The sequence below is a fragment of the Melopsittacus undulatus genome, chromosome 7, assembly GCF_012275295.1.
Source record: "Melopsittacus undulatus isolate bMelUnd1 chromosome 7, bMelUnd1.mat.Z, whole genome shotgun sequence".
NCBI classification, from domain to species: domain Eukaryota; kingdom Metazoa; phylum Chordata; class Aves; order Psittaciformes; family Psittaculidae; genus Melopsittacus; species Melopsittacus undulatus.
This window is the reverse complement of record NC_047533.1, coordinates 15,889,750-15,948,594: the sequence shown is the minus strand read 5'-3', so window position 1 is coordinate 15,948,594 and position 58,845 is coordinate 15,889,750. Positions and strand designations below refer to the sequence as shown.

At 37.6% G+C, this 58,845-nt stretch overlaps 1 protein-coding gene across 1 annotated transcript; it reads left to right on the top strand.

Annotated features, from left to right (window-relative positions):
* The first annotated feature begins 4,262 nt into the window (after positions 1 to 4,262).
* TAPT1 (transmembrane anterior posterior transformation 1) lies at positions 4,263 to 52,673 on the top strand. Its single transcript, XM_034064937.1, has 14 exons — positions 4,263 to 4,559; positions 10,201 to 10,331; positions 14,447 to 14,565; positions 26,887 to 27,049; positions 30,961 to 31,096; positions 31,928 to 32,025; positions 32,166 to 32,235; positions 38,511 to 38,591; positions 39,447 to 39,556; positions 41,141 to 41,200; positions 42,548 to 42,616; positions 44,325 to 44,401; positions 47,807 to 47,967; positions 50,565 to 52,673. Exons 1-14 carry the CDS (start codon positions 4,319 to 4,321, stop codon positions 50,789 to 50,791), a joined length of 1,743 nt encoding a protein of 580 aa, XP_033920828.1. The 5' UTR covers positions 4,263 to 4,318; the 3' UTR covers positions 50,792 to 52,673.
* Positions 52,674 to 58,845: the final 6,172 nt, after the last annotated feature.

Genomic DNA, 58,845 nt, shown 5'->3' with positions numbered 1-58,845 from the left:
ATGTAGGGTGCTAATATCTACACAACAATTTCTTATATTGGTTATTTTTCATACATTAAGATTATCCCATGCAAAAATTCATGTGCTGGCATGGCAGGGGGGTTGGAACTAGATGATCTTGAGGTCCTTTCCAATCCTAACTATTCTATGATTATATGTTGAACATAAAATGGAGGAAAAAGTCTTTATATGGTTTTTCTCCTGTGGGCGTAAACAGATATTTTTAACTTCAGCTACCAAACAGAACTGACTGAGACAGAATTAGATTATACTTCCAACCAATACTTTGGTACCTTGCAAATATATGACAGCTGCGATTCTGGAAGATTTAGAACTAAGTTTGTTAATATCAGTTGTTGCTAAGAGATGCATTGCCTTTAGTAGAAGAATGAATATGCACCCACATACTAAGTGGATCTATGAACTAAAAGCCACAAACCCAACACAAAATAATATGTTTATATTACAAAAGTGCCTGAAAATATTTTATTGCGGGGAAAAAATAAGCATTATTGCACTCTGGGTTCATCACATGCTTTGTTGATCTTCCTCCTCAAAGAAGGTGTACTCAGTGATGGCATTGTTAAAAATGACCAAGGATTGAAAATCATATTGAAGACCATAACTCAACATAATTCTTTCAGGATACTCAAGAAATTAAACCATTAAGCAATAAATTTTTAGTGTCTAGTCTTTTTTAAATTATACTGGAAAGTCTAAAGAAGTTTGAGTCTTGCTGACAAAAAAGCTTACAGTGGTAGAGAGGTACCAGATGTTTTCACAGAGTTATGAGTATTGCAGTTGCTCATAACTGTTTCATACAGCTATGAGTGTTGCATTGTTATTAACATCATTATAGAACCTGCCTCTTCTTTATTGCTAGTTAATGTATTCTCCAGTTTAACTTGCCTCTGCTTGGTATATAGTGCACTGAATTACAACAATTCTCCCCAGACTTCTTTCATATTTACTAACGTTTGTCCATAACTTACTTCTCATATGAGTTATAGCTAGTGAATGCTCCATTCTTGGCAGTGTCCAAGGCCAAGCTGGGGAGGGCCTTAAGCAATCTGGACTAGTGGAAGGTGTCCCTACCCATGGCAGGGGGGTTGAACTATATGATCTTGAGGTCCTTTCCAATACATTCTATGATTTTACGAATCTATAATTTTATTGACAGATATTTTTTCCATGTTTATATTGCTCTCTAAAAAGAAGACCTTAGTTAGCCTCTTCTTAGCACACGTCACTGAGATCACTATGTTAAGAGGGGATATCTGAGTTGGTGGGGTTAAATTACATATATGGCAAGATCTGAAAAGACAACAAAGTTCAGCCAGCAAAAAGGATTACAAAAAACATGTTAACCATGATCTGAATCTTCTTCTTAATAACCTTTTGTTTGGTCTTGTGGAGAAACAAAAAAAAAATACATTACCAAAGAAAAAGGAGTTTTAGACCACGTAAAAGTGTTCTTTAGAAAAAGACCATCCTCACTAGGAGACAGAGTAGTTGCAGCAATAAGTACTCAGAGATACTCAGAGACTAAAGCACAACTGGACACACTGTAAAAGTTTTAATACATGACAGTACCAGAATAAACTTTCCTGATACCAAATTAGCAAAAATCCCTCTGTGATGATTATGTATAAGACACATTTTAGGTATAAAAACATTACTCTAGCATATAGAAGATTTAAGACAAAAAAATAAGTAGCTTGCATAAAGCCCCAAAGATCAGCACTGCTGACATTTTTAATAAAATTCAAATTACTCTTACTTCCTTGTCTGTCTTCACTGCATGACTACCCTAATGATTTTTGTTGTTGTATGAATGAAACTGCTTTTTCTCCTTGGAGACAGTCATCATTTTCAATCAACCCTCCTATTTCCCCCTCCCCCCACCTGCTAATGATCTCTTGGAGAAAAAAAAGCAGAAATCCAGCTGTGGTAACATAGGGCTGTGTCTTGCTCTAAGGAAACCGCTTCAGGAAGAAGACTGGTGAATGGTTATGAAACTGCAAAGTGGATTCCAACATGCTGCAGAGTCATTCCGTAGCATGTCTCACAGCAGATAAGCTATGGAAAGCAAAATACAGCTTCTCAACAGCAGATGGTCCCAGATAACTCCCAACAGCAGATATCATAATGAGCCACTATTTCCTCTATCAACACCACTAACATTTTTTTCACTAAACAACTTTTCCCCTCTGACTTGGCTAGATCAAGGACTCAAATATCTAAAAACTGGATTTTGCTGCAGTTGGGTTGACTTTCTGGAAGTGGCCACCAGGCCAAAATACCATATTATAGTTGAAATACACATGACTGCATGTAGAAAGGAATGCACTAAAATTCTGACTGATGGTGGGTTACAAATTCAATGTAAAGTACAGAAAAAAACATACAGAAAGACTATGGGTAAAAACTTGAGGGTAGCTGCTAAGTGTGCTTTTGAAGCATCAAAAATATTGAGAGAATTCTTAGCTGAATCATATTGCAGTCGAACTATTATCGTGCCTTCAGTGGAACTACTTCAAGTGGAGAACTGGAAGATCTTGTAAAATAAGCAAGGTTATCTTGGGTCAACCTGTGAATAGAAAATGTCTGTGCTATCACAACTGCTGCCAGCAGTTCATTATATGGCATCTCAGTGAGCCTGAAGGAGAAACAATATAGATGGTTGTTAGATGATGTTTGATGCTACGAACAACTTCTTTTGGGTAAGACTGATAACAAGGTTGTGACGGTCTGTTGTCCTTCAATATCCTCTTACTGATGGATATAGCTTTTATACTCAGTTGGAAGGAAAGAAGCAGAGTATCTCTGAGGATGTCACGTAACTTTGCATGGACTGCTAGAGGACTCCAGCTGGGGGAATTTTTCAGCTCTTTTTGGAGCTTAGTTCTGCATCCTGTTTTTCCAATGGCTTTTTACATCTGCAGAAAGAACATGGGAGAAGAAAGCCCAAGCTAACAATGTGTAGTAGCTGTCACTGTCAGCTCCTGATATGGTACTCCATATACAGTATGAGTGCCTGTAAAAAACACTCCACTGCCTGGATGTCAAGACCTGGATGAATCCTACCAGATTTTAGGCATTTAGAACCACTAATGACAACAGAAATGGGCACCTCCAGTCTATCCAAAGCCTGAAATGCTCTTTGAGACAACTGTATGAGAAACTTATAGAGGAAAACTACTATGGCTTTCCAAAGAAAGAATAAAGCACTCTTTGTGTTCCCAGGGCAAGTGGCTAAATATTAAGCTGACTGAATCTGGCCTTTGAATGTACGATAAGAACATGAGAACTAAATGTGTGCACTTCAGATTCAGGCCAGGTATTTTGTCCTCATGCCCACACAAATTCCCCCTACAAACAAGTGCTTTACTGTTATCTTGAGCTTCCTGCTTCTTATATTCATATTTACTCTTGCAAAAATTATAAGCACTTTGAGACAGGAACAAGTATTTTTCACTAGTATGGCCTCTGATAAGCCATACCACTGCCAATAACATGCTGCCAGTAACTAACAGCATTTCCAGCCTCAGCATTCATGAGCCAGAAGACTTCAGACACTGGTTCTTGGGCTGGTGAGGCCTGTTGATCTCTGTGGGCTCCTTGAGCGCTGTCACCTGCCCTCCTGTGCCCAGGGGAGCATGGTGAGCTCCGTTATGAGCCAGATGGCTACAGCAGCACCTGCCTACATGGAGGTGAGCCCAGCCCTGCCACTTCTTCCAGAGGCCTCTTGCCCAAGCGCTACACACACCTGGGAGCACAGGGCTGTAACCTCAAGTGGCCAGTCTCGTTCATTGAAATCCCCTTGGCTTTAGAGTTAATAATTCACCTCGTTTTCCATTTTCGAACAAGGTCTTTATTTGTGCAGCGCAGATTAAACACGTTATTTACAACTGTTTTGAACCACTGTTTCCCAGCCCATTGTAGTGGGTGAAACCATGGGCATGACACACATTTCTTAGAACAACAGAGGGCCCGCTTGATCTCTCCCCTAAACACAAACATCTTTCTTTGTGCCAAGCGGCATCCATAGTACCTGAATACGCTTTGACGCCGGGCAGAAGCAGTCGCTGAAGCGCCATTGCAGCGCAGCGGCCCTGGCACCTCAGGGGTTAACTGCGCCGGCGCCACACCAAAATGGCGCCGCCCGCCTTCGCCCCCGCCCCGCGCGCTGGGCAGTCGCGCGGCGGCAGTGGCGCGCCGCTGTCGCACGGTTATGAGTCACCGGCAGGGGCGCGGGGCGGTGCGCGGCTCGGGGGCGGCGGGCGCGGGGCGGGCGGCGCTGCTGCTGGCGGCGAACATGGCCGGCGTTCCCGACGCCGCTGCCTCCGCCGCCGCACCGGGCACCGGCGGGGATGGGCGGCGCGGTGGCGGCCCGGAGCAGCAGGAGAGCTGCCGCGGTGAGCCGAAAACTCTGTGGGGGAACAGCGAGCCGTGGCCAGCCGCCGCCGGCCCGGGGCAGCCGTCTCCGCAGCAGCGAGCGGAGACGCTGGGCTTCTACGAGAGCGACCGGGGCAGGAAGAAAAAGCGGAGCCTCTCGGGTGAGGGGCGGTGGCGGAGAGAGGCCTCTTCCCGCAGGCCTGGGCGGGTGGAGGGCAGCGAGGGCCCCCAGGCAGGGTTGTCCCCCTCGGGAGACCGGGGTGGCCGGGGTGGTGGTGCCCGGGGCGGGCGGTGCCTCCGGGGCGCGTCGCCAGCGCTGGCTCCTCACAGCGCCGGCCGGGCCGAGCCGCCTGAGGGGCCAGAGCCGGGGTGGGTGCCCGAGGCAGGGCTGAGAGCGCCTTATGCGAACTTCGGCGAGCGACTTAGAAAACTGCTCTGGGACCCGGCGGGCCCGGGAGCGGCGGCGCTCGGCCGTTTCGGGAGCGCGGGCGAGCGGGCGGGGAGCCCTGCTCCGACTGTGCTGCCTCCGCTCTCCCTGCCTGAAGTTTCGGCAGCGAACTCGCCTGTGTTGGGGCGCCTTAGCGTGGTTCGGGGTGCCTCCGCTTTCCACACGAGTGTGTTCAGGAAGGGGAGCGCGGGTAGCGGGTCTCTGCCGGTGTCACGCAGCGTGTTGGGAGGTGTTAAACAGCATGTTTAAAACAGACAGTTAAAACTGTCTCACTGTCATACACTGGAGCGGAGGCTCAGGCTGTTCGGTCGGTACCTGTTAAGGAGTGACAGCAGCGAGCGCGTCGTACACAGGTTCCTGACAGGAGCAGAGACAGGGCTTTGACACGGGGCTGTATTTCCTGAGCGCTACAGCCGGGAGAGCTGCGGGCTCGATGAACTTTCTTAAGTACGAGAAATGCTCGCTGTGTTAAGAGTTCTTGGTACATACACGAACTTCGAGCCTTTGCCCCTACTACTGTATATAACAGTACTGTTGAAAGTTGCATACAGATTATTAGAAGCCTTTCAAAGTAAATGTAATCTACTAACTGAGGACTTTATAGAGAAAATGTTATGGTCTTTGCTATCCATCTGGGGCTGTATTTACATTTACACTTGAACTGGGCTTTTTTTAGGTATCTACAGACTAATTTTTAAAAGCAGCCGTGCTCTTTTTTTTTTGTAATAATGATTACTCTGTGTGGCAGGCTTGATTCGGTGTTGGTGAGATCATAAATAACTTTATTAGCACCATTTTCTTAGTTGTGCTGCTTGCTGAAAGCCTGGGAAGTGCTGAAAGCGGTGTTCAGATGTTCAAGCTGTCTGCCGCAGTGTTGGCTTGAAGGTGATCCTACAGGTCTTACCAAATACAGAAGGGTAGGAATTAGGATTTAACTTGAATAATCTGCCACCAATTGAAGGCTTTCCTTCTAAGTTTGACAGGTGCTGTGTCTCTTTCTGACTTGTATTATGTCATAGGAAATGCAGCATCATTGACTGCAGTTCTGGGGTGTTGATGAAACTGATGTAATTTCCATAGTTGTAAAGAACTGACTTGATTGTTATGAATTGCTTTTTATTAGGGGAAAAAAATGGTCAAGATGCATGCTAATGTTCCTGAAAGATGAGCAAATAGCTTAGTAAAAAGTATGGAAATTGTTATTTGTGTGTGTGCGCAGGAATTCCTAACTGTGTTCCAGAAATTGATCGTAAATTTTGAAATAGTTAAAAATCTTTGGTACTCTCTGGCTCTTCAGGACAGGAAAACGTTAGAAGAACAGGTTTCTTGATAGAGCAACTATAACTTCTAACTCATGTAATGATAGCAGCTTGTTACATAATAGAAGTAGGGATTTTTCGCTATCCAGAGTAGTTGTTTAGAGAAGAAGGAAGTAAAAAACACCCCACCACATTGTGCTGTTTTAGTCTTGATTGATTTAGTTGAGTCTTTATGATAGAAGTGTGGTTTTAGGATTAAGGGGAGTGAAGTGAGTTCCTGGAATAGTTGCATTTAGGATTGAAGTTATGATTGGACAGCAGTAGAAGCTTATCTAGGTATGGTACGTTTCACATTTGCACAAATTTTCCTTTCCATTTCTGGTTAATGGTTATCCTTTGTGTAGCTATGCATTGAAGTATAACTTAGGTAAATCATTCTCACTTCGAAGGAGCTAGTGACCTTTTATGTTTTGAATATGCTTGTGATTTTCTGTCTTGAGGTGGGGAAATAAATGAGAATAAGCATTAATAGTATGCTGTCTGAACAGTTTAAACCAGGGTTTAAACACAGTCTAAAACTGTGAAAGACAGGAAAGTTGGAGAAGGAATTTGGAGTAGGAATTAGAGCATTTACTTTTAAAAGAAAATGATGCTTTGATAGCAGAATTAAACTTTTTCAGATGATTTATTACTCTATCCTGCCTTGGTGTTTCATGCTGTTCTTGCTGCGTTTCTCCTGCAGGGTTAGCCACTGATTTGTTTCAGTGCTGATGCAGAGATAAGGCTGATGTAGAGTGGCAGTAAGTGCTCAGAAAGGAGGTGGCTGAGCAACTATGAGCTTCAGTGCACCCCCTCTCACTGCAGAGCTTGTTTTGCCGTCAGTCTGGAGCTTGTGTACTGATCAACCCTAGTCATGAGGAGTTGTCAGTTCTTAATTTCTAGGGCATGAAAGTCTAATCAGGTGAAGGAAACCTAAAATCATTTGCTTTTCAATAGACCCATGAACTAATTTGTATGGGATAAGGAGGGGGAAATACCATTTACTTAGAATATCTCAAAAACAAAAAAAAATCAAAACCAAAAAAGTTACAAGTGATAGTATTAAAAAGGTAGACTCTAGAAAACAAGTTTGCAAGACATCAGAACAGTCATAGAATAGTAGAATAGTTAGGGTTGGAAAGGACCTTAAGATCATCTAGTTCCAACCCCCCTGCCATTGGCAGGGGCACCTCACACTAAACCATATCACCCAAGGCTCTGTCCAACCTGGCCTTGAACACAGCAGGGATGGAGCATTCACAGCTTCCCTGGGCAACTCATTCCAGTGCCTCACCACCCTAACAGCAAAGAACTTCCTCCTTATATCCAATCTGAACTTCCCCTGTTTAAGTTTTAACCCATTACCTCTTGTCCTGTCACTACAGTCCCTAATGAAGAGTCCCTCCCTAACATTCTTATAGGCGCCTTTCAGATACTGGAAGGCTGCTATGAGGTCTCCACGCAACCTTCTCTTCTCCAGGCTGAACAGCCCCAACTTTCTCAGCCTGTCTTCATATGGGAGGTGCTCCAGTCCCCTGATCATCCTCGTGGCCCTCCTCTGGACTTGTTCTAACAGTTCCATGTCCTTTTTATGTGGAGGACACCAGAACTGCACACAATACTCCAAGTGAGGTCTCACGAGAGCAGAGTAGAGGGGCAGGATCACCTCCTTTGACCTGCTGGTCACGCTCCTTTTGCTGTCGCCCAGGATATGTTTGGCTTTCTGGGATGCGAGTGCACACTGCCAGCTCATGTTAAGTTTCTCATCTACCAACACCCCCCAAGTCCTTCTCCACAGGGCTGCTCCGAATCCCACTGTCCATGTCACCAACAGAGATGTTGAGCAAGACCAGTCCCAACACTGATTCCTGAGGGACACCACTCACTACTGGTCTCCAACTGGACACTGAGCCATTGACCACAACTCTGTGTCCTTCCATTCAGCCAGTTCTTTATCCACGGAGTGGTCCATCTGTCAAATTGGTGTCTCTCCAATTTAGAGACAAGGTTGTTGTGTGGGACAGTGTTGAATACTTTGCACAAGTCCAGGTAGATTACATCAACTGCTCTACCTCGTCCATCAGTTCCGTAGCCCCATCATAGAAGGCCACCAAATTGGTCAGGGAGGATTTCCCCTTAGTGAAGCCATGCTGGCTGTCACCAAGCACCTTGTTGTTTTTCATGTGCCCTAGCATGCCTTCCAGGAGAATCTGCTCCAAGATTTTGCCAGGCACAGAGGTGAGACTGACTGCTCTGTAGTTCCCTGGGTAAATGATTTAGTAGAGTGAACTTCTGCCTTGTTTCACTGGAATGAACTTTGACTGAAACTTTACCTGTAAATATTGGGTTTTTACTGCGCATTAAACTACATGTTGTTCTCATTCGTTTTAAGATAAAACCTTTAAGGGTTACAGTGGTTTTGGCCTGCTTACTGGAAGTGGATCAGCAATACATATATATATATAACAATTAAAATCTCTGTCAGAACAAGCTCATACAGGGAAAAAATATTCAGTTTTAAGCAAATACTGATATAAATGATTTATTAATACATAATGAGCCTGCAGTTAGTGAATTATATAGCTGTGATCAGTATCAGCAACATGATAAATCCTAATACTAGACATGCACAAGATGTTAATACAGCATCACAGGCTTCAAAATGCGTATTTGTTGTCCCTCCCAAATCCTAATCACATGCAATACATGTGCCCCCACCCAAAGCAGTGTAGCTTATATGCACACCCTGCTGCTTCTTCTTCCTTTATATTTTTGTTTGAGCTGGTTCCTTCTTTGCTTTAAAACTATTAGTAATTTTACGGCTGTTCTTCCAGCTAACGTTCTTCATCATCTTCAGTGTGATGAATATTGAGGAGCCACTATCAGACAGTTTTGGGTGAAGTCTTTATACGTATCACGTATACTTGCATTCCTCTCTTAACAGCTGTTATCTAGTCTGTTTTACTAAGGGTGTGTTGTGCAGCCTTTTCCTTCTCCACAAAAATGGGAAGCATTGTACCATGCAGGGTCCACCCCCCTGCCCAGTAGTCACTAGGTCTTTTGCTAAGATCTGAATTTACTATTTGTGTCATGGTAAATGATCTGTAGCTTTTCATCTGTCTGTCTAGAAAGGTAATTTCCATCTTTTGCATGTTGTGTGAACACTGAGAGTTTATATTTTTAAATGCCAACAGTAACCAGAAATGTTGGATTTTATTGTAGTGTTCTGTCACTTCTGAAGTGCTACCAGAAGATGGTAATGTCAGACCTTGTCACTGAGTGTCAAAGCTTAAACCCAACATCCTTGTCCTGACAGCCTGAATTTTCATAATTGCAATTTTCATATTTTATTTCATTTTACAAGACTACTCTGCACAAAGTCTTTTTTAGAAGCCGTATGAATTGACTAAACATAGGTCAGTCAGCCTTTGACTTATTTACCTATAGACATTAAAACGTAGGAGACCTTTATGTGCTTGATGGCTTTTTGATCTTGAAAGGCTTTGGTCTGATCATGAAATGATCAGCATGCTTGTACTGTTTGTGCACTAAATCACTTGGGATTGTGTATCCGTGAATGTTTTGATCTTACAGAAAGTTCTTTAAAATAAAGAGCAAGTTGCTAGCATTGCTGGGAGAAGAAACAGATTTTAAAAAGTCTAAAATAGAGCTTAGTAAATTAGGGTCAGGATTAGGATTAGGTCTGCTCAACATACTGCATCCAATGTAACTGCTTTGAGTAATGTTTTGGAGATTGTTGATGAGAAGTGAGATGAAAACAATTGGCTGGGAAGAGAAGTGGGAAAGTGGGAAAATAATTGGCTTGTTTTGGTTGTTCCCCTTGGGCAACAGGGATATGGTAGAGCATAGGACTTGCTTCTCTTATAGCTCCTTCTGTACCAAGTTATTTTATGTTCTGGTTATGATCAGCAGAAACTTGGGATTAGATACAATACAAATGAAATATGTAGCAAGTGAAAAAAAAAAAACAGCAGTCTTCTCACGCTTCGGAGGTCATGCCTTAAGTGTCTTCTGCTTATGTGTTCCTGAATATAGATCTTTCATTTCTGAGGTTCATCAGTGCTGAGCTAACAAGAGGCTACTTCCTTGAACACAATGAAGCAAAATACACAGAACGGAGAGAGAGAGTATACACGTGCATGCGAATACCAAAAGAACTGGAAAAGGTGAAGTATGCTGTAAGATTTTAGTTTAGAGGTGAAATCTGTTGCATTACATTATTTGAAGAAATACTTACTTTTCAAAGACTTGCTACTAAAAAAGTTAAACATCTATAATGATTAGTTTTCAGTGTTAGTAACTTAAGCATTTGTTTCAGGGTTTTTTGCCTGTTTGCTGCTTGCTGCTGTTATTAGTAAAGACAGACATGGCTAACTTTCAAGTCCAGATGATGACAAATTAATTCAAATACAAAGATGTCACTGATTCTTAAAGGAATATTCGAGCAAAATAAAACTTTTTACAACAAAATGCTATCTAAAAAAAGAAATGTGCTAAAGATTTATTTGAGGATGGGAAGTTTTCAGTCCTTTAAAATATGGTGATGGGTCAGTTTCTATCTAAGGTTTTTGACTTAATTTTCATAGCTTTCTATTTTGCTTCTTGCAGATAATTACATATTCCCTCACTGTCACAGTGCTACAGCCCTTCCTGAAGCATTCCTGCCACTTCCTTTATGTCAGCTTAGACATAATGCTGGCTGTGCAGTGAGCTATTGCCACTGCTGAAATGTAGAAGAGAATTTTATTCTGTCTTAACCTTTTTGATTTGGGAAGCAGAGGAATATGCTCAAGGACAATGAGTAAAGCAGCACTGTAGTAAGGTTTGGCTAGGCTGCAGTGTAACCATAACATTAAAAGTAATATAGCTAAAATTCTCAAAACTTTTAGGGATGAAGTTACGTAGTAGGGCTAAATCAATTTAGCTCTAGCTTACATTGAAGGAAGAGTCTGTGTCATTCTTTCTCTCACTCAGTCTCCTCCCTTATGCATCCTGTCTATTTTGCATGAGATATGGTGCTTGTTGGACTGTTTTAAGGGTTAAATCAGCTCATAATTTGGCAGTGAATGCTTCACTTTTCTTGCTCTGTTCTTCACTAGGATAGTGAGCTGAATTGCTTGGCTAGTATTCTTGAGAATCCAGAGTCTACGCAAGGACAGAAGGGGAGCTGTGTAGCTTGGGGTAGGGATAGAAAGATGAAAGAGCAGCCCTCAGCTATCTCCTTCAGTATCATTAAATTCATCCTTAGTCTAAATTCCCAGTCAGTTACTGCAGGAAGTCACAGAATGAATGAGATAGAGATGGACCTCTGGAAATGATGTAGTCCAAGCCCTTGCTTAAAACTCCATCACCTAAAACAGCTTGCTCAGGGTTAGATCTAGTTAGGCTTTTCCATGGATGTTGTCTTCACAATCTCACTGTGAACTTTACGGTAGAATATTCCAGTTATGGTAGAGTCTCAGTTGAACTTTATACCAGTTTTACACCATCTCCATTGTAATTATGCATACTATTACATGCCCTCTCCAAGTCACAGGAGTTATTCTGAATGATCATCAGCATAGATTTCCAATAAAAATTTCAGTGTGTAAAAACAAGGCAAGGCCAACAACCTTTTAAAAATAAGCTTGATGCTGTAAGTGGTGAAACTGATGGGTTTTGCATGGTAAATCATATTTCAGTCTGTACTTTCAATGTGACAGAATATGAAACTGAGTAGTAAGCATGTAGATTTAAAATGTGGTGTTTGTCTCTTTAGAGATTATGAAATAAATTCATTATTTCTTTGTATGGGCTTACTTCAGGCTTGTATACATACTAGCTGTATCAAATTGAATCATACTTGTTGAAAAAGTACAATGATTAATATATAGAAAGCAAATTTACACTATTTAGCAAACTAAATAGTGTACGAATTATCGTATCTTGCAGGAATCACTTGCCTCTGTGATTCAGAAGTCTGCTTAAATGAAATAAAGCATGAGGCACTAGGAAAGGAAGAGTTCTCTTTAATTGTTCGTATTGTATACTACCCAATAGTATAATTACAGAATAGGAATGAAAATCATAATCAGGTAGAGTGAGAATAAACTGGAGTAAGTTTATCAGAGCCTAATCTTGGGAGATACTTTTTAGCATGCACTTATTACATGTACATAATTTTAGAGTGGGGTGTAACGTTTAAAGGGTAATATTTTGTTATTGTTCTGAATACTTTTTTATTTAGACAAACTAGATAATTTGTAATATAAATGCTACTTCTGCTGAAGCTTTTTGTGCAGTTTCAGTGAAAGTTCTTCAATGTAATTCGTAGTAAATAAAAGGTGGTCCCTATTCTGCCATCTTAGGGGAAAACTTGACAGTTCATCTCAAAATTAAACTTTGAGCTTCTGTAAAAATAGTAATTATGTAATTATTTTGTAAAAATAGTAATTATGATGGAAAAGCTCATTAAGCTTTTCTGTTAGCTCCTCAGTATCTGGAAAATAGCAGCAAAAGTAATGTTTACCAAAATGAGGGGAAGGTTCAGTGCTGATTGTATTTCATCAGGTGCATGTAAGTTCAGTCTAGTGAAAAATTAGGAAAATGAGGACATTAAACAATTGCAGATATTAATGCAAGTTTATAGAATGTAAAAACCTATAATTGGCCCAGGCAGAGATAAAAATTCTGTTAAAAAAAAAAAAAAAAAAAAAGCAGAGTTGTTTTCTAGATTACGAAGATGCTCTCAAAGAATGCAGAAGCAAAGTGTCAGGCTGTCTTTCTATTTTGCTTGGGTTAAGGAGTTAAAAAAAGGAAGGTACATGTTCAGCTCCAGTCATCCTCAGTGGTTGGATATTCAGCACTTGGTTTAAAAGTTAGCAAATAAATGGGTAACTTAATGGCATATTAAAATGCAGTTGATAAATTCATCCATTATTTGTAACCATTGCTCCTGATAATTTTTATTGATAACCCTCTGCTGAAATCTTAGAGAAAAGTGCTAGAGGTGAATGAGTTAGTATGAGGGAGAAGACCTTAATGTCATGGTGATACTGAAGTACAGACTACAGAATTGGTAGAAATAATGTTAGAAGGGAAGGCAGCAGTTCAAAAATGATAGCTGTGCTCTTAGACCTGAGTCAGTCATCAGTCGCTTCCAGATAGATGTACTGAAGTGTATTTGGTAGGATTGCTTTCAAAGTTGCAAGAATGCATGAGTGAGAGAAAGGTACATATCAGGGATACTAGCTTATTGGACATTGAACTGGCTGTTGCTCAAGCTGACAAAGAAGGTATTTGAAAGGCAAACAGGTTGTGGGAGTTAAAAGTAATTTACTTGTCCTTTGGTTTACTCCCCCCTTCCCCACCCCTTGAGCTGGTGTCTGTCTTTCCCATCAGCAGTACATAAAAACTTTAAATGCATATGTGTTGTGGACATATAGGCCTGCTTAGAGGTTGCTAGTCTTAATTGTGTAGCCGATGATTTTCTTTGCAGGGAAAAACACTAGCTACTGGTCTGACAGAAGTGTAGAAGCCTATGTCTGGAGTCTCATTCATATAAATCTTAGATAAATGCAAAAAGAAGATGAGGAAGAAAACTCATGTAGGAAGAGTGGTATACAAGAGCTTTCTAATTAAGAGATTTCTAGTGGCAGAGTTTAGGTCTAGTTTACTTATCACAGAATTGCTTGGCTTGTGGCTGTAATAAAATGGTTTTAACTGTTCCTGTAAATTAAGGATAAAGCATTTAAACTGAGGGCAACTGGAAGTTTACCTCTCTGTATTTTATACTCTTTGTATGAAAAAGGTGAATGTTCTCTGAAGGAGAATTCCCACATGTGGTAATTAGCTGTGCAATAGGGAATTAACAAGGTAAGAAAAAGAAAAGCATATTAAAAAGGAGGTAGAAAATGGTTGTGCACATGTACACACAGCTCTACTTGACACATACCACAACCCCCAAGGTTAAAAACATTAACTTTTTTAACCTTAGAGGAAGGTCATCACTGGAAAATTAACTAGTTATATCCACATGTAATTCATCTATCCAGTAAAGACTAAGTTCAATGAGCCATGGAAATCTGGAAAAGCCTTTGCTGCTTGGATGTTGTGGTGCAGAATTTTTGCTAAATAGTCTTCCAAGTGCATAGCATGTTATTTTTGTCACAGTTCAGCAGGCTGAACAGGCAAGAGTATTATGCTTATTTGGTTAATTAGTCTTACGTAAATGTAATTTTCATAAAATCATACATTTCTTTATAAACTACTAACATACTTTTGTTTTATTTTTGTAATTTAGTTGATGTTTTTTGGAATCTTTTTGTGCCTGGATGCTTTTCTGTATGTATTCACCCTGCTTCCTTTGAGAGTTTTTCTGGCAATGTTCCGGTTCATCACTTTGCCTTGCTATGGTTTACGGTAAGTTGATTCAAGAGAAAGGTGTTGATACCCTTAAATGATGTTTATTTATGTATGTATTTAATTTTATAGCCTTCAGTGCTGTTTAAACTGCTAATAACTTCTTCCACTGTAAAACAGAAGTTTTGATCTAAACTAGTCAAAGCTAAGGTGTTTGTATGTGGGATCTGTAAGCTTTGCCAGCAGTCACTAACTGTCATCATTATTTTCTTCAGACACAACAGCAGCACTTAGGCATATTCAGGTTAGTAAAGGATGGAGATCTAAGCTTATCCTGTAGTTGTGTTATTTTGACCACCATGCATCTGAACAGCTTCAAGATTTCTTAGATTGGAATTAATGACTTGGCTCATGTCTTTTGAAAGGCTCTTTGATATTGAAACAGAAGTTGTTTTGTTTGTTTTTTGGGGGTTTTCTGTTTATTTTGTTTGGGTGGGTTTTTTGTTTGTGGGTTTTTGTTGTCGTTGTTGTTTTGTTTTGTTTCTTTTACAACAGTTTTCCTTATCTGCATGGTAAACTTTGCCCAAGGAACCCCTGAATAAAATGTGTTATTTTCTTTCTTTCAAAGAATCTTAAACCAGTAATCAGATGGGACTGACTACTTGGAATAATATTAAGACATTTTAGATCTTAATGCCTTGCTTTTTTGTTCAGATCAATATAAAGAAGTTGTTGCTAATGCATAGGATTTTTGGTTTGCCTTTCTGGTGTAGGCATCAAAACTTGGATAGAACTGGTTTCTGTTCTAAAAGTTGGAACTTCATGGCAAAACTGGTTATGTAAGTCTGAAGTGTGGACTAAAAGAAAGGGATTATTTGTATCAGTGTTGTAACTTTTCCTTGAATAAATAAGGACTTAAGAGTTTTCATTCTGGATTGCTCCAAACCTGAAGTTGATTTATGGTAGCTGATTATTTTTTGGTATTTGCTCATATTTGCATTATTAATAGTTGTTTATATGTGAAGTGCTTTTAGATGCATAGTCTAGAATGTATGTTCTGATTAGAGCAAATGCGGGTCTAGTTGCAAAAGAAATAATATTTTAAAACCTAGTTTTAATTGGAAATGTTTGTACTTTGGAGGTACTTAACATAGGCACTAGGTGGCAGTGTAATATTTTATTGTGCTGTTAACTTAGAGCTGAATCTCAGTCTTTCATTGTGTTGAGAATTTTCCTAGTTGTATAAAAACTATGGCAGCTATTTAGTTTTAGCCTCATGACAGGTCAAATGATGTGCCTATCTGTTAATATTATAAAGGTACTATTGCTAAAATAATAAAATTCAGGCAAATATAATGGATTTTAAGAAATCACTTGGATCTTACTATTTTTTTCTTGTTTAAGAAATGTTCTTCTTTGTTTATAAACTCAGCTTTGCTTTTTGACAACTTTTCTGCGCTTCTAAATTGCAATTAAAAACTTGAAGGACCAGTTGCTGCTTTGGGATATTGTTCAATATACTGAAGAAAGTGATACAGATACTGTCACGTGTGTATCTGTATGTACACACACCTGCAATATTTAAACTTAGTCTGCTTGCTTGATAATATTTTTAGTGTGTGATGCAGGATAGAATCCAGTTTGATCTGTTCAACTTGGCTATATTAACTTTAAAGTTATCAGGTAAGATGCAGTGCAAGTGAATTATCTTGAGTGAATAAAGCTTTGTTTATGTAACAACTCTTGAAGCAATTGTGTTTGTCACAGCTTCCTCAAAGGTTTAGGGACTTTATTTCCTTAGAATCTCTTTACTTGTTCAATACTTGAGGCTTTGTCTAATTCCTTAATGTTTTAAAATTGATGACTTTTACTCAGAGGTTCACAATTCGTATTTATGGTACATACTGGAACTTTTTCAGATGTAATGATCCTTACTTCTGAACATTCAGTGCCTGCATTTTGATTTTGGGGTGAGATTTTTTGTTGTTTTTCTAGTTATGCTGATTTGATTTCTTAAGGCAAAAAAGATTTGGGATTTTCTTCTCACTCAGGAAATTGATTTTTATCTAACAAAATAGATTTCAAGAGCTAAAACATCTGTAATTGCAAAAGGTACTTACAAAGCAGGTGGCTGTTTATCTTTTAGCTTGCTCTTTCTCACAGATGTCAAGTAAATGTTGAGAAACATAACTAGTTGTTCCTTGAACCTGCCACATCATATTCCATCCTGTAGTAAATAAAAGTGCTCCTCCCTTCATCTTGACTTTTTTTTCTCAACATCTCAGTGAAGTGATTGAGCAGTGAGTGTTCCATCTCCCTTCCAGTTTACTCTTCAGTTTATTTATTTCCTCATAATAGCTGCTCTTTTCAGTGTAGAAAAATATTATATTACCCATTGTTTTTTAAAAAACAACAGAACCATGTTCCATATTTGACGGGCTACTTCCTGTTGATGGTACTGTGTGCAGTACTTAAATGTTGCGGGAGTGCTTCATAGCCTCTTCCTCATGTTTTAATATTCCATGTTAGAGAGTTCTGAAAGGGAACTAAGAGTAATGTATCTCAAAGAAATTTGTTTCCTTATGCTGCCTAGACAGTGTAAGTGCTTTAGGTTGACTGCGAAGTTGTCATTCCTCATCGCTTGATCTTTCTGTTTGAGTAAATGTGGTTTAGTTTATTTGGCAGAGCTATATTGGTGTTAACATAGCTATTTTAGAGACTCGAAAACTTCAGTCAGAAGACTCCAAGATTCTGTCATTAGGTAAACTAAACTACTGGTTAAATCACTGTGGTCAAATGGGTAGAAGCTGAATCATCACATTGTGGTGGTTTTGGCAGGTGCAACTTCATTACTGCTGTGCTCTGTAAATAGCAGGGTGCTCTTAATAATTAACAAGCACTTCACAAAATTAAATGACATCTGAAATTACAGGGGAAAAAAAAAATCAACCCAGCTCTGATGTATTCCAAGTCATGGAGAGAAGTTTTCCTGAATTATTGTTTTTGAATCTTATAAATTACTCTCATCTTATTAAGCTACTGTTTGACATCATAAAAGCACACACTTTGCTCTAACAACAAATCTAAGGTAGAGAGATAAGTGGACTTGGTGGAGTTCTCTTCAGAATTACAGTCCTTGATGACACGTTCCTAAACCTAACCCTACCTGTGGCTGAATGGTAGGGTTTCCTTCTGCAATTCAGACACATCTGTTTATTAATAACTCAGATGCAGATGTTCTGTGCAGATTAATATCTCTGCTTCTTTGCAAACACTTTTAAAGCACTATCTTCTTGTTTTTCTTGGAAATCTGTTGCACACTAATAAAAGCTCTTGTGGGAATGTGGAAAAGCCCTTCTGTATTATTTGAAAAACACCACAGTATGAAGACAAATTGTATGTTAGTGAAACTCTGGGACTCCCAGTTTAATTACACTTAAAACTATTTTTCATCTTCTCCACGAAGCAAGTAAGGACTTGTTATGGAAAGTAAGACTTCTTTTCTTTGCCTCCAAATTCTGTTTTTCTGAAGAAAATACACAAGTAGATTATGAATATTCTTCTATGTGAAGATTGATTGACAAGATCTTTACCTTTCTTCCATGTAGAAATAAATACAGACTATAAATATTTTCTCTGTTTTTCTTTTAGTCCACTCTCTTGTCCTTAAATAAGTGGATTTAGGTCCTGCCAGCAATAACATCATTAACTTCAATTGTATTATATATACCTCTTAAAATTCCCATCTCCCTCCTGTGAAGATTTATGCTTTTCAGTAGGAAATAAGTAGAACAGCATTAGTTCAAGAAAGAAACTGTAGGAAGAAAGCATATCAGGTAAAACAAACCAATCAAAACCCACTCCCAACCCCCCAAAACAAAACCCAGACAAACCAAAATAAACAGATACACTGGCATTATATTACTGACCTTACTTCTTTGTTCGTATTATCAGCTTATTAAATAAATCTGAAACTTTGTTGCACACTTTCTGCTGAGGGCTTTAGTTGTTAAATACATAAACTTCCTATTGTCTGGTTAAGTTCCTGGAGAACGTAGTACATCTGTCCACCAAAACGTCTGGCTTTCTACCAAGTAAAAAAAGGCAGGTGCATTCAGTATTTTCCCTAGTAAAATCTCAGATCAAGTACTCCTTTCTCCTTTCCATAACAGTGCATAGCGTAGCAACATTACAAACTTCTCTTTCTTTCTTTCTTGTAAATCAGACGGAAGGGAAGAGCACTTTCACTTCCTTTATAGGATGGAATGTGGTGTCACAGGGATTCCTCCTGGGTGAGTAAATCCTGATTTTCTTTTTCCTTCTGTGCTGTCAGCCAGATTCACACATGCAATCAGTAAAAAGGCTGATTACAAATGAGTAGTATAGCTAAATTAGCCAAGGTATTTCAATGGAGAAACCAGCACGCTGACATTCATTCAGTGTTGTTTATGATAGGTGTATTTTCACATGGAACTGCATCACTGTGGAAATAAGTTGTGATTTTAATAGATTTTAAACATTTTTTTACATGGAGTGCTTGCAGACCAGTTCAGCCCAATTTAAAATATGTTGTCTTGGAAAAGCTATAGCCCCTGCTGTAATGCCTTAAGCTTTTTTTTTTTTTTTTTACATTTATTCTAAGCAATGTTTCAGTCAGGTTCATAATTATATTTTTGTGTGTTCTTCAAGCAGGTTCTTTTTTTAATGCTTAATGTAAATTTTGGGGAGTTCTGCAAGTTCATTGCAAGAGTCTTAGTATTAGACTTGATTCTCTGCGTAATGAACATGATAAGGTGCTGTATTTACTGACTTCAGTTATAGTTGATTGTTATGAAAAAAATAAAAGATTAATGGAGGCTTGTTTTAATTGTCACTTACTTGAAACCTCAATTTTTTTTTTATTTATTTTGAGACAGCTTTCATCGGGGCATAACAGCAAGGTTGGTTTTGTTTAATTCTTAGCATGGTCTCGTGCTGTGGTGTGTGCATGTAGAGGCTTTTTATTGTCTGAGAAATGAAATGCCATTTGAAACCTTGGCAAACTCAGTTCTTTGTATCTTAGAATTCTTCATTTGGGACATATTTGTATCATCACTTAGTCTGTATATCTCAGTTTTATAACAGTTAAGCCCTGCATATATACACTGTATCTCTCTTAAAGTATTGAATTGGATTGATAAAAAGAAAGCTATTTTGATTAAAAAGCTTCTTCTGGAAGCCAGACTTAACTTCAAAGTGGAGCATATTTGTAGGAAAATATGTCCAATAAATCACTCTGCACATTTTGAAAATTCTTGGTGTATGTCCTGCCGATAAACTTGGCTTGGATTTTATTTTCCCTGACACTTTTATTTGCTATGCTAACAGAAAAATATTCCCTTCTGTGTTGATCTGGTTGTTCTTGTTAATGCTTCATGAAAGATTAGAAATTTATAATACAGCTGTTCATTAATGAAGGCTACATTGAAAGAGTTTGATCAAGATTCCATAAAAATATCTACAGGTAAACCAGAATACCACAGTTCAGTTTCCATACAAGTATCTGTAATGTGAAAATAGAGAAGATATCCAAACAGAACTTTAACTAGACCACCATTTCAGTAACTGAAATATATTACTAATTAATATAAGTATCAGTGGCTTTCTATTTCAGAGTGTTAATAAAACAGTTAGAAAAGGTTTGCTGTAAAATTCTTGCTCAAGCTTGTAACCTCAGTGGAAGACAAAAGTAAAGCAGCCATATGATAGCATATGACAATCTGTGCAGAGTTAAGTTTTAAAATAATATATGCAGAGTTTTAAATAATACATACAGAGTGCTTATGCATCAGCTGTCAAAGGAATTAAGCTCAGACAAGTTCACTTGTCTACTGATTATTTTGTATACAATATACAAGTTAAAACATTGTTCATTTTGCAGTGACACTGCTGAAAAGCATACCATAAAAAGCTGTACTGAGAGGTGTTTAGACCCTTTTTTTTTTATTCAGCAGGAGCAAATTACAGTTTGTCCTGGGGTGCATTTATGTTCCAAATGACTTAACCATAAGGAAGGCTTATTAAAACATTTAACATCCACTTTTGTTCTTTTCAGAAGTCAGCCACTTAAGCAGACTTATTCATTAGCTACTTGTGACTTGTAGCATCTTAAAGCCAAATATCAATAAACTGATTTATTTTTAATAATGCTCTACTTAATGCTAAATAACTGCAATTGTACAGATGCTGGAATGAAAAAGGGATTGCTGGGGTAGGAGCCAATGCCAAATGCCAGTACACTCAAACTCTTGAGCTGTTTTGCTTCTTTAATGGCTTAAAGGAAAGATACTGTGAAATCCAACATGCTTTTCAGTTGAAACTCTTGCAAACATTATACATTGGTAGTATGACCATTTGTATGGTCACAGCCCTTAATGAAATATTGAACCTAATGTTTTTTCAATCAGAACATGGAGACAGAACTCATTACTTTATGAAATATGATAACATACTTGAAAGGTCATGATCCAAATAGACATACCTTGAAAAGAAAGTAGTTCCTTAAACTTCCATTTGTCTAAGTTGGTTTTGATGAACACTTTTTCCACATCAAATTTTTCTTCACTGGGTAGCTGTTTTATGTATACCTTGAAATAAGTTTGACTTAGTTTTGTAACAGTGGATTTTCTTATAGATAGCAAATGTAATCATTTTTAAAAAAATAGTTTTTTCTCTTTTCTTGTTCCTAAATCTATATAACTAATTTGTGGATACCCAGAGTATTTGGTAGTATTCTGATAGTATTTGAATTTAATTTTATAGAATAGCAAAATAATTCTTTCTAACTGTTTATAAGGGAAGTTGCTTGTTTTCAGCAAAGGGGGAGGATATATGCAGATCCAGTAGTTTTCTAAACAGAGGAAGGACTTGGATTCACACTTCCTAAAATGTGTCTCAAGGTGGGCAAACCATAAACTGGAAAATTTGAAGCACGAGTATTAAACCTTGAGCTTTTGAATTGTGTTGGGGAAAGTAACTTTTTTTCTGTAACAGACTGGTTTTCTGAATTCCTAGTCCTTGGTTGATGTCAGTGTGCTGTATAAATTCTGCCATAGTTTCACTTTCAACTACCTCAAACACCATGTGATAAGTATTGAACTTGGCATGCTTCTCCTTTTGTTAATTGGCTGGGCTGAAGCAGAAGCATGGTGTGGTAGAATAGGTAGTGTAGTAGTAAGGCATGCACACCATTACATTAAAATGAATAATAAGCTTGGATATCCACTTACGCATGCATTTGTGAAATATATATTATTTGGACACAGTAGCTGAGTTCTTTTCAGTGGAGATTTTGTATCCATTAGTAGGTGTAATGGTAAAGGTACCCAAAGGCTGAGGAGTTTGAGCGCCTTTTTAAGTGTATACTGTAGAATATTGAAGTCCTTGTGTGTATTTCCTGTGTTGTCTTAATTTGCTAATTAGTGTTTCAGCGGAAGAGAGTTTATCTGCAGAGGAGTGCTTGGATTTTCACTTTGAATTCATACAGATTGAAGGATCATCTCATGTTTAAACAGCTTAGTGTGTTCAGTGGTAGTAATAGTAAAGCAATACAAGATTTTATGTAGTGAATAATAGAATGGAAAAGCCTTGCTCTTTATTATTGCTGTACTTTGAAGAAGTTTAATTTAAAAATTTGATTCCTTGGTAATCTAGTCTGTACAGCTGAATGTGGGAACTCAGGGCTTAGCATAATGAAACCACTTGTCAGATTCTGTAAAGAGCATTTTGGAGAGCATGACTTGTAGCAAAAATGTGAGAAGTAGTAATTGAATAATGTTAGAGAATAATTAGGTGAAAACACAGAAATTGTGTGTCTTAATAAGGCCCATCTGAAGGATAGTCCATATGCCCTGAATCTGCATATTTACTGGTTTGAGATGTGAAAGTGCTATTTTAAATTATTATTCAGCTATGTAATCAGCCAAATTATTAAACAATTCACATAATAATATTTCTGGAATCCAGTAGGATATTAAAGAAGCTGCATCTTGCACAGAGGCTCTCCTGATACTATCTTCTAAGAGCGGAGTTCACTAAAGCTGGGAAGTATTAATATTTAATTCATTTCTGCAGCATCACTGCATGTCTGGGGTAGCTTTGAAGGAAAAGAGCAACTGATTTCTGTAGAAAGATTCTACTGCTTGCTTTTCTGTAACTGAAATGATTAAATACAAAATAAGATGGTTATGTTTGTTGTTCTTTTCTTGCTCATAAAAAAAAACACTCATAAGTAATTTTCATGTGAAATATTTTCCTCTGAATTCTGTCACACTTCCTGCACAACTGCAAAAATACGAAGTCTTTTGAAATGAGCTAAGCTGTTCCAACTTCTCTTATCTCTGTTCAGTGTTTTCTAGAGTTGTACAGTATCATACTGTGAGCTATCACAGTAGCTCACTACTGTCTAGTTTTTACCTCTTGGCTACCAAATTTCAAACGAGATATTGAAAGTGTTATCAGCACTATGCTGTATTTCTTGTTTGTTTCTTGACCTTTGTATAGTTGTCATAGCTTGGCTGATACCAGCTTTTTTGACATTCTGTAGTATGCATGGTGTTGATGATGGGTTCAGCATTATGAATTTGTATGTGATATTTATCATGAGGTCTCATTACTTAGTGCTCAAGATTGTTCTGAAAGTACTTTTCAGTGTTGGCACTGTGTAGTTATTGTAGACAGTAAGTAGAAACATACAGTGAAAGAAATGAATGCAGAAAATGTGATATGTGTCATGAGTGGGCTGAGAGTTCTTGGCAGGCATAAAATTGCATCAGCCTCTGTGTGTTTGTATTAAACAGTTAGGATAAGAATGACTTGTGACAAATACAGATTGAAACAATGTGAGCCTGATCATATACTAAAATTGCAATGTTAAGTTTTCACTAAACACTGATTACATTATTTCATAACTGCAGCTTTGCAGTTAGTTCTTTGTATTTGCCAAAAGGTATCAAATCATTAGACTTAATCCATTTACTTGATTTCCTTGTCTTTCTAGGAAATAATTATTCCTGTCCCATATTATATTCACAGCCACACCTCAAAATCCTTTTGTAAATGTTATTAGCCAGAGCAAAAAAGGTTTTTGCTGCAGTGAAAGTGCTTTTGTGGTTTTAGGCAGTAGTCATGGTTAATCCCCCTCAATTGGAAATATGTTATTTGTAGACCATAGATTACTTGCTAGTCAATATGAAAGCATCTTGTTTAGTGTACAGTGAAAGAGTACTAGAATATATTTTAAGTGCTATAAAGCACTTTTATGTACTCAGCCTTTGCAGTAATCCCTTATACTTACCAGGGGTTAGAGATGCTGACAGCTCTTCTGTCATCAAGCTGAGTAAATTGAAACTGTGAGGGTATTTTTGTGATTTCTTTTAAAGATGTGTTTTGAAGAAGTTGTCACAGTTTTATTGTTGGTACTGCTTCTCATGTGCATGAGAAGTGCAAGAAGTTACTGTACAACTCTGAATAGAACATGAACAGTGAGTATTTTTAGTTAAAATGTCACAAGTAAAAAATACTGCATTTTTTCTACATACACAGACTACTGAGAAACTAAATCTAAGTCACTGTTAGAGGTAAATTTCGTGAAAAACATAATTTGAACATACTCTATTCTACAAAAGCTTAATTCCTGTAAGGCACAGCAGTCAGTGTCAATCTGATCCTTTAGGCAGCCTTTGAATTGTAGTGATACTCAGTTTGTTCTGGAAGCAACACATTCTCAGAATACCTTCATCTTTATAGTGTATAGGGTGCTGTGTTTAAGTTTGGATACATGTTCATATGACATTGTTCTCATGAGTTTGTTTTCCGAGTTGAGTACCTTTACAAGAGCAGTGTGCTTTTGATTGTGTGTAGTCTGTTAGAGGTTGTATTCCATGTGACTGTTGTTACCTGCTTTTAGAGTAGCTTCTTTTGAGTTGATTTTACTTGAGTGAGTGTAGTCATACTGATGAAAGTCAGCACAAGCAGCAGTGTGATAGGGTTAACAATACAAAGTAACAGAGGTTTGTGACTACTCTACTGGTGGTTGAGCATCTTTGATGCTACCTGTGAGCCAGAAAATCTTTAGCATGATAACATCAAAGCATTTTCCTGGACGAATCTTTCTGGACTGTTTCAGAAAGTTCATAAACAGATTCTGCTTACTAGTGCATTTCAGCAAGAGACCGTCCCCTCATGCAGATTGGTATCCTGCCAAACTTTGAAAACATAGATTTTTTGGAATATTGTATCTTTAACGATAAGGTAAGTTTTGGCAGGAAGAATGAAGATGCTGACTTTCCAAGTAGCAAAATTTGATTCTCTTTTTCAAATGCTAAGACTTGGCATCACTGTTGTGAAGTAATAACACCTTTATCACTTTATCCCAATCTATATTGTTCACTATGAGTGTTGACTGGGGGACTTACACTGAAATGACTCTGAGTACACTTCCAAAACTGAAGTAGGTTGGAGTAAAAGGAACATGCTGCATTACTCGGCATATGACTGGTAATCGTAATTTTGGCTTGCTTAAATCCTATAAATGTTCCAATATATGCTAACATATTTAAGTATAACCATTTAAGTCAGATGTAGTTAAATAGGGCACTCAACATTCTACATGAAATTTTGCAGGTTAGAGAGGGCATTTTTGTGTGTGTCATGCAAGGACATAGTCATAGATTCTTTAAGCAGCAGGCAAAGAAGGGATGTGCTGGAAAATGGATACTTTTAAGTTTTTTAATTGGTGTTTTCAGTTACAACTCACTTGGGGGGGGTGGATGGGGGAGAAAATTCACCAAGGTTTTTGGTCAAGGACTTAGTCTGAAATAAAATGTGGTGCGGTTGCTGTTACTGACTTCTGAGAGCAAGAAAATGTCTCTTAGGGTGAGAAAGCCACTCATAAGCAGTTCAGGTGTGCTGGAACAGGTTGAATTCTATTATTTGGAATATAATTAATTTTAACACAGATTTTGCATTAAAAAGTGTATAATACAAGGAGCAGTTGCTCTCTGTAAATCGAAGAGCTCTGGAAACTTTCTCACTCATACTCCTAGAAATGAGCATGATCTCACTCCTAGAATGAGCATGATCTCACTCATACTCCCTAGAATGAGCATGATATACTCATTGTGGAATGACACTATGTGGTCCACAAGTGGTCTAATGCAGGAATACTGTCTTCAGGGCTCCTTTCTTTTGAATGGAGGGCAGCAAAGATACCTGAAATATAACACTGTAGCTCAGATGTTGTATTTACATAAAATGAGTCAGGTAGCTGGGGTTTTTGACTTGTCTGCCAGGTCTGTAAAATGTCTTGAGTCCCAAAGGTAGTAAGTAATTGGATGTTTTTTTAAAACAGCATGAATTTTTATCAACTGACTCTATTTTTTTTCTTTCTAAATGTGTTACCAGTTTATGGGAGCACTGTCTAATCTCTGGATAACCTCGTGATTTAAGAATACAGCAAACGAAAATTCATAACTTGCATTCTGTTAATTGGTTTGGACTTCCCTAAAATGATAACTTCTGCAAAAGCCTTTCAGTGTGTATTAAAAATAAATGTGTAATAGAAATATGTCTCCATTTTTTTTACATTAAATTCTCAAATAACCTTGTGATTTAATTTGAAGACTTTTTAAATGTTTTGAATCCTATTAATATTAAACTAAGTAAATAGACAAGTAGATACTGCCTAGCAATGTCTTTATGTTTATGGCTCCAAGTGTGGCAATTGAAGTAAAGCTATTTTCTTCCTGTAGCTTTAGTTTATAGGATGAAATTGTATAATGACTCATTTAGTCTTCTGGGTTACTTGTGGAATTACAGATAGAAAACTTGTGCATTGATTGGGTCAAGATCAAACTCGAGGTCTAATGTCAAATTGTTTGCATTTATTGCTGCAGAGCTTAGAGCTAAAAGAAGATACTGAATTGCATTTAGAACCCGTTCCTCAGCATCCAGTTTGTTACAGTGAAATTGAAGACGACTGCTTCATTTATTTTTCTTTTGGTTATAGCAAATACAATTTCTGTAACTGATAAATTCAAACTGATAAGCAAAATTGGTTAGAAGATGGAAGGTAAAGTAAAAACCACAGGGCAGGCATGTGGAAGGTTTTTTAGAAATAGGAGTTCTTGCCCAGCAAATACATTATTTTAATCAAATGGATGTGGGAGATCAGACAAAGGAGTGTGATCTATAAATGTGTGTGATGTGGTGAGTGAGGAGCAGTGGAACCACTTTAAAATATATCCATTATTAACAGCTTGTGTAAATTCCTACTGACTTGGTAAGATTTGTATCTTGTGAGTATATGACATTTAGTGGAACTTTTTGCCCTTTGTATTTCAGTGATAGACGTTTGCTACAACCTGCTCAGGTATGTGACATTCTCAAGGGAGTTATATTGGTCATCTGCTACTTCATGATGCACTATGTTGACTACTCTATGATGTACCATCTGATAAGGGGACAATCTGTCATAAAGCTCTACATCATCTACAACATGCTTGAGGTAAGAAAGTTGGCATCAGAATATCAAGCATGCTTTTTCTCAGACTATCCAAAATATTGTTGTATTACAGTATTTGTACTTAGAAAATGCACATCTCATTCTCACAAATGTGCAAACACTCATACTGAGCCTAGACTCAGTGAAACAGGCAAGTTTATGAAAAATAAATTTTGTAGATACTGCTTCACATTTTCTCATTCCTGGAGTTTATTAATTGGTTGAATTGAATGGAAACTGAAAACTGGAAATGAAAGAAGAAATGCTTTAAACTGAAATGCAATAAATGGAGTGAATGAGGTTTTGAAATTGAGAAGAGTAGAAACTATTGATTTGAAATAGTGGTAATATGCTGAGAGAGAGGAGAGAAAGAAGATAGTAGAAGACATGGAATTTGGTTTTAAGTTCTTCATTATGAAAGTGTAGCTTCATAGTTTGCAAAGACAGGTGTTGCTGCTTAACACATATCAGTCTGGGCTAGCAAGCAAAAGCCTGAGTACGTAAAAAGTAACTTGAGTGAATATAGTGAAACAAGAAAAGGAAATTCTGGTTTGGGAGGTAAAATAAAGAGAAATTCAGGGGAAATAAGGGAGGAATCTTTCTATTTGTTAATCATGTACAACATGAAATTTTTAATTGCTCTTCAGTGATTCACAAAGTAATGTTTTCATAGTTACAATCTTATCTCTAGCCTTCAAATATAGGACCTATTAGGAGTACAACCTCTTAAATCAGAGCTTTGTACACAAGAGTTACTGTGCTAGGGTTCTAGGATCTCTGAATAACATTAATCCTTGCTGTACTGTTCTTTGAAGATTGCTAAAATGAGGGTACACTTTGTGCAATATCTGAATATTTTGTCTGAATATCTTTGTTCTTTAAAATATGAAAATATTGCAAAAGGAACACACTTCATTATCCTAAGTGAAATAAATCTCATACAAGCCACTTCAGTTGTTTATTCTTATGGTTGTGTTTCCTTTGATTTTAGGTTTGCTGAAAAACACGGATGAATGCTAAATTAGCACTTAGTTACTATGTGAATTTTAGTTGTATGTGTATATTCATCCATACATAGGGGTTGGAACTAGATGATCTTTAAAGTCCCTCCCAGCCTGAACCATTCTATGATATTGAGAGATAATAATATACTAAATAAATATGTTCAAAATAATAATTTCTCTTTATTTCAAGACTCTTTTAAGTCACTTCTCTTAAAGCTTAGAAAGTACACCACTGTGTGCTTACCATATAATTGGAGAGACTGCAGCGTTTGCTGCAAATTGAAGCCACGTGCCATTCCATTTTGAATGAAGAGATTAATTGCTTTGCTGCTGTCTGGCAGAACCAAAAGTGTGTCTCAACTAAGAAGTGGGGGTTTGATTTGGTTTTCAATTTTTTTTTGCGCTGGGGGTGTTTGGGGGTTTTTTTTTGGATGTTGGCTGGGGGGTCTTGTTTTGCTCTTTAGGAAAGAGGGAAGTCTGCTACCACTCAACGTTATTAGAAACATTCTATTAGACTTTGCAGTTGAAATCAGTATTTAATTTCCATGGTGTCTCATGAAACCCAACATGCCAAGCAGAGGGCATGTCTTTTAAGGGGCTTTTTTACCATGGTAGGTTGCAGCCACAGTATTGGCGGAACATATCACGGGATCCCACTAGTTGATAGTCAGCTTTCAACAGTTTGAATATTGCCTTGCTTAGACTATTTCAGTGAATTTTGTTGTTAGTCTTTGCTACTAATGCAAGCAGTGCTTTTTACGGAACTGTTAAATGTGCTTTTTTTTAAAAAAAAAATGTCGTAAACTTTACATTTTCACAAATTTTTAAAATAGGAAGATTTTTTATTTAATTTAATTCACTGAGCTGCAGAGATGTTTACAATGTCCTAATGTTTTCGGCTGTTGGAAAGTCCAGGAAATGTTGTCCTGGACAGATACAGTGAATGCAAAAACTTCAAATTCTGTGCTGAATGCTCCAGATAGACAGCCTCAGGGGAGCATTCAGCACCTTTGGCTTAAATGACACTTTTCTTTTTTAGATTCAGACTCACCGGCTCCTGCTCCTTGTGAAGCCCCAGTGTGCGTTACGCTGGTGACAGCACTCACCATGGAATTCTGCTGGAGCCTGGAGCCGGCATGTAGGGTTTAGGTAAGTCATATTTGGAAAAGCAAGCAGCAATATTGTGTGGTGGGTTTTAATATTTTTCTATCCTGTCAGCTAAGAAAAAAGCACTGCTTAAATAAGAAGGAAAGCAAAGCCACCATTTTTATCTGTTAAACCCCTCACAATATTGTGAACAAAAGCTTACCAAACTCTTAAGCATTCTGTAGTTGGTGCTATCACATCAGGTGTAGTTACTCAGTGGGTCATCACAATGAGCAGGAATCTGATAATGCAGACCACTGTAATTTACAAAACTTTAAAGCCGAAAACACTACCACTGTAAATATCTCTCAAAGTGATGGGTTTTTGAACTTCAGATTTATAATTCATCAGCTCATGATTTTGTTCATTTTATTTCATAGGTGATGCTTAAACTGTAACATATAGTAGAGTTTACTTGAGATATCCAGTCAAAATTTGGTTAAATTCAACCTTCAAATTTTATGAAACTCTAGTGACTGTTGGCTTGAATAAGTTAAACTATATGACTTCTCTCCCTTCAGGATTTTTACATTTAGAGCTCGTAATTAACAAAGTCAGGAAATTATCCCAAATCTAGGTTTGCTTACGTTGTCCCAGGAACATATTTTCTAGTTACTAGTTATAGTTCAGTATTTGCAGGTACATTATGCATCTCCTTACGTATTTTTACATGTTTTTTTTAACATGTCCAAAACTATCATCTTACAGGAAGATGCTAAAAGGAAACATCACTTGTCTTGGTTAAGTAGAGATAATCAGTACTGTTTCTGTTTCGTTGAGTTAGTAAGCAATGAAAGATACCTTTTCTTTTTTTAAAGCTTATTTTTAAAATTAGTGAACTGTAGTGTATAGGCAGAAAAACGTCTTTCCCTGTAATTATCTTCAGCTTTACATGCTTGCTGATGATGAAGTGTTGAGAACTGATGGAAGTCCATGTGACGTTTCTTGCTGCGGTATTGAATTACAAGCTCAGATTGCTCTCCATGTTTTTCCTGTCCTTAGAACCACAGCTTGGGGGGGGGGGTTCCTACTTGTGCATACATTTCTGTGAGTTACACTTCAGATGCTTGTTTGTTTTGGGTTTTTTTTCACATTAATTTTTCCTCTTTAGTAGAATTTCTAGTCCCTCTTGATCACTTGATATTGTGTTCTAATACTTTTGGGTTTGAATTCTGCTTTATGCAGAGGTTTGTGTTGAGTATATACTTTATTCCAAGATGTCAGGAAACAGTACAGGCAGTGTATTTCTATAGAATATATGCATTTCTGTACAGAAATAATTTCTGTAGAAATAAATACTTTTCTATAATTTCAGTCCTTTTTGTACCCATAAGTTGATATTTCCTGTGACACATTTGAAACTCATTTTATTTTCTTTCCCACTCCTCTCTCGCCCCACTTTTAAACCCAGAGGGATGGGAAAAAAAAACAGGATAGTTTGAGGAAACATATATATTGTTCTGTCAAAGGCTGAAGTTTGAACTGTACTTGGATGTCTTCCAAGGAAGCATCTAAGATAGCACTATGTGGTTATGTATTGCAAATACTGTTGAAAAGGGGATAGTAAATTTGAGAGGGAAACTAAGCTGCTGAGTATACAAGAGGAGCAATATCAAATCCAGAAATGGAAATGGAATGGGCAAGAGATGAAAGGGGATAATTATGTGAAATTTTTTTTTAGGTTGAGTTTTACTTACGATGGCATATTCAAGTGTTGGAGAGAAAAATATTGCTTTAAGGTAGTAAAGAGTTTTTCTTCTTTAGGTGGCTGATCGTCTGTTTTCTTCATTTGGACAAGATATTTTGGATGCCCTTTACTGGACAGCTACAGAACCCAAGGAAAGAAAAAGAGCTCACATAGGTGTGATTCCTCACTTCTTCATGGCAGTGCTGTATGTCTGTATCCTTTTCTTTGGTAAATTGCAGAATTTTCTGCATCAAATTACACTGTAATTGCTCTGTATTATTTTGTGTTATTCCTCAATCAGTGTTCCTTTACTTTCAGAGTAAAATTGCCAGTTCTGCAGGCTCATAGAATTAATGGAAAAGACCTTTTAACCTGCTTTTAAGTAAAAACCTTCATAATGGTGTACTGCTGCAGTAGTAGACGGCTTTTTTAAATACCTATTGCATAGTAGAATGAAAACTATTAATTGGATAGTTCATGGAAATTTTCATTTCTGATTTGTATTTGGGTATTTTGGGTCACAGGGTCTGGAAGAAAGTCGGGTTTTTTTTCTATAGTGGAATGTTAAAAACACCTTGTTTGAAACATTTGCTTTCAAAGAAGGGCATTTCAATCTATGCATATTCAGGATGCAAATGGGGGTGAAGTAACTTTACAGTGAACTGATGAAGTAGAGATACATACTCTTGATAGATGTGGTGATGAATTCAGGATTCCTGTACTTTCCCCTGTTTTCTCTGAAATCTTTAGGCTAATTCTGAATCTTTATTTCAGATTTTTTTTTCTTTCGGGCTATGTTGCTGTTTCTCCTGACTAATGTCATTAGGCTCTTTTAGAACAAGAAAATTAGCATAATTACTACATGCTGCAGAGCCCTGTGGGTATGTTTTGAAGGTCTAAGTGCTGTCTTGCTGTAAATCCAGTTGATAGGGAGATAGAAACTTTTTTTGTTAAACTTTGGAAGCAAAATAGAAAATTTGAGGTTTGATACTGTTGTACTGTAAAGTATTTCCTAAGATGCTTCCTTAACCCTGCTATCTATAGTCCTGCATGCTATTCTTATAATGGTTCAAGCAACAACCCTTAATGTGGCCTTCAACTCCCATAATAAGTCACTGCTTACCATCATGATGTCCAATAATGTAAGTATTATATAGCTACCCTGTTTTTTTTCAGCATCCTTCATCTTTGTGTATCATGTCTATTTGCATATTATTTGTCTGATTTGTTTATGTCAGTTTCTTATCAATAAAAATTAACTGGCTGTTTCTAAACATTGCAGTTTGTTGAAATAAAAGGAAGTGTTTTCAAGAAGTTTGAGAAGAACAATCTTTTTCAGATGTCAAATAGCGGTATGTATAGCTATGCTAAGCAGGAGAAAATGTGAAGTGAGACCTAATTCTCTTAAATTATTCATTTATTTAATGTTGTTTTAAACGAACTTTACCTTAGTAAATTTGAGCATTGACTTGAATGCCTTACTTCCCCTATTACGATGCGGTTCAGTAGGATGAAACTGGGATTCTGCTTCCACAAACACCATTTTTTCTTAAATGGCTAGCTTTTATTTGCGTTTCTAAAGCATCCTATTGGCTCTGTGCTGAATTCATTATTAAACAGGAATCTTAGATTTAAGTTATGTACTTATATAATCCATGCTTCAAAGTGGCTGAAGTAGTCTGTGTTTTTGAAAAGTTGAATGTGTAGTGTGCTGTGTTGACATTGATATCCAAATGGATGTTGTTGGGCAGCTGGGAGGGTAGGTCTTGGAATATTTCCCCCATCCCTAAAAAGAATTGTAATGATGAAGTAGGTGGCTTATGAAGGATTTACCAGTGGTGACTATCTTTTGACATGCTATCAAGATAACAGTACTTAGGAAACACATTATGCTTCTGATACTCCTTACTTGTTTTGATGCTTAGTATTAAATTTGGGAACTCTTATGCAGTGTGTCTTATGAGGAAAAGCAGATATCCTTTCTAATACTTTTGTTTCTAATATTTCTGTCAGCTATCAAAATACTTGTTGAATTCTTGGGTTCAGAATTAATAGGAGAGATTGAAGTTTAAGGTTGTTTTAGAGTTTCTTTGCTTGTAATGTTTTATGCTCTTTGAGCACACTTGTTTCTGTTACTTTGTGCATATGACTTTTCTGGTCAAAGCTATTTATACGGATAAGCCAGCAAAATAGAAAATATTTTTCAATTCCAGCTGCTAATTTTTCAAACCAAAGAACTCAAATGTTCAGTAGGTTAAAAAAAATATTAATAATGTAGCTGCTTATTTTAAAAACAGATTTTGGTTGTTTTTTTTTTTTAATCCAGAGTTAAACTTTCGGAACATGCGCTTCAGGTTTTGAATTCTGGCTATTGATGGGATTTTTGTCTAATTGCAAACTGCAATAATATTACATGCAAATATGAAATGGCAGTTGGTTTGTAATGCTTTGGATGAAAGACTATTTACAAAAATCTTGAATATGTCACATAACAGAAAAATAAGCACTGATTTTTCATCCACCCTGTGAATTCTTAGAAAAAAAAAAACTAAAGTAATCTTCCTGCTGGGTTGAGAAGATGCCTATTCTGTATTGAGTATGTATTTTTGTATCCAAGATTTAAATACTTACATTTTTTTAAACTATATGTATTTAAATTTACAGTGAGAACATCCAAAAATTATGTTTACTAAAATACAGAAAAAAGATGAGTTTCCTTAAATTTTCTTTCATTAATCACAGTACTTGCAGGAAATAGTTACAGGTATGCAAGCAGGTCTCCTATTGGAAGGCGAGGCCTCTTTCTTGATTTAAATGTTGAAATAAATGAGGGACTGCTATTAGAAGTGGCTAGTCATTTCCTCCATAAAAAGCACCTGCAACGGTGTGCTAGAAGAAATGTGTATCAATATTTTATTGCTAGACATTATTATTGAAGACCTGTAATAGCAACGTCAGGTCTCCCATTATTTTCCCTGGTGGAAAAAGTGATGACATTCATTGTACCATATGGGGATAGAAGTACGTGAGTACATACACAGAAGAGTGCACAAAACAAGCTAATTTATTCCCTTCAAACAGATAACTTTTCCCAGAACACTTTTCAGTATGGTTATAAATAGCAATGTTTTTCTTCTCATAGATAAATAATGTAGACAGGTTTTAGGAGAGGTTTTCACGTCTTAAACATATTTACTGTGTCACAGCTTCAGTAGGAATGGATCAGTATTGCTTCAATTCATGTATTCTGATAACTTTGTCACCCTTTAAATGTTTTATTTCCTGCAACTGAAATGGTCATGCATCTTGCGTTGTCCTACTACACTATGCTATATCCTGTGCACTGAGATTCCAGTTAGCCTTTGGATTGTCATGTGCAGCCTAGAACACAGTATGCTACAACTGCATGGCTGGACTAAAGTGCTAAAATAAAGCACTAAATACAGTGCTTTCCTCTATATATTCCTGTATATATTTCCCACCTTTCTCTTGGTTTCTTCTAGCAGCCTTCTCAGGTCTGCAGTCTTTGCTGTTGAGCAACAATGCCAACAGTAGCTGGTTAAGCTTAGAGTGAATAGATGACCCTTTGCCCCACATTTTCTGAGGCTCTTCCTAAAATATTATTGTTCTCCCAATCACATGGTTTAAATTCAGTGAAAAGGTACCAAACTATACACAGAAGCTAAATACCATTAAATCATTTTCACTTGGCATTGTGCTCAGCACTGGCTTGTGGATAGCAGGCAGATCTTTCTGTGGTTATGCTGTTTTTCTCAGTGTTTCCAGCCCTGAACTTCGTGCAGTGGGGTCAGTGGTCCTTCTCATCTTTGTATGGGCAATTAAAATTCTGCTGTAACAGCTACTTGAGTAAAACTTCAGGTCTAAAGGAACTGTGAATCATCTACATAAAAAACAGTGGAACAAACCACACGATATACATTGGTTACAGTTATATAAAAAAATCAAACCTCTTATCTTTTAGGTGCAGGAGGTCAGAAAACATCTTGGGGTTTGTGTACCTGCTTGAGATTGCAGCTATGGAATCTGTGATTTCAAGCATATCAGCTCCAGCAGCTTTCATTTCTCAGCTGGAGCAAAAGTACTTTCATGTTGTCACCTGACTTTTACTAGGAAATTTATGTACACTCAGGCAGTCTAAACACTGGCGATTGGAAGAGATTTCTATACAGAAGACAAACCTTATATTTGCTGTAGCAGGAAGAAATATTTCTTTACATTTAAATAATATATTCTCTTTTTGATATAGCTCGTTTTGTAGGGTTTAGAACTAGTGAATGAAAAGACTAAAATTATAAAGAGAAGCTCTTTCATCATTATTGAAAACCCAGTGCAGGCTGCCTTCCTTTATGCTTTCAAATGTCTTACTTTAATTTCAAGCTGTGCTCTAAACTAAATTTTTCACAAGACACAATTGTACATCACATGAAGTAGTACATTACGTGCAGTGCATTGTGCTGTTAGCTTCAGTTGGCTGTTTGGCCTGATTATTCCTTGATTTTTTTTAAATCACTCATCTCAAAAAATTTAACATAATTATTCTGAAGCTTTAGAAAACTTCAGGGTTTTTTTTTTCTTTAGAATGTCTTTTTTTTATTAATTCTGTTATTTTTGTTTTGTTCCTGATTTAAAAGTCTCTTTTGGCTTTGATCAGAATATTGAAAAAAATATTTTTACCTTTGGTCTCTGGAATTCACACTGCTTTCTCATATGGCTTTAGACTTTTTAATGCTATTATTCTGTTTCAGCTGTTTGTTTTAAGGATGAAGGATCTGGGGGCAGGAGCGCATTTGAGATAGATCAGTACCTCTGATGATTCTTTGTTCGGTCTTTGATCCTTTCTTGTGCTCTGGTCACTTCTTAAGAGGTAGTTGTCACTAAAGTGTATTAGCATTTGCCTAGATGTAAAACCATGTTTCACTTCTTACATGCTATGATTTATAATCAGCTTTTGATCTAAATGTATGAACACTTGAGATTAACATGATCAAAATTATGTTTTCCTTCCTGATTATGGATTCCTACATGATGTATCAGAGAATCTGGAAGGAAATTACTAGGTGCTCTAAAGACTATTTTCTACGTTGGCAAATAGAAGTGCCTCTTCTGAATTGTTGTTCAATTGTTGGGATTTCATTGCCCTTCTAGGTAGCTACCACTGCCAGGTACCTAAGCTCTTCAGACTTCAGGTCCTGCCTGAATGGGTTCAGTAATCAGTTGTGTGAGATACTGGCTAATTAATTACACTAGTCCATGCTAGATGCAGTGTTGTCCTAGGAACATCCTTTATTTCCAACTGCATCCATTTCTGTAGTCTTTTACATGTGTTTTAATAGTGATGATGCCCTGTGACACATCAGCAATTCAACTTTTGATCTCTGTTGGCAATCTGTTTGGTCCTTTAAACTGAATGTCTGTATTTTCCAGAAGGATTTAGAGAAGGGCAGAATGTGTTATTAATATGGGCATAGAATTCCTTTTGAATTGGAATGGTAGGATTAATGTAAATGGGGTGAAGAATATTTAAAATCTGATTTGGCTTAGTACAATCCTTTCTTAGGCTTTACTGCACAGAACCACTAGAAAAAAAACCTGCATTTTTAATTGGGTTTAGGTTTAATTGCCGTTGGTTGTTTTGGATATCTTGGAGCTTTTTTTGTCCTTTTCTATAATGGTGAGAAATGAATCATTTGGGTTTATGGATGAAGCTACTGTAAAATGCCCTTTCTCCTGTGCTTGAGCCTGACAACCAGTTGATGCGAGGGACGCGGATGAAGAAGAGCAGCCTCAGTCATTCCTCTCACTCCAGCCTTGAACAGCTGTGGCAGCAGAGATTAGAAGAGAGGCCAGTAAGAACTGGAAAAATAAGCAGAGGGGAAATGCAGGTGTCAACCTGTCATCCAGTCCCAGAAATTATTGCGGGAGAATTTTTATGGAAGTTTATTTTTACAGTGTAAGAGGAAATTTAAGGCCAAAGATTTCCCTTCTCAATTTAATCCTGACAACTGATGAGGTAATATTCTGAGCAGGTAATAAATGTCTGAAGGACTTGCTTGAAACATGGTTTAATGTTTAGCCCTGAATTAAGGTCTTTACTTCCTGGGGAGGCCTGTACAGATAGAAATTCTCAAGTGGGATCTGAAGCACTGAAGATGGGATATGTATATTGTCTTACGCATTGATGATCATTGAGAATGATCATGGCAGTGTGGGAAATACAAGATGAAACTTTTTTGAGATTTTGGGCAAAAGTCTGAAGTTAGTGATTATTTTCGAATTATCCGTGGGTGTGAGAGAGAATATAGATCAAGGAATACTGGACTGCATATTAATCTGTTGGTGACAGCACCAACTGATATCTCTTAACTAGCTTTCTCAGAAAATACTGTGTTCTGGTAGATGAACAGTATTTGATGATTTCAGAAGCGTAAAAGAATGTACTTGACTTGTTGGAGTGTTTCTGGCAGGTTAGGACTTCACCTGTGTCCTGTTTTCTCTGGTATTCAGAATTATTTTACCAAAGGATTTCTTTGTTTCTTCCCCGATGCATATGTCACCTGTTCTGTTTTGGAAACTTGTGTTTCCTTTGACCTTTTCCCAGCCCATACTAAGAGATGAATTTATGTACCCCATAATGTACTTTTTCACATGTGCGCATGCTTTCTCATTCTAGTTGAATTCTTCATGCTTTTTGTTCCCCTCTCCTGGAGGAGTAGTTGCTTTCTTTTTGTACCTTTCCTTCAGGCTTGCCAGTATTTGGAAACTTGTTTTTTAAAATTAGGGATATTCTTATACTAGAATATAGTGACTGCAGTTTGGGTGGTTTTTAGTACAGTAAAAAGCATGATCCTTCCTGGAGCAAGATGTATAGGTTTTCTCTGGAGATAGGGTACCAAAGGAGAAAGAAAGACTTTGCCTGTTCTGGGAGGGCAAGTCATAGGACTCACTCTCAAGTCGGACTGCTTTTGTGTTACAGTTCTTATGGTTTTGATGACTTGAGCTAATGTATCCTGCTGTTCCTTTTAAAGGTGATGCTGGGAAAGGCTAGTAGACACCTTCTAACTAAGCTGTAATAGTTGTCTTGAAATACCTTCCCCCACCCCACTACTTGATAGAGTATATAGCAGTTTGGATATCTGCAATCTGCAGAAAACAAATTTTGCCTTGCTATAATAACTTGAAATGGCAGGCCAGGTGTATTGTCTCCATTTTCACACCAGGAGGTGCTGGTTCTTTTTTGAATCGCCCAAGAAATACACAAACTTTATCAAGAAAGATGACTATTTTATTAATGCATAGAAAAGTTGATAGCAAGTCTGGTTCATTAATGCATTAGGAAAGGTGATAGCAGGCCACAACTTAAGTCTCTTCTGGTGCTGGGGAGCCTGAGTTGATGCAGCATTGGACAGACCTCCAGTCAGGCCACAGCATAGTGCAGAGATCCTGTCCATGGTGAGGTTCCTATCATTCCCTCCCCTGAAATCTGATCAGATAGTTTAAGGAAGACTTAATAAATGTTAGAACTCAGCATGAGTAGATATCTGTGTATGCAAATAAATGTTTCTTTGGAGTTGACAGCTTTTTTATTTTATTTTTTTTTTTTACCTAGACATAAAGGAGAGGTTCACCAACTATGTGCTGCTATTAATTGTATGTCTAAGAAATATGGAACAGTTCTCATGGAATCCAGGTGAGTAAACTAGTAGAAAAAATTAACACAAAATGACAGATTCCTGTATTATTGACAACAGTATCTTTCTATTCATTCCTCAATCTGAAAGATAACTAGGACATTTAATTAAGGAAACCTAATTTGACAGATTCCTTAGATTGTAATTTTTCTGTTTCTGGCTTTCTTATAAGAATGACTTGCTCCTTTCTGTCAGAAGTATATACTGTTGTGCTGCAAACTTCCTAGTTATGTTTCAAGTAGCATCTTGAATGATTTCTTCACAGCTCTTCCGTTTCATTGGTGTACATTGAGGATGAAGGGTCCCCTAGAGTTTGATTTCATGAGGCTAATGAAATAGGAATTTGATAGATTATGCAAAAATTTCTATTCATAATATTGATTATATTTATGATTTTATATTGAATACATATTGAGTAAAATTAGTTATTTTATTAAAAATCTTGTTTAACAGTTTTACGACCTTATCTGTGTGGTGTATTTTACTTGAATGTTACTAGTCTACATAAATTTTAACTTAAGCGTCTAAATCACAGGTGCTCTGCTTCATACATACTGAACATCTACTATCTATTACATACAAAGGTTGTCTTCCTAGCAGAGATTAAACTTCACAAAACAAGGGCTTTAAAACCTGATCCTAACTGTGGTGTGATTGTGTAGTGTTGATAGGTTTCTAGAACAGCAGTGGAATAAGTGAGAACTTGCACACCGCAAGTTGAGTGATGATGTACAAGTTATAGATTCTTCAGACTCTTGAGGGCTTTTGACTATTGAGCAGAATTGTTACAATTTTTGTTCTGTATACTGGCATCACATTAAATATAGCCTAACTTGTTTCTTCCCAACCTTCAGATCATCTTTGGGTGTTATTCCCAGATGTTTGCATGGTGGTTGCTTCAGAAATTGCGGTGGATATTGTGAAACATGCCTTTATAACAAAATTCAATGACATCACAGCTGATGTAGGTATCCTGTTTGGAATGCTGAGTGCTATTTTAAGCTGTAGTTTATTTTGCTAGTGGTTGTTTTTTGTGTTTTGTGGTTTGTTTTTTTTAATATTCAAATCTATTGCAGTGCAGAAAATGTAAAAATTATTTTCACATATAAGATATTTTTTGGGAAGACTTGGTAATTTCCTGATGCAATAGACTTCTGAGGGTCTTTATAATGTGGAACAAACACCTCTGCTTTTAAATTAGCAGTTCCAGATCCATAAATTACTGAAAGTGTTGTATAACAGTTCACATAATTACTACAGTCCACATAACTGGCAGATCATTTTGTGAAGTGATCTAGTTAAATTGACAGAAAGTTACTAGTTCTACAAGTCTGGATAGAGCTTGTACCTTTTCCTATGAGAATGAATTGTAGGTTAAAATTCAGGGTTTAGGAAAAACATCTTGTGAGGCTGCTGAACCTCTGTTGTTGCCTGGGTGTTAAAGGTGGAATCTGAGATCAGAGATACATGTTTCCACTGTCCCTGGAGCACTAATATGAAGTAGGTTATATTTGTTTCCAACTCCTGAAAATTCTTAGGCCGTATGTATTATGCAGTCCTGCTTTTAAAGTAGTAGATGAGGTTACTTTTTATGTGTTATGGCGTGATACACTGGCCATTTGTCTTGCATGTCATGCGAGTTCAAATGTACTTGATAAATTCGTGTAGTGATGAGCTAGCGTTTTTTCACTTTTAAAACCTCTTTTGAGGAAATGAGATCAGAACTTGTAAGTGCTATCTTTTCCAGTATCTCTAAAGTAGCTACATTGTGCAGTGTAGAAACAAGTTTAATGGATGTACTTAATAAGCTCCCTTATGCCAGAGGCATTTATGCATGCCCTACTTTCATGTAGAGAGTGTGGAAAAGAGCAATAATGAAGTCATGATAGCCAAGAGTGTAGCATGCTTCAGTGTGCTGAAACAGCTGGAGGATGGGGCTCATGAATGACACTTTTGCAAGATTTATTTAACAAACCTTGTATTTTTTGTAAGAAGTTCTAAAGATTTATGATTGCTAGGTCAGACTTTTTCAAAAGTTTTGAACACCTGCAGTGCAGCTGCCCTTCCACTTATACTTAAAACAGATGCTTTTATGTCTTAATACACAGAACTGTTTTAAAGAGAAAGATAAGCTACATTTGTCTTCTGATACAGCTTCCTTGTTTCACAGGATCACTTGCTTAGTGTATAAACAGGCTTTCATTTGCTTAATTTGATCCCAGTCCTACCTTTCACATAGCTTAAAAACAACTATGAAATGTAGGGAAAAAGTGTACATGATTTCTCTTACTTTGTGTTTCTGATGGTCCTCAAGTTTAGCAAGTGTTTTGTAGTCTTATTCAATTCTTATAATATAGTGTTGTTTGTTGTATGTATACACAAGTTACCTTATCATGGAAAGATAGGCTCATCTGTTGAAGGGTGTAGTTAGACCTAACTAAAACTGGCTTGGACTACTTCAGCCTGGCATAGATTTATTAATATCTCTGCTGCTTCTGTAATGTAATAACAAATGAATCACACATCTGATGTACTGGATTTTTTCCAGGTCTACAGTGAATACAGAGCCAGCCTTGCATTTGACCTTGTTAGCAGTCGACAGAAAAACGTAAGCCTCAAAATAAAGACATCTTGTGTTAACATAATTGTTACAGCGGGTATCCTAGAATATGATATTGGATACTGGAACAAATACTTAAATAAATACAGAACTGTTACACTCCTACAGGACTGAAATTCTACCCTGCTTTTTAATCAGAGATAACAGGATATATTCTTATTTTTATCCAGTTGTTAAGGTCACTTCAGGCTTTATTTGATATGTTGTTGTGAAATCTTTTTCAAATACACTTATAGTCAGGGGATGGTTGTACCAACTTCGACGTTTTTGAGATAAATGGGAAGTAATTCACTTTAACAAGATGTCATTGAGATAATTTTCAGTTACTGTTCTTTTTTGCTTTATTTTAATTGGTTTGCAACAAAATGCAGTATTCATTGGGAATTTATATCATTTCTTCACCATGTGTGCAGGGATGTTTTTATTTTGTAACTGTTGTGACATAGGTATTTAAAAAGCACACAAACTGCTTGTGTTTTTCATTAGTACTGGTTTTTGGAAGACTATTTACAGCACATCTTTCCTGATGAGTCTCTTAACTGTGCTCTGGATGAGTGCTTTACCTATTAAATTAACTTTATTTTTATAATTTATGTACTTTTCTTGGGAATGTTTAATAGCTATTGCTAGAAATGAATTAGTTACACCTCATAAAGGGGTTAGACACCTTCAGTTACAAATAATTTTTACATGTTTAAAAATGGTTTGTAGTTCTCAAAGCTCCGTTCCTTTTCCTAAGAATCTTCTGTGGAAAATAAGTTAACATCATATAGCCACTAACTTTAGCATAACTTTTCATACTGCATGAAAGCTGTCATGCAAAGTAGTTGTGTTTTGGGAGTTCAAATGTAAACATATTTTCAAAATTACTTTAACACAATTATCCTGAGGCTAATTATAGATGCTCATAGAATGATTTAAAATCACTAGCATGATGAGTAATTGTAATTTTATCCCTGTTACGGGTTTTTCTCTACAGCATTTGAGGATCAAAGTCAAATTAATACAAAAAGGTCTCTGAGCTAGTAATAATGTGCACATGAAATATCATGGTGCATTTGGATTCAGTGTCCTAATTGCTCTCAATTTAGAGATTTGTATCATACTCCAGTTGCTCTTGGTTTAGAATGGTGAAGCTAATCTTGCTGGTCATGGTAGTATTACATTTTTGTCTGAGAGTACAGATAACTGCATTTGGATTTCAGAATGTGAATAGGTACACTTTATACTGGTACTGTTTGTTTAGCAGAGATTGATTCTTATCTAGAGGGTGTGCCAAACTAAAATAAGTTCATTCTTTTGCATAAGTAGTTCATTCTTCCTGTTTTTTCCTAGGCATATACAGATTATAGTGATTCGGTTTCCAGAAGGATGGGCTTCATTCCTCTTCCACTGGCTGTTTTAGTAAGTTGTATCTTTCCTTCAAGTTTTCTGTAAGATCTCACTTTGAGAATATACGCCTGTGAGATAGCTGGCTCATTTTGGTGTTTTGAGGACAAAATGATCATGCTAAGTCACACAAATGGTGCTGCAAGGTTGAGTTAGCATTCAGTGTAATCTGCATCCCATATTAATTGTAAATTCACAAATATGTTACTGTTTATCATCTCTCCATAGAAAATCAAATATCTTTTAATTTTATAGATTTTATAAGCACTTGGGTTGTAGCAGTGGAGCTAAGCTACATCTGTGCTTATTAAACATTTATTCCTTTTGGCAATTATCCTGTTCATTCATTCGGAAGAGTCAAAGCAGCTGGTTGCCAGAAGGTTAGCAGTAGTGTACTAGTTTTTTTTAGGTTTTTCATGGGAGTCCTCATGGCTTTCCCTGTAGTGGTATGCTAAGTTTTCTTTTATGTGAGTGAGCTATGTGGTGTTCAGCCGCCTGCCAGGTTAAACCATGACAATACGGGGCACTGGGCTTCTGAGCTGTTGTGGAATACAGGATTCTGAAATAGTTAACTGTGTTACATGGACATATATATATATAATCACGTAATAGGGTTGGAAAGGACCTTAAGATCATCTAGTTCCAACCCCTCTGCCATGGACAGGGACACCTCACACTAAACCATGAAACCCAAGGCTCTGTCCTGCCTGGCCTTGAACACCACCAGGGATGGAGCATTCACAACTTCCTTGGACAACCCATTCCAGTGCTATAAAATGAATTATTTCATTACTGGAATTGTGTCCACATGCTCTCTGTTCTGAATTAACTGCTGCAGAATGTTTTGTGTAAATAGCTGGTCTGACTTTCCACATACACACATGCAGACAAGAAGTAGTTACCTTAACACTGGGGATGTGCCCTTGCTTTGCCAGCCAGGATGGTAACTCTTCATTTTCCTGGAAGAGTATCAATATGAATTAACTTAAATGTAATTTTTTTCCATAGAGGGGGGGAAAAATATCATTGACAGACTTTGCCTGGTTTTATATAGGATTAAAAAAAAAAAAAAGAAGCCACCAAAAAATAAACTAGCTGGGGTCATAATCATGATTTCTTTTATAACTAAGCGAAGTATATCCAGTGAGAATTGAAATGTTTTTTTCAATTAAATTGTGTGCTGATATGATATCCCTGAGACTAATAGCTTTAAAATAAACTGTTTTGCTAACTTGGAACCCTAACTGTGAAACACTGAAGTAGACCTGAGGTTTCAGGATCATTTGTTACTGAATCTTGGAATTCATATACCTAGACCACAAAGCAATTTTGTGTTCAGAATGTTAGCATAGTGTGAAACACTCATTCTGTTTTACTACATCAGCATTTCTTGACATTTTCCACAAAAATGGTTAACTCACCTTCCAGCCCTTGACTTCTGGGAAGGGTTGGTTTTGCTCAGTATTTTGCATAAACATCAGTGGAGAAATAAACATTACCAGACTGTAGCTTTGGCAAAGTTGCAAGCAGGTGCTAGTGTAATACTTACTCAAACCAAAATGCTGAATAAGCACTACCAGGGAGAACATTAGAATAAATTTCTGTTAATGTAAATAATTTTACTTCTGTCTTGAATTTACCAAATAAGCAAGGTCTGTTAAAATACTCCAGTAATAAATGTGTGCTGTGCATTTTAACTGTTTAACTTTTGTCTTTAAAACAGCTCATCAGAGTCGTAACAAGCTCAATAAAAGTACAGGGAGTCTTAGCTTATGTCTGTGTTGTGCTGTTCTACTGTGGGTAAGTAAATACACACAACTGAAACGTATTTATCGTTATCTGATCAAATAGGTGAAAAAAGCTTCTTTTGATATGTCTAGATGTAAGTGTAGACACAGTTTATGGTCAGTAGAACATAAATGTAAAACATGCTTATAAGCTGAAATTGAGAGTGCAGATTGGTCCCTAAGTACTGTAACTGCATTGGGCTATCATAGCCCGCAATAAGTAACTTCAGTAATGAAAGTAACTAGTTGAATAATAACTGAAAGAATTTGACAGACAAGCACCATACCTCTGCATAAAAGGGGAAATTGAATTCTAAGGAATTAAATTTTCTGTGAAAAGAATGAAAAATTGAATCTGTCAACAAAAATAAGCAGTAAGTACTGCGAGTGGATCATTAATTCTTCCCTCTGGTAGCCGAATGTGAGATTTATTCCTGTTAGGAAACAGCTATATGAGAAAAAAAAATAAGTAAATACAAGGCTCATCTTTCTGGGAAGGATGGGTCAGTAAGTAAACTTGGGAAATATAATCCTGGAATCATAGAATGGGTTGGGTTGGAAGGGACCTTAAAGATCATATAGTTACAATCTCCCTGCCATGGGCAGGGACAGCTTCCACTAGACCAGGTTGCTCAAAGCCCTTTTCAGTCTGGCCTTGAATATTCTGTGGCAATTTGTTTTCCAAAACCAATCATTTGCAAGTATCCCTTTACTGCCACATCAGTTTATACTTTTGTTACTCTTAACTACCCACCAGACAAAACATACTTGAGATGCATCTAGTTGCACTTTAAATCCAGTCTAATTTACCTGTCCTAGTTTCTAGGAAAGCTGTGTACTGAATTGTGTTAACATTTGTTGCCTCTCGGTACTTGTTGATACTAGAGTCCTCTTAAAATTGATCATAAAGAATTAAGTGTTTCAAGTTGCTGCAGCACAGAGAACCTGTCTGGGGTATTGTGGGAATATTTCTTCCAATGTCCTACCAAGTTGTGTATGTAAATAAAGGCAGCAGGATGGAAAGTAAAACACTTCTAGGTCTGGGACAGTGGGCCGGGAGGTACACTGGAAAAGAGAAGGCTGCTGGTTTACAGTAACCTATGAAAAGGATAGGATTACTGCACAGTTTTCATGAATAGTTAGACTCATATCTCTAATCTGACCTTGATCTGCAAGAAATGTAAACTTGGTCTGGTGTGTCTAGCCCATATCAGTGTAGAGACGCATCTCTTTAGTGTTGGATACTAGACTTTGGGATATTGCATACAGGCCAAATATTAATGTTTGCTGTATTCTTCTCCACCACACTTTGATTCCTTTCCCAGCATACCATGTGCTGTGCCCATGTTCTCTCTGAAACTAGCTCTATATAATAAAAAGCACTAAACAATGTGACCTTGGATCACATTGTCTTTCTGCTCCTTCCTCTGTGCTCTGACTTGCCCAGCATCAAAGTACTTTACCTCTGAACCTGCTCACTAGCAATGTGTTGTGGGAGGCATTTGGCCATCTAAATAGCTGTATCAAGCACTTCTTATTTTGTTTATTCGCTATTTCTTTACACAGTGTGAAATGGTCATTATATTAGGCAGGATGAATCTGCTGCCAAAGCTGTGCCAGTCTTTGGAAAGTGTCTCATTCTTAGTATTTGAACAAGTGGTCCAAAGTGTTTTCTCTATTAGAATCACACATTCATGTTGTGGTATACCAAGCTCAGAACCTTCGTTCTGCTCAGTGGCTTTTCCTTTTTTCTGACATGTATTTCCCTACATCTGCTATTCCACTGCTTCAGACCAGTTCTGTTTCTGGCTTGGAGGCTAGAGGGCATGAAGAAGTAATGTGATTAACATGAAGGATTAAGTGCTGTTCTTTGAAGGCTTAGGTCAAAAGAGTTAAATACATTTTGGTTTATTTTGTCTTAATTGAAAAGTGAGAACAGATTTTACTGCAATAGTGTGTAATAGTTACAAGGTTCTGAACAACTGCGAGCTTATATTGTTGTTAGAAATTTGAGCCTGGTGTGGACTGGCAGAAAAGAATAAAGGAGAATCGCTAGAAACTCTTGCATAATTTTCCATGAAAAGCTGGAACTGATACAGTACAGTGTTGATTTATGGCCTTTTCAGCTTCTGAGCTCATAAAATCAGAGTCAAATCATGCTGTAAGCACCTACTCTCTTGGAACAAAAGCATAAAAAGTGTAGAAAATATAGCATAAAAAGTGGAGAAACGACATAAAAAGTGTAGGGGAACAGAAAAAAAAAAATCCCAAACCTCTAAAACTTATTAGAAATGGAGAAGAGCTTCTTAACTCTCAGAAACAAAATCTGCCCTGATAACCTAATACAATTGTAGAGAACCACAGCTTTCAACTTGTATGATATATCATCTCTGTGGTTGCTTGGATACTGAAATGTTGGTTTCTTCTGAGTACTGAGCATGGTCTGCTCTGCTCATTCTTCTGTATCTCTAAATTTCTTCTATATGTAAATGTAGTGCATAAAATTCCCTTGAAAGTGCAGAGTACTTTATTTTTCTGTTTTGACAAGTTCTGGTTACATTAATGCAGTGAGAAACAGTGAAGCTGCTGCTGAATTGTGCTTGGGTCACTTTATGATTAAGCAGTTAGACCCACTCCATGAATCTGTGAATAGTCACTTCAAGTCCTCTTTTTAGGCAGTTAGTAGTATTCATAATAAACAGATTTTCAGAGTGGGGAATGAATTTAAAGTCTGCATTTGGTTCAGTTCTGTTACATAGGTTGATTTGTGTAGATAGTATTTGTATTCATCCTGCAGAGAATAGATTGCTATTTCCTTGTTCTGTTGTGAACCTTCGCCTGCTTCACCTCTGCTTTCACCTCTGGAATGGGCATTACTCTGCATGTCATGTAATACTAGTAATGGAACTCAGATTTTGCAAAGCTCATTTGAGTTGTAAATCTAAAAGCACTTGGTGGTAGATGAGACCTTCCTGTTCTTCAAATGAGAAGACAGGTATAAAAGGGACTTTCAGTGATTTGCTGAAGTTTGTGTTGCAGATTAGTGATAATAGAAAATCCTCCATCCACTGTTCTGTGCTGTGATGGTAATGCAGTGCTGCCTGTTTGAATTTGTTGAGTTTTATTGACTGTCTTCTGCAGTGTGAAAAAGGACTCTATGATTAGCCTGTAATTTGTGAAAACCTTCTGAAAAAAAGAATAAACAAAACATTAAGCACTGTATCCAAAACAGATTATTAGGAAAAGGAAATTACCTTTTGATCTTGCTGTAGAAGGGATTTAATTTATTAGCTAATCCTTCCAAGACAGCAGTAACCATATGCAATTATTTTAATATGAATAATTGCAGTCTGAATAATATGCAATTATTTTAATATGCTAATGCAAATATGTAAACAAATCCTTTTCTTTTTTTCAGGTTAATATCTCTGAAAGTTCTTAACAGTATTGTATTGTTGGGGAAATCCTGTCAGTATGTAAAGGAGGCAAAAATGGAGGAGAAATTATTCAACCCTGTCCTGACTGCCACCCCAGGGAAGCCAGCTGGCAAACAGCAAAGCACGTTTAAATCTACCCAAGGTAAGGCTAACTACCTTGTTATGTTTTCAGCTGAAATTCCTTTCAGACTGAATTTAGTATTAAGCCAGATATAGGATATCGTTTGCTGCGCAGTAACGCTGTTGCTCGACCTTAATTGTACCATATCACGGCTATGAACACAACCATGTAAAGGTAATAAAATTTATTGCTTTTAGTCCACGCATCATCTTTTGGTTATAAATACTCATCTCTCTGACAAAATCCCAGCCTGGTACATGGAGGTGATAGAAACTTCAAAACACCCACATAATCATAGAACGGTTTGGGTTGGAATGGATCTTTAAAGATCATCTGGTCCTCTGCCACCTCACTACATAAATCAGTAAATATTTACACATCGTCTCTGGCAGAGCTGAAGTTTGATAAGGAAGCAGGCTATGCATTTCTTCTGGAAATTAATGTAAAATGTGGCACACAATAGGTATAATTACTTGTAGCTGTCATGAACACATTAACAAAAACCTGTATGAAATCCAAATAGGTATTTCCGCTGGTCTGCTCACTTCAAGTTCATGCAATGTGGTTTTCTCATATACGTCTTCAGCATTAGCGGTTAATATATACCTGCAATGGGGCATTATTCTGTTCTTGTGACACATTATAGAAGGAAATAGAAACTTTCATTGTTCCAGTCAACTGAATTGGATTGTATATCTTCCTCTGTGAAGAGCTCAGTGACAGCCCTAGAAACCTTAACAGTGGGGCTTTTATTGTGTTCACTCTATTGCTTGCCAAAGACTTGAAAAGCTTGAAATGTAAGGTGCTTACTAGTCATGATAGTGCCTCGCCAGCAATAGAGTTAAGAATCGGTCAATGTTTCAGTCATAAATCTCTGTATCTCACCTGTGTCAAATCACAGGCAGAAACTTGGTGGGGACCTTTATTTTTAAATAGTTAAATTCATAGAGTTGCTCCATTTCGTGATGAAGAATGTAATATGAATTATTCTGAATGGCTTTTACATTTCATTAAACAATTGTCATAATGATAATACTACACTTGAATATGACACTTAATAAGTTGTACTTACTTAGATTAACCCTTAAACTTACAATAAATAAGTCCTGAAGACTTTTTTAGCTGAAGCAGCAGCAATTTTACCAGGTCAGTCAGCAGAGGCATTTTTTCTGCAATCAAAAAGCTTCTCCTGACTTTTGGAATAGTCTTAACTTTCATTTGTGATGAAAAAGCTCAATTTTTAATAATTTTTGAGGGGGTTATACCTTTTAACAGCTCTTTATTTATTAGAAACCTCGATTGTGTGAAAGACTAATTTTACCTTACCTGCCTTCTCTGTGTTTGCATTATTACTGCAGAGGTCTGGAATACTGGTTAATCCCTGTGCCCCACTTACCACAGTTTTTTCAATACAGTCTCTCAACCCATCTCCTACTAGTGTGAGGGTGAGGGAATTAACCTGGTCTACTTTCTGTCAGCTTATAATGTAAGTCAGTTCATTTTCCTTAGAGTTTCCACCTCGACCACAGACACAGTTTAAAATTTTGAAGGATAAAATCTTATACTTGCTCTTGAAGGGTGGAAGTCCTAAAGGCTGGTAAGCATTTATAGGCTGAACAGCTCTCTGGAAGCTGCTGAGTTAGAAAATACTTTTGTAATGAAGTTCTGTAATTAGCGTTACTTGTCTCCTTTCTTAGTGCAAGTTTTGTACCTTTGTCTTGCATAAGACTGTGTGGAGTAATCCATGTACCTTCAAGGAGTAGATGGTATACACTGAAGAGATGCTATACAGAGAGAAGTTTTTGTAGTAATTTGGATAGTGCTGCCATTCTGACAAACAATGTTCTCTTGGCCTAGTCTGCAGTACTCTCCACATTAGGCAAATCTGTTCTACACAGTTCAGATTTCTTTAGAAACAATAATTTGGTCTTTATGAGGAAATAATAAATAAGAAAAAATTATTTCCTTGTGCATTTTAATTCTTTAAATGTTTTAACAAAATCTGGAAATAATACATGGATATTACTTACAAATATCTTGAGTTAATGGAGCTGGTGTTCAATTCCACTGAAGTAAGAGGCAGGAATAAAAATAGATATCTTTAATAGAACAGCTTTAGCAGCAAGTGCTATTAAAGTGTGTAGCAGTGCATGAGTAATTTATTAGCCACCCCTAGAGAAGACAGGTTTATTGTGCTTATGTAGAGGATTAGACACATCCAGTTCCCACTACAGAGTTTCCTTTTCTTCATTTCAGTGGAAAATATTTGTGTGATTCACACAATGACTATCAAAAATCTTTTTACCTAAGCCAACAAAAATGAGAATGTAAACCAGAAGAATGCAGTTTATGTCCTGACATCTGCTGCTTATGCTGTTGCTTGTTATCTGAACTTCCACAGAATTCGTTTTCTATCCTTTCACACAGTTAGAAAAGGAAATCTCTTGGTAAAACTAAGAAGAGGTAGCGGCTCCCACAAACATTTTTCTGTTTCTTCTGCTGATTTCATGCAGCACACTTTTTCATACCAGCTTTGGATGAATCTGGACATCATAGGTGTGTCAGTATGTCTGTGTTAAATTCGTGATTATCTTTGTAATTGTCTCCTGTTCCTACAGGAATTTCCACAGATGAAGATGGATCTACGTCAGTTACCAGTCAACCTGTGCACCAGGAGAACTCACCATCTTTACTTGTAACAAGCAATTCTGATCAGTTTCTGACAACTCCTGATGGAGAAGAAAAAGATATAAGCCAAGACAGTTCCGAGTTAAAACACAGGTCTGCAAAGAAAGACTTGCTGGAGATAGACAGGTTTACTATTTGTGGAAACAGAATTGACTAAGATTTTTTTATTTTAATCGATGTGCTGAGGATACTGAGCTGTGGGGACAGCAGATGCTACCAGAATGGACAGTTGCTGAAAAAGGCTCCTAAATATTTATTTAAAAACTTAAATTATTAATGGCAAAAAAAATTAATTTCTTTCTACAAGTAACTTGGCTTGGTATCTGGTCAGGTCAAGTCAGTGATCTTTAACTTGCCTCTTGGAAAATGTGGTGGATCGTGAGTTTCTAGCCTGGTGGCAGAGCTGCAATATCACTTTTCTGGAAAATAGACTGGAAAAAAAGCATAAGCCTGTTCTGCGTTATGAAACCATGCTTCCAGAACATACTACTTGTCATGAAGGTCCCTCCAGTGTAAGGATATTCCTGGAAATGTATGCAACTTGAGCTGGAGCTTGCCTTTCCAGTTACCTTGTTTTATTAAACATCTGCAAGCAGAATCCAAAACTCGTGCTTATATCAACAAATGCATAAAACGTTGGCACATAAAACAGTAAGTCAAGATAGTTACTCCTGTCAACAGAAACCTTTTCAAGATGTATCTTGAAAATCTTGTAATCAGAATAAAATCTTGCCTTTAAATGAAGGACTTACTGCATACTATTTTGTCCAAATACTGAACACCAAGGAAAGATCACAGTAGTGAAGGTTCTGCTTAACTGGGCAAATATGAAGCATATTCATTTCTTGTGTTGTGTGTCCTGCAAGGCAAATTATTTATCAAATTATTTTGAAAAGCTGAGGATTTTTTTTGTTGCTGTAGGAAAAAAATAATAAAGGGGCACTTGTGTATTTTGAGGAAAGGCAGTGTTAATGGCAGCAAGCGTTGTGTTGGAACCGTATGTATGGCATTAACACAGCAGAAAAGAATATTGCACTGCATTTTGGGTTTAACTCTGATAAGAGTGACATCTGTGTATTAACATGCCTGAGAACATGCTATAAAAGCTCATACTGATGATCAGATCAGAATGATCCATTGTAATTGATTGGGTTTAGCCACACTTAAGTAGATAGACTAGATTTATAAACAGCTTTCAAGCATTACAATGCATGTAAATTTCTGGTGTGAAATGCAGTTGTGGGAGAATTGATGAAAGGTGGTTTAGAATCCTCAGACCAAGAATGGAATGAATTTGAGCTCAAAATTTAGGCTGGAGACGTGTATCAAAAGACACCCTGTAGTTAATGATAAATTGCTGTAAAACACCGCATTAATTTCAAATGCCTTTTGGCTATTTAACTAGGCACTTGTTTCACTTTCCAAGGGAAGGTATCATAAAAGTACTTCAGTGCCAAACAAATTAAGACAAAATTTGCTCTTTGCTAATTTCATAATTTGTCAGAGTGGGAAAGCCAAAGTTTATTTGCTTTATGAACATGTGAAAGTCTAATGTATATGCTAATCCCTGAAACTTGCAGGACTACAGTAATATAACAAATGGAGACAGCTGAACAGTTACCATGTGTCTGAGCAGACTTGGTAATGAGATTTGCCATACAGGTTAGCATGCTCTGCTCTGGTGGGAACTTCTTGCTGCAGTCTTTCAGCCTCTCTCCCATCAAGAGTAGCTGGAGGAGCGGCCAAAATCTGTGGTTACTGTTCAGGGATGAGAGTAAAAAGAAGAGGACTTGTGCTGGGGAAAAATCTGAAACTCTAACTTTTGATGTATTTTATACTAATTGGAGATGTTCACACATTGAAATTCAGATTATCTGTCAATTTGGTGTATCTTATTTTTGAATTATTTAGCAGTTGCTAAAGAAAGCTTGGATTTGCTTTCATTTTTTTTCTGTCGAATGACATTCTGTATCAATTTTATATGTGCATCTTGTGTGAAACAATAAAATTCAATTTTGTAATATTTGTTTAAAAAAGGACAAGTACAGCGTTGACGTTTCTTTCTTCGTTTTCAGAGTTGGTGAACTTGCAATGTATTTACTGCATTAAATTCTGATTTCCGTAAAGTAAGATTCTTGCATATATGGGACACGAATGTGGGTAACAACTGGGTTATCAATGACTTCTGATTTATTTTGTAGCAGTTGTTTACTGCCATTTGTAGGAAGAAGGTATCAGTGCCAGCTTGATATTAATTTGATGTGTAAAGGTAAAACCCATGTAAATGAAAAAGTATGTCTTAAGGCAGTTATAATTTATGTAGTCAATTACTACAACTGGACTAGTTACACCTACACAGCAAAGCCAAATGTAACTGCAGTATAAGCTCAGGCATAACCTTTCCTTAGCACAGGACAATAGTGAAATGGCAACAGATAACTTCACTGAAGTCAATTCCTGCCTGCATCCTCATGCTGAGGTTGACAGCCTTTGTTGCTTTGGTTTTACACTTGAATTGTAGTAACCAGAGCTAACTAACTGGGCTTTGGGATATGGCTGTTACACTGTGTTTGTTGCAACTTTGTTGATGTACAGATCACAGTAATTCCAAGGTATGCTCCAGGCACTGGTTAGAGAGGGCATTGCAAATGCAACACTTCCCCTTAAATTCTGGAAGTCTGGTAGGGGCCGAACTGGACATGAAATTTCATCGTTTTCTCTTGCTCTGAGCTCTCTAATTGTTGTCATGGTTTTGTTTGTAATTAATAGGGATTCCTTTAATATCTAGCAGGGCATCTTTAATGAGAGGTCACAACTTTTCTGACCTGGGTCATCCTCTTAGAACTCTTGAGGTGGTGAGGGGAAACAAACCCCAAAACAAACCAGAAACACCACATTTCTTGTCTGTAGGTATGGTTCTTTGTTTGGCTTTGGTGAAAAGATCCTTTCTTAACAATGAAATAAGAGCATTGGAGGTTAAGCAGTGAATAAATTATGTTCTTCAACTGATAAATCCCTCCAAAAATAAAACCTAGGCGGTTCTGATGCAAGCAGTAGTATTTCAATTACGGTTACAGTTGCCAAAATAATTCCAAAAGCACACATTGAGTAGAGTGTGTATTCATAATTAGTATTACTCATTATGGAGAGCATTAAGGAACAACTGTGTTCTTTCATAGGATTATTTAATTAATCTTCTGAAGCCTTTCAAATGTTCATAAGCCAAATAGAATTTCCCCTCAAGCAGAATAGTTTTACAATCACAAGTACACAGTTAATTTAGAAGTCTGTAATTCAGCAAAGTTGTTGAGGTCCCTGTTGTTTAAGCCAGTATTTGCCCAGTTGTGGTTGCTATGCCTGCTCAGCTGTTGGGCTGCAATTCTGAATCAATTTGGTGGTGGTAAGCAAGGATGAATGCAACTTAATTATAGTACAAATGTAATCAAACTCCCTGAAACATTCATAGAATCATCACAGAGTGGTTTGGGCTGGAAGGAACCTTAAAGCTCATCCAGTTCCAACCCCCCTGCCATGAGCAGGGACACCTTCCACTAGATCAGGTTGCTCCAAGCCCTGTCCAACCTGGCCTTGACCACTGCCAGGGATGGGGCTGCCACAGCTTCTCTGGGCAACCTGTGCCAGGGCCTCAGCACCCTCACAGGGAAGAACTTCTGCCTAATGTCTAATTAGGACATTAGGAAACATTGTCTTACAAACTAGGGGTTATACCAACTGTGTCAGTCTTGGGTAGTGATGGCTTCAGGAATGCTCTTCACAGTTACTAGACAAAGTTTGCTCTTGAAACATCTTCAGAGTAATTGCTTCTTCTTAGACATTTGGACTGTGTTAATTTTGCTGACTCCAAGGAACCAAACAGCTTTGTGTAAGTACTAAGAAGCAAGCAAGGGGGCTCTAACAAACACTGTAGAAGCAGCACAATGGGGCCATCCTTATCTCAAGGAAATTTTCCCATATGTAGTGATACAGGATACTTACAACAATAAAGGTTGTCAAAAACCTAATGAGTCATTTCTGTGTGTCTTGTTCTGTAGGGGAACAGTATCTTTCACTGGCCATGCCAACAGCCTGAGCCAAGGCAGACCTTTTCTAGGACTTAAGTACCTGTTATACTTTGATTTAGAAAAAACACTGCCAACAGAGGAGTTGTAAGGGAGCTCACAAGTGCATAACAGCAAAGAACATTCTTAGCTTGCAGCTGTAATAACAGAAAAATCCAAATTTATAATAGGTTTTAAACATTCCTCAGTTTTGACCCAAACACTATTACCATGTTTGCAATGAAATAAACTGAGATTCTAATTGAAATGTGCCTTTCCTGGTTTAGGTTGTGCATATCTTCCATTCATTACGCATTGTAGGAGAGTAATGCTACCAAGTTGAGCCAAGGTTTTGCTTTTATTGGAGGCACTTCTGTCTTGCAGCCAAACTGCAGAAAGCGTTGAGCATTGGGGGGAGAGGGGAGTTGATTTGTGGTGAGTACAAAGATGTGGGTTGCAGCAACACTGCTTTGGGTTCTCATTTTAGGGTGACTGGTGCAGTTTTGTAAGCTTTCCTAAGAAAGTCCTGTGTTTAATGTGTAATACATACAATGTATTTGCCTATTATATTGCATTTACTACTTTCATGTTTTTATATCAGAAATTACTCAGGTTGGTATGATGGTAATGTTGCAAGGTATGTATATTTTTAATAGAGCAGTTCTGGTGTTCAGGGAAGGATCAGGTTTTATGTTGATGTTGCTGCTTCCCATCCCTTCTCTGTTTGCTGGACAAAAGCAGCAATACATTTCTGTGTAGGTGGACTACTTTGAGCATCAGAGCATGTTCCTGTGAAGCCCGATCCTGAGAGATGCTTCGATCTGCTGTTCCTGTTGAAAATAAATGAAGTATCAAGGTAGCTCAGGAATCACTTGTGCGGTGCTGACAGTTTAAAAGAGGTCATTCAGAACAGCTTCAAAGATGTAATCCAGAGAAGCGGAATTGTGGAGCCTTGGGAAATGATGCTTCTGATTTAGCGAGAAGTGTGGCAATGAAAGTTAAAATCCAGCATTGGACATCACATCCTTGGGCTCAGTACACCAAATCAAAGCAGGAGGGTGTCTGAGTTGATGTTGGCAAGTACAATCCTGATGACAGTTTTCCTGCAGATTAAGTTTGAACTTGACATTCTTGTTAAAGGCAGCAATATTACCATTATATAGCCAAGTTCTTTCTATAGCCAAGGCAGCAGGAGCTGTGCTAAACTAGTTTCTTCTGGAAGCAATTCTTGAAGTATCATGTGCACACATATCTAACATCAAAGCTATGAAACCTTGTTTTAGGGTCAGTTAACGCTCTGTTCCCCTCGGATACCTGCAAGCTGTATCTGTAATTGAAAGGAGCCTTGCATTGAGGCTTGGCACTAGCTACTGACGTGAGACAACGTCCTTAATATAATAGTAGAGAAACCACCTGTTAGCCTAAAAATTTGAGTTGTCTTTAGTCATTTGAAATTACTCTGACATTGGAAAAGGAGAGTGAATTTTGGTCCATCTCAGGTAATGGTTTATGGTGCTTGTTCAGCCATTTAGTGACCACATGCTATTTCACCTCCATGTGGGCAGGAGTAAATTCTCTAGCCAGTTTTTGTGCTAAACCCTCATTAAAAAGCAAGGACCAAAGCCCCAGTATATATTTAGTAAGTGATTTTTTACAGTAGATGTTCTGCTAATGGCATCAGAGTAATTATGTGGAATCGATTTACCTGCTTTGTACATCTTATGTTCAAAATGGCAATTTGTATGAGGTAAGCTTCAGCTTTTGATCTGGATATACATCGGTTTTTTATTGCTATTTAAATGATCTGACAAGTCTGCTTTCTGAAACACCAACATTCCAGAAGTCCCATGTTCCTGTAACGTGGACTTTTGTCCCAAGGAGCCTAAGGGCAGTAGATGCTAAGCTCTTGTTATGGCAACCACACCCCAAACCCTAAGAAACCAAAATACAAGCTTCATAGTTTCACATAACCACTGTAAGGAGCGGGATAATCTGTGGTTTATCCCTCATGTGAGAAGTCCATGAGAGCAGAAAGAGCGCAGTAAGAGACCAATACACAGTATACTCGGTTTGCAGGTCTTACAGTTTACCTGTATGTTCTCCTTATGGTGCAAGGAAATGAGCTAGATCTTGGATTAATCTTGCCTGTAGAAGAAAATACTCCCACAGGAACTTAATATGGGAAGGGCTCTTGGACTATTAAAAAAAGTTGTTGACTTATAATAATAAGACAACAAGATTTTGTCTCTAATTACTGGCTTTGGGTTTGCTGTAATGCTGCAAGTAGCTGTTGACAGCCTGTGGTGATAGTGAGATGGGTATCAAATTATCAGCGTTATGATTTCACTACAGGATAATACAAGTATGAGGACACCTGGTAACCTTCAAACACAATCCTGCAACAGCTGTAAACCAGAGCTCCCTAATTAATGAGCTCTGGCCTAAAAGCCATGTGAAACCTGTTAATTTTGTTTAGCATATTATGGAGCATTTGAAAAGTCTTTCATGGTATCTTGAAGAGAAATTGATCAGGATAATCCTTTTCCCAGAAAAAAAATAATCAGGGATTTTCTCCTGCCTACTATGGGTTAATGCTCAGCAGACTGGGACTTAGAATCATAGAATCATAGAATAGTTAGGGTGGGGAAGGACCTTAAGATCATCTAGTTCCAACCCCCCTGCCATGGTCAGGGACACCTCACACTAAACCATGTTGTCCAAGGCTCTGTCCAACCTGGCCTTGAACACTGCCAGGGATGGAGCATTCACAGCTTCCCTGGGCAACCCATTCCAGTGCCTCACCACCCTTACAGTAAAGAACTTTTTCCTGATATCCAATCTAAAGCCTGTGTCATTTGTATGCTTGCTAATGATCCATAAAGAGCATATATATGATTTTATTTATAAAGAAATAAGGAAGGAAGGGGCTGATGAATAACTTCAACCAGTTGAAAAAAAAAAACCCAAAATCTAATGTTTGAAAATAGTCTCTGCAAATGTAGAACTTTATACATGAAGTGTAACAGTAGGAATGGCATGTGTTTGGGTGCACATTTCCAGAGTTGCATTTGTATATGTTTATGTAGTAGGGACAAAGTAGGGTAAAGTCTTCCTTCATTGTTATTCCATACTCCTAAGCCGTGCTATTTGCCCCTTCAAAACAGCCTCTGAATCAGTCCCAGAATGAAATCTGGCTGTAACACTGATTAGTCGGTGCTTTTGTTCCCCTTGCAGGGTGCCGGGTCTTCAAAGTACAGTTGGCTCTGCACAGGTACATACTCAGGTCCTGGGGAAGGTCTTCCTCTGAGCAGCATCTTCTCTGATACCAGACAAGAAGCCCCCATAGAGCAAGAGCTGAGTATGTAGATGAGAACAACCCCCCTTGTGCATGGATTGGTGTAATCCTTGACTTGTTGAGCTGTGGAGTAAAGGATGGGGGCTGGTTTGGGGCACTTCCTAAGAGCAGATATTTCCTCTCCTTTGTTACACTGCTCAGGAATTTGGCCAGGTATGGTTTCCCTCTGCTGATGGGTGCCAAGGTGAGGCTATGGCCTGATGTGAACTGCAACAGGCTCTCCTGGATGTAGATTGTACGTGGAGGCCTTTGTCAAAGCCCTCTTTGTAACCGTAAATAACGCACCTTTGTACCACAGTACAGGTTTCCTACCTGACCTCATGTTGCAGTAAGTAAATGGTACATTTGCATCCAGAGAGAATCATTAAGAAAGACTTCTTTTACATCTCAAAGCCAACAGCTGAGTGCCCAGGGTGAGGGATGGTGCTGTGGCAGTGATGGTGATAACATGATTTGATCAGCACGGGAAGGTGGCTTTGTTCCATTTGCCCCATGTAAAATGGGGTGGATTTGTGTGTGGGCATGCAGCAACCTGGCATACACCGTGGGAGATAAGGGTAAGAACATCTGAGCTCCAGCCAGCGCCTCATAGGAGGTAAAGGAGGCATAAAGATAAAGAGTTATCTTACAAGTACAGCAGCTCCAACCCTTCCACTGCAGGGCCTTTTCAAGCTACTTGCTTTCTTGGGCTGCACAGTCACAGCTTTTAAAGAATCAGGGAGGACAGTCCAGCACACCAGGCTACAGCAGCCAGTGGGAGACAAATGTCATTATCTGGGTCTTTTGTTTTCTTTCTGC

Bases quoted from the DNA above. Each gene is read 5' to 3' on its own strand.
- TAPT1 (XM_034064937.1), top strand. From the start codon at position 4,319: ATGGCCGGCGTTCCCGACGCCGCTGCCTCCGCCGCCGCACCGGGCACC. The intron at 31,097-31,927 runs GTATCCTTTTCT...TGCTATCTATAG, and splicing joins CATGGCAGTGCTGTATGTCT to TCCTGCATGCTATTCTTATA. The intron at 47,968-50,564 runs GTAAGGCTAACT...CTGTTCCTACAG, and splicing joins CACGTTTAAATCTACCCAAG to GAATTTCCACAGATGAAGAT.